At 39.0% G+C, this 63282-nt stretch overlaps 1 pseudogene; it reads left to right on the top strand.

Moving 5' to 3' along the window:
* The first annotated feature begins 5780 nt into the window (after positions 1–5780).
* LOC101053157 (tubulin beta-2A chain pseudogene) lies at positions 5781–54245 on the top strand (annotated as a pseudogene).
* Positions 54246–63282: the final 9037 nt, after the last annotated feature.

Raw genomic sequence — 63282 nt, 5'->3', positions numbered from 1 at the left:
TGCTGCCACCATGTGAGACCGTGCCTTTCACCTTCCACCTTCCACTGTGATTGTAAGGCTTCCCCAGCCAGGTGGAACAGTAAGTCCAATAAACCTATTTCTTTTGTAAGTTGCCCAGTCTCAGCTATGTATTTATCAGCAGCATGAAAACGGCATGCATGGCCACAATATACATGCTCCAAGCACTTTCAGAGCACCTTGGGTCTTTCTCATTAATTGCATTAAATCAGCCTAATACAGACATAACTAGTAAATGATATCAAAAGAATTTAGCATTCTTTACTACTTATTTTTCCCCTTGAATAGATGGATATTTGCACTCCAAAACAGAGTAAGTCTAGAGTTATCAGTTTTGCTTAATATTCTGATTTTACCTCCTAAATACAGTCTTTCTGCCCTGCTCTCTCAGCACCTCCACATCATGGTGGGCAAGGAAGATGCCATGTGGGGTCATGAAACAAAAGGCTTTGGATTGAGGTACAAAGCAATTGGATTAGCATCTGTTGATTTACCTGATGTTCTTGTACCTTTACGACCAGTAGGCTTCAGTTTCCTCATCTATAAAATAAAGTAAGATGAGGTGATTGTGTAAGCCACGTGCTATGCATGTTTTGTTAAATCCCATTATAAATGTGTTCATCATTTTCTTTTCTGTAACTTGGATTCATTTTGAAGAGCAAGTTCTCCAAAAATTAAAGTTTTCATGCGGAGGTAAGTAATGATCTATTTATTATATTTTGCATTTCCCTCTAATTATGAGAGTTCTTGTGAAGTATTTGACTTAGAGAAGTTAAATTGTATCTGTACTTAAGCGCTGTCTGTCAAAGAATACTGTATGGAAGTATGTGTTTCATTTTACGAATAGTTAAAATAGTTTCAGATTATTTTAACTTAATAATAATCTAAATATTGGTGATTTTTCTCAGGGAATTTTTTTAAGTTATTAAATATTTTAATTTGGCATGCTGATGGTGGTTCACATCCCAGCACTTTGGGAGGCCAAAGCAGGTGAATCACCTAAGGTCAGGAGTTCAAGACCAGTCTAGCCAATACGGTGAAACCCTGTCTCAAGTAAAAATAACAAAAAAAAAAAAAAATAGCTGGGTGTGGCTGTGGGTATCTGTAATCCTAGCTACTTCGGGAGGCTGAGGCAGGAGAATCACTTAACTCCAGGAGGCAGAGGTTGCAGTGAGCCAAGATCATGCCATTGCACTCCAGCCTAGGCCACAAGAGCAAAATTCTGTCTCAAAAAAAAATTATTTATTTCATTAAAACAATTTTAAATGATAGTTATCAAATGGCTACAAGCCTACATTCGTATTAATGCATTTTGACATATTTGTTTTATCCTTAGTATTTCAACATTTTTGACTTAAAATCTTATTCTTTGACTTCCAAGATGAGAACCTGAATATGTTTATGATTTTTAAAAATTTTTTGATATATACTTCCAGACTCTGGAAATGTACAAGATATGCCTTCATTATCCCTGCATACAAATAAAATCTTAACTTCTCCAAAAAAAAAAAGACAGTCATAGAGATTTGTACAATTCAGAATTCAAGCATCTTGGCAGATATAAACACTTCCCTATTTATAATTCATCAGTTACACCATGATTTCATCAACTGCAAGAAACTTTTTATGAATTTTGGAAGAATTACTGTGAAAAGGAGTTATATAAAGCTTTCTTCAAAGACATAAAGGTTGTAATTTGAAGAAAATAGTAAGACCCCAATGCCCAAAAATACCTTCAACATATGTAGGGCTGCAGTTCTCACCACTTGTCATAGGTGAAAACTTACATCAAAATCCACACCCAAGAAGTGAAACACTAGTGCTAATACTTTAGCCACTGCCTAGCAGAAAGCAAAACCTGGAAAAATAGAATGCAGAACTATAGGGAGCACAGGAAAATATCAAGCCTCAGTGAATGAAGATAGCAGAGAAACTGGAGGTTATCAGGTACTGACTACGACTTGGGGAACGAACAGAAAGGGGCTGCTTATAAAAATCTCCTTATGTTGTCTATGGAAGACGAAAACGAGGCTTTGCTTAAATATCAGGTGTTCTAAATTGACAATTATAATTTGTAGTAGAAACAAAAGATTTCTATAAAAATGAAAGACCAAGTATTAAATTCCTCAAGAAGTAGTATTTAAAAAGCATTCCTTATAACAATCTACCCAGCTTCTACTGAGTATAGATATTATATACACAAACATTAATTAGGTGGTGTTTCTATTCTCAAGGACATGTAAGCTGATAATTACAATACAAAATAACAGTAGTCAAGGTAGATCTGCATAAAGACTGCTGTGGAATCCCAGCAGAAGCATCTACCTCTCTACGCAGTGGAATTTGGAAAGAGAAGAAGTGATGTTTGAGATGAATGTTGAAGAGTAATTAAGACATCACTCAGAGGAAAGGGGAAAGCAGTGTGAATTGGAACGAGAGCTGGAGAAGGGAGAATCTTGTAGCAATTAGAAAGGTTTAGAAGAAGACAGAGGCTTTAAAATCAAATAGATCTAAGTTCAAAGCCTGGCTTTAACACTTAGCAGCTATGAGAATTTAAGAAAACTGCTTAATATCACTGAACCTGGTTTTTCCTTCATCAGTAAAATAATATATAAAAATAGCATTAATCACACTTACCTCATAGGCTTCTTTATATAAAAAGTGCATATAAAGTACTGATTCTGTGTTCAATATAATTTAGCTGTACTGAGTTATCACCAAAGCCCAAACGAGAGACAATGCTAGTCTGAGATAGAAAAATGAGGAAAAGAGAAATATTTCTGAAAGAAAAATTATGAGTTCATCAAGGAGGGAGAGATCGAGGTTGATCCAAAGTTTGTAGTTTAAGCAGCAAGGTAAGAACAGGTGCCATTAACTGAGCAAAGGAGCTCAGAGTAATGAGCAGGATTCAGGGGGCATGTTGAGTGTGAGCTGCCACCATGCCATAAGTGGGACTCCAGAGAGAAGGTACAGACCAGAAATGCAGATCTGGGAACTATTGGTGTGACCAGGGCACCAACCAGATGAGATTTTACAGGGAGGCTGCGTGGAACAGAAAGTGGAAATCCAAAGGACTCAATCAAAGCTTAGGAAAGAATATGATCGATTAACGAATCTTCAATTCTCACTGTAAACTCCTCATGATATTTATAGTAACCGCAATCATCTCTTATGACATTTTACTATGTAGAAGGTATTGAGCTAAGTATTCATCAACGTTGATCCAAAGTTTCATTCATTCATTCCACATAGTTACTGAGCATCTACTGCATGACGACATGGTTATCAGAGGTGGGATTCACCAACAAGCCAACATGTTTGCCCTCTATAACAAAAGGGGTACTCAGCTGAAGAAAATCACATCAATTATGATAAGTGCTATAAAGAATGAAAATAAAATAAGAGTAGAGAGTGGCAGGTATAAGTGAGGACACACTGGAGACAGAAGGCAGAGGGGCCCTCTCTAAGTAGTTCACATCCTCCTCTTCTCTTGACAGATCTGATCAAGAAGGAAGAATCTGATGCTTTGAGAAGTTAACCAGTGTGAGTGTGTGTGTGTGTGCGCGCGTGTGTGTTACTTAACATGAGCACTACTCTCTTAACAGATTTTTTAACATGTACAATACAGTATTGTTAACCATAGGTGTGATGTTGTATGATAGATCTTTAGAACTTACTTTTTGCATAACTGCAATTTTATACCTATTAATTAGTTGGTCCCCATTTCCCTCTCCTCACAGCCTTTGGAAACCACTCTGCTATTCTTTGCTTCTACAGGTTTGACTGTTTTAGAAACAGCATATAAGTAGAATTATGCAGTATTTCTTCTTCTGTGACTGGCTTATTTGACTTAGCATAATGTCCTTGAGATTCATCCATTCATGTTGTCAGATATTACAGGTCTTCTTTCTTCTTCCTTCTTGCCTCTTCTTTTTTTTTTTTTCAATCTTGGCTCACTGCAGCCTCAACTTCACTGGCTCAAGTGATCCTCACATCCACCTCAGCCTCCCAAGTAGCTGGAACTACAGGCAGGCACCACCATGCCCAGATAACTTTTGTACTTTTTGTAGACATGGAGTTTCACCACGTCACCCAGGCTCAAACTCCTGAGCTCAAGTGAACCACCCACCTCAGCCTCCCAAAGTGCTGGGATGACAGAAATGAGCCACCACGCCCAGCTACTTTCTTTTTTATTAAGGATGAATAATATTCCATGCTATGCGTACAACACATTTCCTTTCTCCATTTATCCACATAGACATTTAGGTTGTTTCCATGTTAGCTCTTGTAAATAATGCTGCAAAAATGTGGGAGTGCTATTATGTCTTTGAGATCCTAATTTTAATTCTTTTGGATAAATGCCCAGAAGTAAGGTTGCTAAATCATATGATAGCTCTGTTTTTAATCTTTAAGGAACTTTCATACTCTTTTTCGTATCAGCAGGACCAACAGTATACAGATACAAGTGTTCCAACCAACAGTATACACATACAAGGGTTCTTATTTATTCACATCCCCAACAACACTTGCATTGTTTATGTATATATTAGCCATCCTAGCAGGTGTAAGGTGATTTTATTGTGGTTTTGGTTTGTATTTCCCTGATGAATGATAACACTGAACATCTTTCCAGACACCTGTTGGATATTTGCAAATCTTCTTCAGAGCATCATACTGGAATTAAGACAGATATGTAGAACAATGGGAAAGAATACAGAGCCCAGAAAGAAATCAATGTATATATGGTCAACTGATCTCTGGCAAAGGTGCCAAGCACACACAATGGAGCAAGAATGATCCCTTCAACAAATAGTGATGATGGGAAAGCTGAATGTTCACATGCAAAACAATGAAACTGGACCCTAATCTTATACCAATGAAAAAAATCAACTCAGAATAGATTAAAGACTTAAATGTAAGCGTTAAAACTGTAAAACCCCAAGAAGAAAATGTAGGGGAAAAGCTTCATGACATTGATCCTGACAATTATTTTATGGATATGACACCAAAAGCACAGGCAGCAAAAGCCAAAATAGACAAGATCTTATCAGGAAACTGTAAGAACAACAGAAAGTGGAAACTCACATGATCCAATCTTAGGAGAAAACATAACATATTAATGACTCTTAAATTCTCATTGTAAGCTTCTAACAATATTTACAATTCAACTAAAAAAAACTACCAATCTGCAAAGCAAAGAAAATAATAAACAGAGTTAAAAGGTAACCTAGAGAATTATAGAAAATATTTACAAACCATATATCTCATAAGGGATTGATTATATATATATACACATATATGTTATACATATATATAACATATATATACACAAATATATATACATATATATAACTCCTACAACTGAATAGCAAATGAAACCTAATAGCCTGATTTCCAAATGGGCTAAAGACTTGAATAAATAGCTTCTTTAATGATCCTTGGCTAGAACCAAAGATTTCATAATTCCAATACCTTAACTATTACAAGTACTGCCTTCCACAAACACAGTTAATGGAAGATAAATGTACAGTGATCTAATATAAATAACTATATGTTGAAATTTAAAATGCCATCACCTATACAAACTGATTTAATATGGATGTTTGCTCTTAAACCTGTCTCTAATTTCTGCTGCTAATAATTATACATATTACTTTAAAACATCAATGATGCTTAGGTCTTAGAAGAATGACCTGGAAACTGATGTGATGATGCCCAAGTTTCAGTACTCAGATGGAACACTTTCTCTTTAATTCGCAAATATGACGCTTAAGCCAGGAAGTGAAAAGCACATATTGGGTACATATTTATTAGAGAGAAGAGGCAAAGGCGAAGGAGCCAAACCACTACCTGTCAGGAGGTTGAAGGCTATGGTCCAAACCATGCAGTATCCCAGCAGGTCACTGATGTCTTGGATACAAAGTAAGCAGAAGACCCAGGGTCAGGACTGTGGGCATGCAGTACCAACTGGCTTCTCCACCTTCAGTTAGAGGGGGAACAGATGTGAGCAATAGCAAGAAATATCATCAGAAACACCGAAAGTGAAAGAAAAGTACTGAAAGGATCTGGAACGTATGACCAAAGAATTGAGAAAAAATAAACTAGAAAATCATGAACTCATTTTATTTAATTTTAACAAGCAGCATCTTACTCATCTGATGTGGTTTTTATCTGCCAGCCACAGAGGCAGCAGCATTTGCCAATTTCTGAAGACACTATCCAGTATCTGGCACCTACCACTATTGCCTTGTCCTATGATCTTGCTTAAAATGAAGAACTAGCCACTTTGGGCTTACAAAATTTATCTAAGTATAAACAAAGATGTTTATAAAAAGGACTTGCCCAGAGCCATTCTCAAATTTTAGCAGTTTATGGACAGAGTGCCTCCCCAAAGCAATGAAGTCCTCATAGTTCATGAAGAATATTCGCACACGCTATTTAACTTGAGCCTCCAAACAGTCCTAATAGGAAGGCATTCTTATCCCTGTATAGGGGAGGAGAGTAACGAAACCCAACCAATAGGAACTCTGATTTATATGGGCTTGCGGCTGAGTGGCAAGATTCAAGCACACAAACGAAAATCTGGTAACAGGGTGAAAACAGAATCTGCCCCGCAGGGGTGCTGCGTGAATTCAGCAAGCTGACGGACGTGCATGCCCAGACCACACTACCTGGTAGACAACTATTCTCCCAAAGGGACAGTTACTAAAAGAGAACACATTTTAGAAAGTAATGGCTTGTAAGAACCAAAATGGATGGAAGCAATAGTTAGGATACAAGAGAAAACAAAATGGAATATGTAGTAAAGTAGATGGAAAGGAGTATCAGCCTTAGGTGTTAAAATAATATTCACAGATCCAGTGTGGATCAATTTATCAAGCTCAAATTTATTCATTGCTTCCTTAACGTTTCATTAAATACTTAATAAATATGATGTGTTGGGCTAGTTGTAGGCTATATGCAGTAGGCAAACAAAATATGGTTCAAACCCTCAATGTGCTTAGACATTAGAAAAGAGGAGAGATAAATGAACAAATAAGAACAATGCAGAGAGTCTTAGGATAGTAAATAAGCAACGTTTGTAATGGTAAACATCCTTCATTAGAGAACTTTCGTTCTTAATAAGGAAAGGAACCTTTTCAATACAAGTAAGGATCACGTCAAATCTAGAAACATACTTAGTTTGAAATTCACACTTTAAAAGGAATCGTGTAAAGAAAGAGGTGGGAAAATCTACTTGGTAATTGCACTGCTTGACAGGATTACAGCTCATCTTGCTGCTTCTAATTAATAATGCATTTTGCTGTATTATTAGACACCTGATGTGTTTCCCTGGCAGCACTTGTAACTGAGTTCTCACAGGCCTCTTATGGTGAGAAGAATAATAAAAGATAGCTAAGGTAAATATAGTCTGTTTTATGCTGTAATGCTGTCTGATAGCACCCTGGCCCCTTGGTGATGCATATGCAAGTTTCATCTGAAGCAACTCAATCTAAAATTAGAGTGCATGTGCTAGCATAGTTTTTATGTCTCAGTTTGGCAGTTTCTATCTAGAGTTGCCACAAATTAATGCTATTATTAGCTTAAAAGTTTGGTGAAAAGTATTATACATGCTTATTCTTTGAAAGGTGAGAGAGAAGAAAAATAAGATTCTGAGGTTTCATGTACAGAAAAAAACTTGGAAGCTAATAGGTACCAGGCACTGTGAAGAGTCATTTTGCTTTTCTTAAGCCATTTAAGTCTCACAATAAATGTGTAAAGAAGTTATTATTAACAACATTTTTTTAATCATGAGAAAACAGATTCAGAGAGTTTAAAAACTTGTACAAATTCAAAGAACTAAGAAACCAAGCTGAGACTAAAAGTAAACTTTCTGAGACTAAAAGTAAACTTTCTGACTCCAAGTCACTCTTTCCCATAAATCAAATGACATTTTTGTTTTAATTGCACCTGGTTTCTTCAATCACATGCACAGAGTGTAGCCTCTGACATTGAGGGGATACTTGGATGGCTAATACTGACTTTCTTGATAAATCTTGAAATAGCTATTTTCATCATTCAAATGGTATCACTAAGATGGTTGTGTCATCATCTTAAAGATATGCCAGTTAGAAAATTATTTCTATGCAATATTAAAGCAGTATTGATATGTACATTTTAAGGAAAAAAATCATCAAGGTTTAATTTTAGAAGAGATTACTGTCATCACACAAAGACAGGGAAACTCCTCAGATAACACTGAAATGAATAATCATTGAGATAACAAGAAAACAATCAGAAATCATCAGAGCATCTCTTGCTTGCTAGCATCTCTTGTCCAGAGTAGCAAGGTTACAAATCTATTAAGTGATGGAGCCAGGCAGCAATTCAAGCCCAAGTCTTTCTGACCCTAAGGCTGATTCCTGTTCCTCCAGCCACCACTGCCTCTCAGTATAAGCCCTGATTCCCACTTGTGGTCCTAACGTTCTTTTACTGTTTTTTATGTCTAGAGCTGAGTGCATTTTTTCCCCTCACTTGCCATCTCTGCTTTCTTTCTCTCCTGTATTCTTTATCAGAATCATAAGGCACCACTTCTCAACTGTAATGTAATTGGATCTTCACTTGTCTGTCTTACACTAAACTACTGATTACCTGTGTGTGCTCAGAACCTAACACAGAGCCTGAAAAATAGTATGAAACTCAATGTGTAAGTATTTGCTAAATAAATGATGTCACCAAGTCACCTTAGTGAGAACCCTAGAAGTCACCTGAGATTCCTTCCTCTCCTTCAGCCCCCACTGCCAGTTAGTAATCAAGTCCAATCTGTTCTATTCTAAATGCTCATGAAGCTGTCCTCATTCTTGCCTGGACTTAGTTATCTTCTGCAAGATGGAAATTCCTCGTCTCCAAGGTAGCTCACCTCCATAACATTGCCTAGCAAATATGATTAGAGTTATAACCTCTTTAGGCACTCCTTATATCTCTAGTATGATGAATAAGTCTCTCCAAATGTCTCAGTTTTGTTTACCACTCTAGTTTCATTAATTCATCACTCTCTAAAGTTCCTCTCTTCCATCCCTTTCTCTCTCACTCACACACATTTACAAATCCTTTAAATTCACATGGCTTCTCTCACTGTGCAGTTTATTGTACATGAAATGGTCTTTTTTTCCATTTATTCACTTCAGAAATTCTTAATTACAAGGCCAGTCGACAGTTAATCATTTATCATACCTTTAAGTCACAGTCTTCCAATATTTGTACATCCACACATAACTTCTAATCATTAATATATGTATATCTAATATCATATGTTCCAAATATGGAAACTTCTGGATTGCACAAACCCCTTAGTATTTTTATCTTATCTGTTATTACGTTTGTAATTCAGATAATCTGATTCTTATAACTAGGAAGCATTTGTAGGAAAAAATGTATGTGATATTAATCATGATTGTTTTTCTTGCATTTCTATTTTGTCAGGAGCAAGCAGTAGCTTAAAAGAGCACTTAAAAGTGGCACAGAAAACAACTGATCAAAGTCTTGACTTTTGAGGTCCAAAATAAAGTCTCAAAATTTACAGAACTGATAAAGGTCTCAAAATTTACAGAACTGATAAACGTCTTAAAATTTACAGAACTGGGACTCTCTAAGATGGCTGAATAGACACAACTGTGGCACACAACACCCAGCAAGAGAGACACAGAAATCCAGAGACCTCGTAGCTCCAACCGAGGTACCAGGTGCATTTCAACAGGTCTGGTCCCATGGTGAGCAAAACCCATGCAGGGCAGACTGAGGCAGGGAGGGGTATACTTCACCCAGAAAGTGCATCTGACCAGAGAGTCAGAGGCTCCCCGATGGCACTCTGGTCCAGATACAGCGCTTCCCCCAGAGCCTCAGCAATACACAGAACAGGGGATCTTTGCCAGTCAAGCGCTGGGAATTACAAATGCAGAGTCGAATAATAATCCAGGATGGTGTCCCGGATTGGCATACAGACCTAAACAGAGGCATAAGCCAAAAGGTGGCCAGAAGAGCCTGTGGACTGAGCTACCGCCCCCTCCCCCTGCCCAGAGAGATGGGGAGCTGTACGCAGGAGGACAGACAGAGCAGCTGGGGGGCTCTTACCCCATGACCAGAGAGAGAGGAAGCTGAAAGGGGGAGACGGCCAGGTACGACTGGGTAGGTCCCTACCCTCCCCCACATACCCCCAAGGGCTTAAGCTCTGACTCTAGCAGGTTGCGCAGCCAGTGCCACAGTCTGAGCTGAACCCTGAATAATCCAACCCAGTGGAGGAAGGGAACAACCCACCATTAAGAGGGGTGGGACTGGACTACATGTTTTAACAAAAAACACAGGAAGCCTACGTAGTAACGGGACTGCATTCGTGACCACCCAGCAGAGCTGCCAGGTCAGCGGAAGAGGTGAGCCTAAACCCCCAATTTAAACAAAAAAGACACAGGAAGCTTCCCGAGTAACCTGAAGGAGCCCCTAGAAACCCAGTAGCACCTCCACGGGCAGAGAAGTGACCTCATCAAGCAGCTCCCTGACATCACAGCCTGGTAAATCCACAGAGATGGCGGGGGGGGTGGGGAAGTGCAAAAAAGACGAATCCATCAAAGGCCATGAACACCTCTTCTCCTTCAAGGGATCACAGCTCCTCAACAACATGGGAACACAACATGACCAAGAAGGAGTGTGACAAATTGACAGAAACAGGCTTCAGAAGGTGGATAATAATAAACTTTTCTGAGCTAAAGGAACAAGTTCTAACTCAATGCAAAGAAACCAAAAATCTTGAAAAAAGGTTAGACGAAATGCTAACTAGAATAACCAGCTTAGAGAAGAACATAAACAACTTGATGGAGTTGAAAAACACGGCACAAGAACTACGTGACGCAAACACAAGTTTTAATAGCCGAATCGAACAAGCAGAAGAAAGGATATCAGAGATTGAAGATCAACTCAATGAAATAAAAAGAGAAGGCAAGACAAGAGAAAAAAGAGTGAAAAGAAATGAATAAAGCCTCCAAGATACATGGGATTATGTGAAAAGACCTAATCTACGCTTGATTGGTGTACCTGAATATGACGGAGAGAATGAATCCAAGCTGGAAAACACATTCCAGGATATTATCCAGGAGAACTTCCCAAGCCTGCCAAGGCAGTCCAACATTCAAATTCAAGAAATACAAAGAACTCCACAAAGATATTCCTCAAGAAGAGCAACCCCAAGGCAAATAATCATCAGATTCATCAGAGTTGAAAAGAAGGAAAAAATTCTAAGGGCAGCCAGAGAGAAAGGTCGGGTCACCCACAGAGGGAAGCCCATCAGACTCACAGCAGAAACCCTACAAGCCAGAAGAGAGTGGGAGCCAACATTCAGCATCCTTAAAGAAAAGAACCTTCAACCCAGAATCTCATATCCAGCCAAACTAAGCTTCATAAATGAAGGAGAAATAAAATCCTTTACAGACAAGCAATTACTGAGAGATTTCATCACCATCAGACATGCCCTACAAGAGCTCCTGAAGAAACACTAACCACAGAAAGGAACAAGTACAAGCCAAGTTGGCAAAGACCAAAAATGCAATGAATGAAATGAATCAACTAACAGGAAGAAAACCAGTAACAAAATGGAAGGATCAAATTCACACATAACAATATTAACATTGAAGTAAATGGCCTAAAACCCCAATCAAAAGACCCAGACTGGTAAATTGGATAAAAAGTCAAAACCCATCAGTGTGCTATATACAGGAAACCCACCTCAGATACAAAGACACATACGGACTCAAAATAAAGGGATGGAAGAAGATTTACCAAGTAAATGAACAAAAAAAAAAAGCAGGGGTTGCAATCCTTATCTCTGATAAAATGAACTTCAAACCAACAATGATCAAAAGAGACAAAGAAGGACACTACATAATGGTAAAAGGATCAATCCAACAGGAAGAGCTAACTATCCTAAATATATACACACCCAACACAGGAGCACCCAGATACATAAAGCAAGTTCTTAACAACCTAAAATGAGATTGAGACTCCCACACTCCACTGTCAATATTAGACAGATCAACAAGACAGAAAATTAAGAAGGACAATCAGGACTTGAATGCAGAGCTGGACCCAGTGGACCTAACAGACATACAGCTACTGCTCGACTTACGACCACGGTCGGGACCACGGAACAGTCATAACACGATTTGGTCATAAGTTGTACATATATGTACAGTTGAAATGGTGCACGTGGAGATGGCAGTGCTGCCAGAAGCTGGTCCGCACTGTGGTACGCCCAGCTGGGCAACATTCGCGCTGCCAGACGCAGAGCAATCGTGGCTAGCGATTGTGGTCGTAAAGTCAAATGGTCATAAGTTGCATAGGTCGTAAGTTGATCAATACCTGTATACAGAACACTCCACCCCAAATACACAGAATATACATTTTTCTCAGCACCACATTGCACTTACTCTAAAATTGACCATATCACTGGAAGTAAATCACTCCTCAGCAAATGCAAAAGAATGGAAATCATGACAAACACTCTATCAGACCACAGGGCAATCAGACTAGAACTCAGGATTAAGAAACACACTCAAACCCGCACAAACACTTGGAAACGGAGCAACTTGCTTCTGAAAGTTGGCTGGATAAACAATGAAGTGAAGGCAGAAATAAAGATGTTATCTGAAACCACTCAGAATGAAGACACAATTTACCGGAATCTCTGGGACACCTTTAAAGCAGTGTCAAGAGGGAAATTTATAGCAGTTAATGCCCACATGAGAAACAAGGAAAGTTCTAAAATTGACACCCTATCATCAAAATTGAAAGAGCTAGAGGAGGAAGATAAAAAAAAAAAAAACTCAAAAGCTAGCAAAATACAAGAAATAACTAAGACCAGAGCAAAACTGAAGGAGACAGAGACACAAAATACCCTTCAAAAAAAATCAATAAATCCAGAAGCTGGTTTTTTGAAAAGATCAACAAAAAAGACCACTAGCCAGATTAATAAAAAAGAAAAGGGAGAAAAATCAAATAGATGCAATGAAAAATGATAAGGAGGATATCACCACTGGTCCCATAGAAATACAAACTACCATCAGAGATTACTACAAACAGCTCGATCACATCGACCAGGAAGAAATGGATCAATTCCTAGACACTTGTAGTCTACCAAGACTAAACCAAGAGGAAGTTGAAATCCTGAACAGACCAATAACAAAGGCAGAAGTAGAGGCAGCAATCAATAGCCTACCTAATCAAAAAAGTCCAAGTCCAGATGGGTTCACAGCTGAATTCTATCAGATGTATGAAGAGGAGCTGGTTCCATTCCTTCTGAAACTATATCAAACAATACAAAAGGAGGGAATCCTCCCTAACTCATTTTACGAGACCAACATCATCCTGATACCAAAACCAGGCAGAGAATCAACTAACAAAGAAAATGTCAGGCCAATATCCACGACGAACATCGATGCAAAAATCTTCAACAAAATACTGGCAAACAGATTGCAATAACACATCAAGAAGCTTATCCTTCATGATCAAGTAGGCTTCATCCTGGGGATGCAAGCTGGTTCAACATATGCAAATCAATAAATGTAATCCATCACATAAACGGAACCAAAGACAAAAACCACATGATTATCTCAATAGATGTAGAGAAGGCCTTTGACAAAATTCAACAGCCCTTCATGCTAAAAACTCTCAATAAACTAGGTATCGGTATCATAAAATGATAAAAGCTACATATGACAAACCTACAGCCAATATCATATTGAACAGGCAAAAGCTGGAAGAATTCCCTTTGAAATCAGGCACTAGACAAGAACGCCATCTCTCATCACTCCTATTCAAGTATTGCAAGTTCTAGCCAGACCAATCAGGCAAGAAAAAGAAATAAAGGGTATTCGATTAGGAAAGGAAGAAGTCAAAGTGTTTTTATTTGCAGGTGACATGATCGTATATCTAGAAGACCCCATCGTCTCAGCCCAAAATCTTCTCAAACTGATAAGCAACTTCAGCAAAGTCTCAGGATACAAAATCAACGTGCAGAAATCACAAGCATTCCTATACACCAATAACAGACAAGCAGAGAGCCAAATCAAGAGTGAACTCCCATTCACAATGGCTACAAAGAGAATAAAATACCTAGGAATACAACTAACAAGGAATGTAAAGGACCTCTTCAAGGAGAACTACAAACCACTGCTCAAGGAAATAAGAGAGGACACAAACAGATGGAAAAACATTCCATGCTTGTGGTTAGGAAGAATCAGTATCGTGAAAATGGCCATACTGCCCAAAGTAATCTATAGATGCAATGCTATCCCCATCAAGCTACCAATCACCTTCTTCACAGAACTGGAAAACAACATTTTAAACTTTATATGGAATCACAAGAGAGCCCGCATAGCTAAGACAACCCTAAGCAAAAAGAACAAAGCCAGAGGCATCACACTGCTGGACTTCAAACTATATTACAAGGCTACATTAATCAAAACAGTATGATACTGGTACCAAAACAGAGATAAAGACCAACAGAACAGAACAGAGGCAACACCACACATCTACAACCATCTGATCTTTGATAAACCTGACAAAAATAAGCAATGGGGAAAGGACTCCATGTTTAATAAATGGTGTTGGGAAAACTGGCTAGAAATGTGCAAAAAGCAGAAACTGGACCCCTGCCTGTCACCTTACACAGTTGGTGGGAGTGTAAATTAGTTCAACTGTTGTGGAAGACAGTGTGGCAATTTCTCAAGGATCTAGAAATAGCAATTCCATTTGACCCAGCAATCCCAATACTGGGTATATATCCAAAGAACTAAAAATCATTCTACTATAAAGACACATGAACACGTACGTTCACTGCAGCCCTGTGTACAATAGCAAAGACCTGGAACCAACCCAAATGCCCATCAATGATAGAGTGGACAAAGAAAATGTGGTACATATACACCATGGAATACTATGCAGCCATGAGTTCATGTCCTTTGTAGGGACTTGGATGAATCTGGAAACCAACATTCTCAGTAAACTGACACAAGAACAGAAAGCCAAATACCACATGTTCTCATTCATAGGTGGGTGTTGAACAATGACAACACGTCGACTCAGGGAGAGGAGCATCACATACTGGGGGCAGTTGTGGGGGGCATGAAAGAGACAGGAGTGGGGAGCGATAACATAGGGGGAAATGCCAGATATAGTATGTACCTAAAGTAAAATTTAAAAAAAAAAAATTCAAAAAAAAATCTACAGAACTGATAAAGATCTTAAAAGCCTTTTATTTGCAAGAGAAAAGTTTTCTCTACTTTAAAATGGTTGTCTTGAAAAAAATGCGTAAAGTTTGTATCATTAGAAAAATTTAAAAGAGATATCTAATAACAAGGAGGTATATTACTGCAATACTCTTTACTACATTTTTTAAACATTTTGTCTTTTGCAAGGTAAATTTTATTTCCTCTAGGTCATATTTATTCATTGCTCTTTCTAGTTTTTCTACTCTATTTTGCCAATAGAACTTTAGAAAACAACTCATCAGGAAAATCTGCTTTGCTTTGACAGAAATCCTGACACTCCTAAAAAAATGGCTTCTATAAATATAGTTGCCTTTTCCAATTCTGTACTATTCCTAATTAGATTTCTCCTAACTGAAGTTTCTCCTCCTTCCTTTTACTTAAATAACTTCTGTTCCTCCCTAAATATCTAGCTCAAATCCCATCATGTTTTCCCTAAGTCCTCCATGATCATTCTGGGTTAGGAAACCATCTCTCTTTCACCTCTGAATGCTCACGGCAAGCATTAACAATGCAGTTCATGGGCTGTGAAACTTGTCCTATTTTGTCATAATTCTTCCTTCTTGAACTACTTTATAATATATTATCACATTCTTTGCAAGAATAGTACTCTTATTTCTGCAAATAGATTCGAAATTTTTGGAGAGAACTATGTTTTTTATCTTTATCTTCATCAGAGACCACTTCAATGGTTTGCCAGTAGTAAGTGCTGCAAGCACATTCAATACAGTATACAAATACAATGATGACAACATTAGTGATGACAACAATACAGGAATAATTTTATCACTTGTTAAGCATTTACTGTATACCAAGTACTATGTGAATCACTTCATGTGAATTATCACATTTAATTCTCATAACAAACCGATAAATTTGGTTCTATTACTACCTTTAATGTATAGCTGATAAAACTAAGACTTTAGAGGTGTTAAGTGCTTATTCCAGGCCACACAGCTAGAAGGAGAAAACCCAGAACTTGGTTTGATCCTCCATACTAAATTTTTACTTGTAGGAATCTAGTACATCCTCAAGTAGACACATTTTATTATCTATTTCTTAATGTCATTGTTTTAGAAAAAGTATTCTTTATGAATAACAAATCTTCGTTTAAGTAACTGTGTTACCCAAGAGCAAAGAGAAGGCTCTTGGACGTGGGTTTCATAAAGTAAAAAGTGGATGACGTTGAAGTTGGCTCATGGTTTTCATGAAGTAATATACATTTTAAGGGAAAAACTGGCAGAATATATAATGGATCACACTGGCAGAATAAATAATGCATCAGAACGCTATAATAATTAATGATGATTTCATAAACATTAGAAAAAGATTTCTGCATATCAGAGCTAGCAATGATTCTGAGAAACAACTAGGCAGTTGAAAGCACAACATGGTATGAAAGAATTATTGTCAACTAAACCACTAAGACAGAATAAATGTTTCTGAAAAATATCCCAGTAGAATCTGGAATTGGCAAAATCATCTACACGTGAATCATAAATAAAGAAAACAAGGACAAAGAGATTATAAACTATTTTAAGTACAGTACCATCTGCTCTTGATTTACTGCTTCCGAAAAACAAAGAATGCTTACAAACAAAGGGAGTATGGCATGTTTGAGGAACTGCAAATAGGATGTCTAATAAGTCATTGCTAAGCTTAATGTGTAAAAAAATGAATTTTTGGTTTTGCAAAAACCTATTTCTCTCGTTTTTTTCATCTCAAGAAACAGTATCTACCAGTGATTTGGGCCACAAACTTTGGAATCTTCCTGAACACTGCTCTTCCTGTCTTGCCCCAGATGCAATTATTAGTCAATCTTGTCATCTCTTCCCTTGACATGCATCCTGAATCCTGTCACTTTTAACAGCTTGACCCACCCCCACCCCAGTATTGTCATACTGTGACTGGACCATTGCAGTAGGCTCCTACCTGGTCTTCCACCTCCTACTTGCCCATTGTCCCCAACATCGTGCATACACATGCACATACAAGTCAGAGTGTTCATTTGAAAATGTGTCAGACTGTATTCCACTTCAAAATTTTCTGGTGATTTCCATCTCGCTGAAGGAAAACAATAAAAAATCCTTACCACAGTCAACTAGGACTATCAGCACCCAACTTCCCCCAACAACCACCACCTAACCAGTCTTATCTCCCACCACTCTCTGCTGCCCTAATACCACCACCACCAACTCATCCCCCTTCCCTCTGTTCCAGATGATAGGGCCTCCTTGTTCTTCTATGAACTCATCATTTTCTTCCCTCTCCATCACAAGGCATGTCCACTTGCCAATCCCTGAGCCTGCAATGCTTTCAGTTCAATCCTCTGCTCATATGCCTCAGGGAGACATTCTCTGATCACCCTATATAATACAGCAACATTGCCACTGCCACCCTTTTCTATCTTCCATGCCTTATTATTCCTCAAGATACTCATTACTCCTAACACGTTATATTTTATTTTCTGTCAATCTCTATTAGATACAATCTCCACAAGAACAAGGACTTTGTTGAGAAGTATGCAAAATGACTAGCTAAGTGTATGTTAAAAAAATAGCCTTAGCTCCCAAAATACTAGGGCAACCCTATAAAAAGAGCATAGATTTTGGTTAGCCAGATTTGGATATTTACCTGTATTCTATAACTTTGTTCACATAAATCTCATTGTGCGTATTTGAGGTTTATAACATTATAAGTAGATCACAAAGGTTGAAGGAGTAATTTGTTTCATACAATGAAACAAATTAATTGTCTCAGTTACTTTTTGGTGAGACTAGAGCAGCTAAAATCTATTGATTTAACAAAAGTCTCAAATACAATATAATTTTACTAACTATAGTTCTCACATTGCACTAGTGATCTCCAGACATGTCCATTCTACATATCTCCTACTTTGCAACCTTTGAACTATATCTTCCCATTTCATCTTTGCCTCCCCATGCCCCTGGTAACTACTGTTTTATTCTATATCTCTGTATATTTGAATTAAAAAAAATTCACATATGCTAAGTGAAATAAGCCACAGAAAGAAAAATATTACATAATCTCATTTATATGTGGAATGTAACATTTTTTTTTTACCCTTGCCAGATTTAGGGAAATTAATGCCTGTGAGCCTCCATTTCCTTATCACTAGTAAAGAAAGGGAGTATTGAGGCTGTAATGAAGTGGGACTGATGAGGAGAAAGGCTAGGGATTAAAAGTAGGAGTCATGGTTAAAATAAATTGACAGAGTTGGGTTAACCAAAAATAAAATTCTAAGGCACTCCAATCATCTAAATGGATCCCTCTTGGCCAGGGGCATTCCAAAGTTAACCTGAAAAATCCAGTTCAAGCCACAATGGGAAGTGGAGCTACACATGCCTATTATGCCTTCCTCCCTTTTAGAATTACAGATAAATCAGACTCTTTCAGTCTGATAAGAAATGCTTAAAATCTATTCTGTCTGAAGCCTGCTACCTAGAGGGTTCACCTGCATGATAAAACCTTGGTTTCTACAACCCCTTATCAGAACCCAGACATTCATTTCTATTGATAATAACACCTTCAACCAATTGCCAATAAGAAAATGTTTAAATCACCGGGAAGATGGCTGCCTAAGAACAGCTCAGGACTTCAGCTCCCAGTGAAAGTGCAGAGGGTGAGTGGACCCCGCATTTCCAGACGAACTCTTATTGCCCACAGACCAGGAGATACCCAGGCAGAGGGGTCGCCAGCATCGCAGTCCCAGCCGGTGTGGCTGTTTTGGTCCCCGTGGGGCTGATTCCACCCGCGCGGCTGCTGTGACCACGCCCTGTTGCTGTGGTTCTCCGAACAAAAGCCACTGGTCTGGGAGCCCTCTTAGCTGGCGAGCAGAGTCCTGAGATGGCAGAGTTGCCCATTCATCTGAAATAGCGAGCCAGGCCAGGAGATTCCTAGGCAAAAAATCCACCAGGAGCCGGCGCCGCAGTTCGAGCCGACTCAGTGAGTCGCAGCACGGGAGATCCCGGCGCCTTTTCAACAAGCGACCGGAACGCGGGGTCGTTCAACTTAAAAGAAAAGACTCTGAGTCAGGGAGCCAGGTGATCAGGCTCGCTTGGTCCCACCCCTCCACCCCCAACAACAACGAAAACAAAAACAGTAATTGGAAACCCTCTGGGTTGAGCCCTTCAAACCAAGCACAGCTGAACCGGGACTGTCCGGCTCGGTGGGGGAGGGGCTCCCGCCATTACTGAGACTCTCCACCACTACAGAGGCAGGCCGCCGTTGCCAAGGCAACCCACCGTTGCCGAGGCAACCTGCCACAACAGAGTCCGCCATAACAGAGGCGGGGCCACTGTTGCAGAGACAGTTCTAACTACGCCCATATAAACAGGACTGCAGGGAAGAGCTCAGGGCAGCTGGGCGGAGCCCACAGCAGCTCAGCAAAGCCCCTGTGGGCAGGCAGTGGCTAGGCGTGCTGCTAGCTGGGCGGGTCAGACCTGAAAGAAAAATCAAAAAAGGCAGTAGTGCAACAGAAACTCATAAAGCTCCAACTCCCTAGGACAGAGCACCTGGGAACAAAAAGTGCTTTATGAGTTCAGCTGCAGCAGACCTAAACATACCTGCCCAGCAGCTCTGAATGAACAACGGAGCTCACAACTCAGGACTTAAGCCCCAGTAAAAGATAGACTGTCTCCTCAAGTAGCTCCCTGACCCCCATAGATCCAAAGACTCACCTCATAAAGGAGAGAACGGACTGACAGTAGGCGAGCATCCTTCTGGGACAAAGATAGCAAAAGAGGAAACTGGCAGCAACCCTTACTGTTCTGCAGCTGCTGCAGGTGATCCCCAGGCAAGCAGGGCCTGGAGAGGACCTCAGCAGTCCTACAGCAGAGGGGCCAGACTGTTAGAAGGAAAGCTTAAAAAAAAAAAAAGAAGAAGAAGTAACTTCAGCATCCACAAACTACAAGCTCACTCAGAGACCCAATCTGAAAGACAGTAACTACAAGGACAACAGGTGGATAAACCCACAAAAATGGGAAGAAACCAGCACAAAAAGGATGAAAATTCCCGAAACCAGAACATCTCTCCTCCTAAAAGGGATCACAACTCCTCACCAGCAAGGGAACCAGACTGGATGGAGAAGGAGGGTGATGAAATAACAGAATCAGACTTCAGAAGGTGGGTAGTAAGAAACTACAGTGAACTAAAAGAACATGTTCTAACCCAACGTAAAGAAAATAGGAACCTTGAAAAAAGATTGTATGAACTGCTAATGAGAATGGACAGCACAGAGAGGAATATAAGTGAATTGATGGAGCTGAAAAACGCAACACGAGAACTTCGTGAAGCATGCACAAGCTTCAACAGCCGAATTGACCAAGCAGAAGAAAGGATATCAGAGGTCGAAGATCAACTCAATGAAATAAAAAGAGAAGGCAAGAACACAGAAAAAAGCACAAAAAGGAATGAACAAAATCTTCAAGAAATGTGGGACTATGTGAAAAGACCCAATCTACGTCTGATAGGTGTACCTGAATGTGATGAAGAGAATGAATCCAAGCTGGAAAATACTCTTCAGGATATTATCCAGGAAAACTTCCCCAACCTAGCAAGGCAGACCAATATTCAAATCCAGGAAATACAGAGAACACCACAAAGATATTCCTCAAGAAGAGCAACCCCAAGGCACATAATTGTCAGATTCACCAGGGTTGAAATGAAAGAGAAAATGCTAAGGGCAGCCAGAGAGAAAGGTCGGGTTACCCACAAAGGGAAGCCCATTAGACTCACAGCAGATCTCTCAGCAGAAACCCTACAAGCCAGAAGAGATTGGGGGCCAATATTCAACATTCTTAAAGAAAAGAAGTTTCAACCCAGAATCTCCTATCAAGCCAAACTAAGCTTCATAAGTGAAGGAAAAATAAAATCCTTTGTGAAAAAGCAAGCACTCAGAGATTTCATCACCACCAAACCTGCTCTACAAGAACTCCTGAAAGAGGCTCCATACATATAATGGAACAACCAGTACCAGCCACTCCAAAAACACACCAAATGGTAAAAGAGCATCAACACAATCAAGAAGCTGCATCAACTAACCAACAAAACAGCCAGGTAGCATCAAAATGACAGTATCAAATTCACACATAACAATACTATCCCTAAATGTCAATGGACTAAATGCCCCAATCAAAAGACACAGACTGGCAAATTGGATAACAAGCCAAAACCCATCAGTGTGCTGTATCCAGGAAACCCATCTTACATGCAAGGATACACAAAGGCTCAAAATAAAGGGATGGAGGAAGATCTACCAAGTAAATGGAGAGCAAAAAAAAAGCAGGAGTTGCAATTCTCATCTCTGATAAAATAGACTTTAAAGCAACAAAGATCAAAAGACACAAAGAAGGACATTACATAATGGTAAAAGGATCACTGCAACAAGAAGAGCTAACGATCCTAAATATATACGCACCCAATACAGGAGCACCCAGATACATAAGGCAAGTTCTTAATGACTTACAAAGAGACTTAGACTCCCACACAATAATAGTGGGAGACTTTAACACCCCATTGTCAATATTAGACAGATCAACCAGACAGAAAATCAACAAGGATATCCAGGACCTGAACTCAGACCTGGAACAAGCAAACCTAATAGACATTTACAGAACACTCCACCCCAAATCCACAGAATATACATTCTTCTCAGCACCACATCACACCTACTCTAAAATTGACCACATAATTGGCAATAAATCACTCCTCAGCAAATGCAAAAGAACAGAAATCATAACAAACAGTCTCTCAGACCACAATGCAATCGAGTTAGAACTCAGAATGCAGAAACTAACTCAGAATCGCACAGCTTCATGGAAACTGAACAACCTGCTCTTGAATGTTGACTGGATAAACAATGAAATGAAGGCAGAAATAAAGATGTTCTTCGAAACCAATGAGAACGAAGACACAACATACCAGAATCTCTGGGACACATTTAAAGCAGTCTCTAGAGGAAAATATATAGCAATGAGTGCCCACATGAGAAGAAAGGAGAGATCTAAAACTGACACCCTATCATCAAAATTGAAAGAGCTAGAGGAGCAAGATCAAAAAAACTCAAAACCTAGCAGAAGACAGGAAATAACTAAGATCAGAGCAGAACTGAAGGAAATAGAGACACAAAAAACTCTTCAAAAAATCAATAAATCCAGGAGCTGGTTTTTTGAAAAGATCAACAAAATAGACAGACCACTAGCCAGATGAATAAAAAAGAAAAGAGAAAATAACCAAATTGATGCAATAAAAAACGATAAAGGGGATATCACCACAGATTCCACAGAAATCCAAACCATCATCAGAGATTATTACAAACAACTCTATGCACATAAACTAGTAAACCTGGAAGAAATGGATAAATTCCTGGACACCTGCATCCTCCCAAGGCTAAACCTGGAAGAAGCCGAAACCCTGAATAGACCAATAACATGGTCTGAAGTCGAGGCAGCAATAAAGAGCCTACCACCCAAAAAAAGCCCAGGTCCAGATGGGTTCACAGCTGATTCTACCAGACATACAAAGAGGAGCTGATACCATTCCTTCTGAAACTATTCCAGACAATCCAAAAAGAGGGAATCCTTCCCAAATCATTTTACGAGACAAACATCATCCTGATACCAAAACCCGGCAGAGACTCAACAAGAAAAGAAAATTTCAGGCCAATATCCATGATGAACATAGATGCAAAAATCTTCAATAAAATACTGACAAACCGATTGCAACAGCATATCAAAAAGCTCATCCACCATGATCAAGTAGGATTCATCCCGGGGATGCAAGGCTGGTTCAACATACGCAAGTCCATAAACGTAATTCACCACATAAACAGAACCAAAGACAAAAACCACATGATTATCTCGATTGACGCAGAGAAGGCTTTTGACAAAATTCAACAACCCTTTATGCTAAAAACCCTCAATAAACTAGGTATTGACGGAACGTATCTCAAAACAATAAAAGCTATTTACGACAAACCAACAGCCAATATCATACTGAATGGGCAAAAACAGGAAGCATTCCCTTTGAAATCTGGCACTAGACAAGGATGCCCTCTCTCACCACTCCTATTCAATATAGTACTGGAAGTTCTAGCCAGAGCAATCAGGCAAGAAAGAGAAATAAAGGGTATCCAAATTGGAAAGGAGGAAATCAAATTGTCTCTATTTGCAGATGACATGATTGTATATCTGGAAGACCCCATCATCTCAGCCCAAAATCTCCTGAAACTGATAAACAACTTCAGCAAAGTCTCAGGATACAAAATCAACGTGCAAAAATCACAAACATTCCTATACACCAGTAATAGACTTCAAGAGAGCCAAATCAAGAGTGAACTGCCATTTGCAATTGCTACAAATAGAATAAAATACCTAGGAATACAACCAACAAGGAACGTAAAGGACCTCTTCAAGGAGAACTACAAGCCACTGCTCAACGAAATAAGAGAGGACACAAACAGATGGAGAAACATTCCATGTTCATGGTTAGGAAGAATCAACGTCGTGAAAATGGCCATACTGCCCAAAGTAATTTACAGATTCAACGCTATTCCCATCAAGCTACCAATGACCTTCTTCACAGAACTGGAAAAAAACACCTTAAACTTCATATGGAACCAAAAGAGAGCCCGCATAGCCAAGTCAATTCTAAGCAAAAAGAACAAAGCGGGAAGCATCACACTACTGGACTTCAAACTATATTACAAGGCTACAGTAATCAAAACAGCATGGTACTGGTACCAAAACAGAGATATAGACCAATGGAACAGAACAGAGGCCTCAGAGGAAATACAACATACCCACAACCATCTGATCTTCGACAAACCAGACAAAAACAAGCAGTGGGGAAAGGACTCCCTGTTTAATAAATGGTGTTGGGAAAATTGGCTAGCCATGTGCAGAAAGCAGAAACAGGACCCCTTCCTGACACCTTACACCAACATTAACTCCAGATGGATTAAAGACTTAAACATCAGACCTAACACCATAAAAACCCTAGAAGAAAATCTAGGCAAAACCATTCAGGACATAGGCGTAGGCAAGGACTTCATGATCAAAACGCCAAAAGCAATGGCAACAAAAACCAAAATAGAGAAATGGGACCTAATCAAACTCCACAGCTTCTGCACGGCAAAAGAAACAGTCAGTAGAGTGAATCGGCAACCAACAGAATGGGAAACAATTTTTGCAGCCTACCCATCTGACAAGGGGCTGATATCCAGAATTTACAAAGAACTAAAGCAGATCTACAAGAAAAAAACAAACAAGCCCATTCAAAAATGGGCGAAGGATATGAACAGATACTTTACAAACGAAGACATACAGGAGGCCAACAAACATATGAAAAAATGCTCATCATCACTGGTCATCAGAGAAATGCAAATCAAAACCACATTGAGATACCATCTCACACCAGTTAGAAAGGCGATCATCAAAAAATCTGGAAACAACAGATGCTGGAGAGGATGTGGAGAAATAGGAACACTTTTACTCTGTGGGTGGGAATGTAAATTAATTCAACCATTGTGGAAGACAGTGTGGCGATTCCTCAAGGACCTAAAAATAGAAATCCCATTTGACCCAGCAATCCCATTACTGGGTATATATCCAAAGGATTATAAATCATTCTACTACAAGGACACGTGCACACGAATGTTCATTGCAGCACTGTTTACAATAGCAAAGACCTGGAACCAACCCAAATGCCCAACGATGACAGACTGGATAGGGAAAATGTGGTACATATACACCATGGAATATTACGCAGCCATCAAAAACGATGAGTTCACCTCCTTTGTAGGGACATGGATGTACCTGGAAACCATCATTCTCAGCAAACTGACACAAGAGCAGAAAATCAAACACCATATATTCTCACTCATAGGCGGGTGTTGAACAATGAGAACACATGGACACAGGGAGGGGAGCACTACACACTGGGGTCTGTTTGGGGGGAAATGGGGGAGGGACGGGGGGGTGGGGAGGTGGGAAGAGATAGCATGGGGAGAAATGACAGATACAGGTGAGGGGACGGGAGACAGCAAACCACACTGCCATGTGTGTACCTATGCAACAATCTTGCATGTTCTTCACATGTACCCCAAAACCTAAAATGCAATAAAAAAAAAGAAAGAAAATGTTTAAATCTACCTGTGACCTGTAATCCCCACACTTCAAGTTGTCCTGCATTTCTGAACCAAACCAATGTACATCTCACAGGTATCAATTGATGTCTCAGGTCTCCTAAAATATATAAAACCAACCTGTATCCCAACCACCTTGGGCACATGTCATTAGGACCTCCTGAGGCTGTGTCACAGGCACACCCTTAACTTGGGCAAAATAAACTTTCCAATTTGATTGAAAACTGTCTCAGATACTCTTGGTTTCATAGTTTCTACAGTTATATTATTCTCAGTAACACATGTAAAGTATCTAACAAACTAACCAGCCCTTTATAGCCTTCAATAAATGTTCACAAATATACAGGTTTCTATTGTTCCCATTCTATTTTCTGTAAATAGAAAATTGCAGCTCCCTGGAGACTGTGCTCATTCAATACTGCCATCTGACAGGTACAAAACACAATATGGCTAGTCTGAAAATTGAAAGAGAAACAAATGTAGGGCTATTAGTTTACATTTTTAAAAAGCAATCATGTCAGATGTTCATCTACAGCTGGGGTTGTGTAGAAAATACAAAATAAGCTCATAAAAACCAAGATTACTATGGGCTACTTTACATTTTGGACTAAGTCTTTACACTCATATCACACCTAGATTATGTTGAGGTGTTTCAAGGACCAATTTTCAGGGTAATTTTATTCCTGTCGATATGTTTATGTAGACAACATCTACTTTAGTACTTAGTATTTCCTGGAAGCTCTGATTATTTAGAAAGAAATGAGTAGACACTGGGTCAATAAGCCCAGGCTGGTGTCTTTTGCCATCTAATGTTTTAAGTATCTTTGAGTATTTTCTGATAACAATGCAAATTAAATGCAAACAGTCATGTAGCACACAACACCCATTATCAAGTATTTCTGCCAGCTGAGAGGATAAATAATGTAATGAGACATGTTAATTATTTGCTTTCTACCAGCTCTAATTGATTAATTTTGGCTGGTACATCTTGTTAATGTAACAGAGTACAGTAAATATTAGGGCTTGTTATTTGTTCCAGAGCAACGAAATCAGGATCTCTAACGATTTGTCCCATTTGTAGCTTTCTCTGCAATCTGCCAAAGTGTTGATAGAGCCAACTTAATCTCTTTATTAAATGAATTTCTATGTGAATATCACACTAGGAGTCCCATTATCAAGTCGGGTGAGTCCACTCTGTCTCAGAAAACTTGACAAACACAACCCACCCCGCTCCCCCAGTTTCATATAGAGCCAAACCCATGAAGGCACTAAGAAATCCTAGCTACATATGTACATAGTTATCTTTCTACTTAAGAATATATCCTCAAACCATGGTAGTTGTTCTAAGCAACCAAATACTTTTTTGTGAGTCCATGAGTGGTTGTACCAGAAATACTGAAAATACTTCCAGCATTAGATTTGAAAGCTTTGAACAAAACATGAAGAGTTTTAAATCACAGCCATTTGCAGGAAATTACTACCAGAGCAGTGTTTCTCCAACTTTTTCTTTATTGTTCTCCTAAGAAGATTTTTAAGTATTTTTCTTCCCTACTTGCACTTTTTCCTTGAAATTTTAATACCATGGATACACTGTATGTCTGGTTATGTACTAAGCCTTTTGTAGGGACACAAACCATTGTAAAATCTAAGTTGTATTTTTTACTCTTCCAAGAACCAGTTTTTACTTCTTGGGGGCAGTATCACTCCTTTTGAGAATGCATTTATCAGAGTACTCATTCTACTAACTCTTCATCATTGCCTAAATTATATATTCTCATTCAGATACATGAACTTCTCTATATCTCATGTTTCTCATATAAGCTGAGGAAATAAGCACACACATCCCCACCATGTCTAAGTCCACCCTATAAAAACACATCTGGTACAAGTATACTTTATCCCTTTTGTTAACCTCCCAGCCCCCACCAATTAATGCTTGCTGAATCAGGCTCAGGCAACATTAAGGCAATCTAGAAAAAAAAAAAAAAAGAAAGAAAGAAATCTCAAAAGAACCACACAAATCGTACTTTGCAGAAAGACTGAATGAATTTCTACGTACTTTAGTGAAGTACTTTACTTTTCTGAGGTTTAATTGTCCATATCTATAAAAGTGAACTATCAACACCTATCTCTTACCTATTTACCCAACAAACATGTGTTAGTTCGGTTTGAAAGTCCTCATGAAGACAATTAGAAGTAATTACTGATCAAGAAAAGATGGGGTTCTTAAAGTTACCACAGCAATATATATGTTATCTTTACAAAGTCTTAGAATTTCCAAAGAGAGAAAATTAAGGAAGGGTCTATAGGGTCAAACAACCTATTCTGAATGATTCTGAGGTTGTATTAGTCCATCTTCATGCTACTGATAAAGACATGCCCGAGACTGAGCAATTTACAAAAGAAAGAGGTTTAACTGGACTTCCCATTCCACATGGCTGAGGAAGCCTCACAATTATGGCAGAAGGCAAGGAGAAGCAAGTCACATCTTATATGGATGGCAGCAGACAAAGAGAGAGAACTTGTGCAGGTGAATTTCTCTTTTTAAAACCATCAGATCTTGTGAGACTTATTCACTATCATGAGTACAGCATGGGAAAGACCTGCCCCCGTAATTCAATTACCTCCCACAAGGTCCCCTCCACAACATGTGGGAATTCAAGGTGAGATTTGGGTGGGAACACAGCCAAACTATATCTTTCCACCCTAGGCCTCTCCCAAATCTCATGTCCTCGCATTTCAAAACCAATCCTGCCTTCCCAACAGTCCCCCAAAATCTTAATTCATTTCAGCACTAACTCATAAGGCCACATTCCAAAGTCTCATCCAAGACAAGGCAAGTCCCTTCTACCCATGAGCCTGTAAAATTGAAAGCTGGATACAATGGGGGTAAAGGGGCTACAGTTCCCATGCACGTCCAAAATCCAGCAGGGCAGTAACATCCTCAAGTTCAAAAATGATCTCCTTTGACTCCACATCTCACATCCAAGTCACGCTGATGCAAGAGGTGGGTTCCTATGGTCTTAGGCAGCTCTGCCTGTGGCTTTGCAGGGTACAGCCTCCCTCCTGGCTGCCTTCACAGACTGGTGTTAAGTGTCTGCAGGTTTTCCAGGTGCATGGTACAAGCTGTCAGTGGATATACCCTTCTGGGGTCTGGAGGATAGTGGCCCTCTTTTCACAGCTCCACTAGGCAGTGCCCCAGTAGGGACTCTGTGTGGGGCTCTGGCCCCACATTTCCCTTTTGCACTGCCCTAGCAGAGATTCTCCATCAGGGCCCACCCATGCAGCAAACTTTTGCCTGGGCATATAGGCATTTCCACACATCTTCTGAAATCTACGCAGAGGTTGCCAAACCTCAGTTCTTGACTTCTGTGCAACTACAGGCTCAACATCACATAGAAGCTGCCAAGGTTTGGGGCTTTCACCCTGTGAAGTCACAGCCCGAGCTGTGCCTTGGCCCCTTTTAATCAAGGCTGGATTGGCTGGAATGCAGAGAATCAAGTCCCTAGTTAGGCTGCACACAGCATGGGGACCCTGGGTCTAGCCCACGAAACCATTTTCTTCTAGATCTCTGGGTCTGATAGGAAGGGTTGCCATTAAGACCTCTGACATGCCCTTGAAACATTTCCCCCATTTTCTTGGGGATTAACATTTGGCTCCTCATTACTTATGCAAATTTCTGCAGCTGGCTTAATTTATCCTCAGAAAGTGGGATTTTCTTTTGTATCACATTGTCAGACTGCAAATTTTCCTAACTTATGCTCTGCTTTACTTATAAAACAGAGTGCCTTTAACAGCATCCAAGCCATCTATTGAATGAATGCTTTGCTGCTTAGACATTTCATCCACCAAATACCCTAAATCATCTCTCTCAATTCAAACTTTCATAAATCTCTAGGGCAAGGGCAAAATGCCACCAGTCTCTTTGCTAAAACATAACATGAGTAACTTTTGCTCCAGTTGCCAACACGTTTCTCATCTCCATCTGAAACCACCTCAGCCTGCATCTTATTGTTCATACCACTATCAGCATTTTTGTCATAGTCACTGAACAAGACTCCAGGAAGTTCCAAACTCTCCCATATTTTCCTGTCTTCCTTCTGAGCCCTCCAAACTGTTGCAACCTCTGCCTGTAACCCAGTTCCAAAGTCACCTCCACAGTTTCGAGCATCTTTTCAGCAGCACCTCACTGCTGCTACCAATTTACTGTATTAGTTCATTTTCACACTGTGGATAAAAACTACCTAAGACTGGAAAATTCACCAAAGAAAGAGTTTTAATTGGACTTACAGTTCTACATGGCTGGGGAGGCCTCACAATCATGGCAGAAAGCAAGGAGGAGCAACTCACATCTTACAGGGATGGCAGCAGGCACAGAGAGAGAACTTGTACAGGAGAACCCTTCTTTTTAAAACCATCAGATCTCATGAGACTTACTCACTATCACAAGAACAGCAAAGGAAAGACCCGTCCCATGATTCAATTACCTCCCATAACGTTCTTCCCACAATGTATGGGAACTCAAATGAGATTTGGGTGGGGACACAGCCAAAGCATATCAGAGGTCATTCTTGAAAAGCAAATAGAGGGGAGAAAGTAGAGTTCATAATATAATAACTGTAGATTGGTGGACAGAGTGAAGTGAGCAAGGTACTGAAGGCAGTGTTGACAAGCAAGCTGTTTTGCAAAGCAGTTCTGATGAGCAAACTGTGAGTTTTTTATAAGGTAGCTGTTTTAGTTGGTTTGTGGTTTTAACCTCTCAGTATTGTTTAACAGCAAGACTTGAATTTGCTTCACTTCTCAGACCTTGCAGTATGTCTGACATTAATGTAGGCACTAAAGATAAAGACAAGTTCCTTGCCTTCAAGAAGGTTTTGCTTTAGCAAGGAAAAATAAGCTTTAAATAAGGTTTTGCATGGATCAAATACTTTGAAGTGTAGGTTGCTTAAAAAAAAAAACCTGCAGTAGGTCATTAATAAAGACAATATAAGCAAATGTTTTTTCATAAAATGTCTAGTAGAGCATCTAAGACACAACAGGAAGGATCCCAGAGAATATTCACTGGTTTCCAGTGTTTGGGCTTGAAGGTAAAATAGGGATGGGGTAGTTTCACCCATTTTTAATTGACTTTGGAGGAATTTGTAGATTGTGCCTCAGATAATTTTAAGTCCCAGTGAGGAACTGCAACAGTTTTTCAAAAATTTTTCAGGGAGATCCTGCGTCACACTCTGAGTTTGTGAGAGCAAATGTGAGATCAAGGAATAAAAGCCACCAAGGTTATAATCTAAAAATTATTAATCTACTTAATCCAAACTGTCTGGGATTATATTCAGCAAAAATCTGTACCCTGGTTTTTGTAAACGTTACATCTTGGTAGGTCAAAATATCAGAGATTCATGTTTAACAACACACCTATGCACTTTCCTTGAAACAAGCCTTTGGATACCAAAGGGCCTGACTCATACACTGCCCATGCAGGCAAGCTACCTCATCAGGAGTTGCAATCTACAATTTTTGAACTAGCAAAAGTTAATTATTGAAGAATTATTATTGTAGTAAAAATTAAATGCATCTGCTCAGAAAACTCAAACAAGTCCAAGAAAATAAGGTAGTTCAGCCTGATGGAAGTATGGTTTGGGCCCTGTCTATGTGTGTGGCTCAACTTTGACAGATCCTCAGCACAGATCCTCCACGAGCCAACTCCTACTAAATTCTGCCCTCTCCCATCTCAAATCTGGCAGATTCACATGTGCACTTCTCCCTTCTTGGCTAAAATCAGCTTCTTTGCCAGCATATCATTTTGGAAATCACCATCACACAGGCTCAACAGGTAAACCTGCACTAATCTGTCCTGAATGCTCAGGCCCATCACGTGACCCTAAGTCAGCCCTTTACATTGTTGGTGCTTGATTTTTCTCACCTATGAACCAAGGTAACAATAGTATCTAACTTGTACAATTGTTCTGAGATTTAAGTGAGAAAATGCTTGAAATGAGTCTAGCATAGTGACAAAAAAATAGAGAACTGTAAATTTTAGCTATATTATTATTACCATTCTTATAGCACATCACTCCAATTTGTCTCTCCTCAGTTGCTACTGACTCCAACAGAATCTTGACTTCTGTCACCTCACACCTTTTACTTTAACAGTTTTCTCACTGGTTTTCTTACCCCTTAGTTTTCTCGCTTCTTAATCTTAAACATAAGTAATAAAGTAATTATTCCCTGCTCTCAACTTCCCATCACGTCAACTTCCTAGCTTATGCACGTTCTTCTCCCTCTCTTTCAGGGTTTTCTGTAATCTGAAAGCACTAAGTTAAACTAAGCACATTGTTAATTCTCAAGTATTGGATTCATTTTGGTAGTTTTCAGCTGTAACCAATGGTTAGAAGAAGATGTGGCCTGTGGGTCTTCTCTCCCACAGCCTGGCCATTCAGAGTATACCAATATGAAAGCAAGACTCAGAGCTGACTCTGCTACTTATGTAAATAGTCACTTAACCCCTAAATTGCCACACCTCCAGTTCTTTAAGCTCTGTGAAGGCTCATCTCTCTTAGCTTTTGAGGTGTCCCAGCAGTGGTTGCTCTAGTTTGGATGTTTGTGCCCCACCAAAAAAAAATTCATATGTTGAAATCCTAACCCGTAAGGTGATGGCATTAGAAAGTGGGGCCTTTTGGGAGCGAGTAATGCAAGAAGGCAAAGCTCTCATACGTGAGATTGGTACATATAAAAGAGACCCCAGAAAGCTTCCTTGCTCCTCCCACCACAGAGGACAGAGGAAGAAGGCACCGTCTACGAGCACGTGGGCCCTCACCAGACACCAGATCTGTCAGCACCTCCATCTTGGAACACGTAGACTCCAGAAACGTGAGAAATAAGTTCTGTTGTTTATAAGCTGCCCAATTTGCAGCATTTTAGTCTGATGTACTTTAATTGAATGGACTAAAATAGTGGCCTGCAGGGAAAATTCACCTGAAGCAGATTCTAATAGAAGAATTTAACTGTCCTTCTGTTCAGGGTTTCACAACAATATTGTCTGATAAACAATGGAACACAGGAAAGATTCAGAATTCTAAACCTATTGTACCTTTCCAAAGGATGTAGTTTTTTGGACTTACTAGAGTGCTGTGTCTTGTTTACGTACCAGTTCCTATGCCTATACAAATTTCTAGTCTGATCAGCCCTCATTTCACAGATGAGAAGTAATATCTAACATCCATACTAATAAGGTAACTGATATTAATTAAAATAAAAATAGTGAAACCTTCTGAATGCCCAGGCCCCTGGTCTTTGGGCCTCTACTGAGAAATTTTTGTGTACTAACTAACCATCCCTGAAGTGCATATTCCTGATTAAGATACCTAACATGTTAACCAATGGACCTTGAAGTACACATTAAGTTGACTAACACCTTCTATGCTGGGTGTTTTAATAGCAAACTGCAAGCCAGGCACAGTGACTCACACCTGTAATCCTGACATTCTGGGAAGCCGAGGCAGGTTGATCACTTGAGTTTTGGAGTTCAAGACCAGCCTGAGCAACACAGCAAAACCCTGTCTCTACAAAAATACAAATTTTAGCCAGGCACGGTGTCTCGTGCCTGTAGTGCCAACACCTTGGGAGGCTGAGGCAAGTGGATCACTTGAGGTCAGGAGTTCAAGACCAGCCTGGCCAACATGGTGAAACTACCTCTCTACTAAAAATATTTTAAAAAATTAACCAAGTGCTGTGGCACATGCCTGTAATCCCAGCTACTCAGGAGACTGAGGCAGGAGAATCACTTGAACCCAGAAGGCAGAGGTTGCAGTGTGCTGAGATTAAGCCACTGCACTCTAGAATGGGTGACAGAGCAAGACTTTGTCTCAGAAAAAAAGGGGGGACTTCCATCAAGATAGCCAAATAGAAACAGCTCCGGAGTGCAGTTCCCAGCGAGAGCAACTGAGAAGGCGAGTGATCACATTTCCAACCGAGGTGCCAGGTTCATCTCAGTGGGACTGGTCGGACAGTGGGTGTAGCCCAAGGAAAGCAAACCAAGGCAGGGAGGGGCGCTGCCTCCCCAAGAAGTGCAACGAGCCAGAGGACTGCCCCCCTCAACTACCCAACAGAGGCCACTCGGGACTTTTCCGGCCACTCCAGCACTCCAGTTCAGATGCTAAGCTTCTACCATGGTCATTACAGCCCACAGACCAGGAGATTCCCACTGGCAACAAGCACCGCAGGTTTCTAGCACAAATCTGAGTGGCCATTTTGGCTGGCACCTGGGATGCCTGTGAGACAGCGTTGCCCATTCCCCTAAAAAAGGGGGAGGTGAAGGCAGGGAGCCAAGTGATCTGGATCAGCAGGTCCCAGCCCCAAAAAGTTCCAGCAAACTGAAACCCTCTGGCTTGAGATTTTTGCAGCCAGCACAGTAGTTTGCACTTGAGCTGGGAGAGTTAAGCTTGGTGGGAGGAAGGGCATCCACCATTGCCAAGGCAGTTCTAACTTTGACTGTGTAAATAAAATCAGGAGGAAGTTTAAACAGCAGCTGGACAGAGCACATTCTAACTCAATGTAAAGAAACCAAAAACCTTGAAAAAATGTTAGATGAAATGCTAGCTAGAATAACCAGCTTAGAGAAAAACATAAATGACTTGATGGAGCTGAAAAACACAGAACGAGAATTTTGCAAAGCATACACAAGTTTATTTATTTATTTATTTATTTATTTATTTTGACACAGAGTTTCACTCTTGTTACCCAGGCTGGAGTGCAATGGCGTGATCTTGGCTCACCGCAACCTCCGCCTCCTGGGTTCAGGCAATTCTCCTGCCTCAGCCTCCTGAGTAGCTGGGATTACAGGCACGCACCACCATGCCCAGCTGGTTTTTGTATTTTTTAGTAGAGACGGGGTTTCACCATGTTGACCAGGATGGTCTCGATCTTTTGACCTCGTGATCCACCCGCCTTGGCCTCCCAAAGTGCTGGGATTACAGGCGTGAGCCACTGCGTCCGGCCCACAAGTTTCAATAGACAAACTGATCAAGCAGAAGAAAGGATATCAGAGATTGAAGATCAACTCAATGAAATAAAATGAGAAGGCAAGAATAGATTAAAGAGAGTGAAAAGAAATGAACAAAGCTTCCAAGAAATATGAAATTATGTGAAAAGACCTAACCTATGTTTGCTAGGTGTACCTGAATGTGATGGGGAGAATAAATCTAAGCTGGAAAACACTCTTCAGGATATTAACCAGGAGAATTTCCCCAACCTAGCAAGACAGGTCAAAATTCAAATCCAGGAAATACAGAGAACACCACAAAGATATTCCTCAAGAAGAGCAACCCCAAGGTAATAATTGTCAGATTCATGAGGGTTGAAATGAAGGAAGAATGCTAAGGGCATCCAGAAAGAAAGGTCAGGTTACCCACAAAGGGAAGCCCATCAGACTCACAGTGGATCTCTCAGCAGAAACTCTACAAGCAGAAGAGAGCAGGGGCCAATATTCAGCATCCTTAAAGAAAAGAACTTTCAACCCAGAATTTTATATCCAGTCAAACTAAGCTTTCTAAGTGAAGGAGAAATAGAATCTTTTACAGACAAGCAATTACTGAGAGATTTCATCACCACCAGGCCTGCTTTATAAGAGCTCCTGGAGGAAGTACTAAACATCAAAGGAACAACCAGTACCAATCACTGCAAAAAGGAACCAAATGGTAAAGAGCATCGACACAATGAAGAAACTGCATCAACTAACAGGCAAAATAACCAGCTAGTATCAAAATGGCAGGATCAAATTCACACATAACGTTACTAACCTTAAATGTAAATGGGCTAAATGCCCCAATCAAAGGACAAAGACTGGCAAATTAGATAAAAAGTCAAGACTCAAGACTGGCAAATTAGATAAAAAGTCAGACCCTGTATTCAGGGGACCCATCTCACATGCAAAGACACATATAGACTCAAAATAAAGGGATGGAGGAAGTTTACCCAAGCAAATGAAAAGCATAAAAAAGCAAGAGTTGCAATCCTAGTCTCTGATAAAATGGACTTTAAACCAACAAAGATCAAAAGAGACAAAGAAGGGCATTACATAATGGTAAAAGATCAATGCAACAAGAAGAGCTAACTATCCTAAAAATATATTCACCCAATACAGAAGCACCAAGATACATAAAGCAAGTTCTTAATGACCTACAAAGAGACTCAGACTCCCAATAATAATAGTGAGAGACTTTGACACTCCAATGTCAATATTAGACAGATCAATGAGACAGAAAATTAACAAGGATATCCAGGATTTGAATGCAGATCTGGATCAAGCAGATCTAATGAACATCTACAGAACTCTCCACCCCAAATCCACAGAATATACATTCTTTTCAGCACCATATTGCACTTACTCTAAAATTGACCACATAATTGGAAGTAAATCACTCCTCAGCAAATGTAAAAGAATGGAAATGATAACAACCAGTCTCTCAGACCACAGTGCAATCAAATTAGAACTCAGGATTAAGAAACTCACTCAAAAGCACACAACTACATGGAAACTGAACAACCTGCTCCTGAATGACTGCTGAATAAATAATGAAATGAAGGCAGAAACACATAGATGTTCTTTGAAACCAATGACAATGAAGACACAATGCACCAGAATCTCTGGGACACATTTAAAGCAGTGTCTAGAGGGAAATTTATAGCACTAAATGTCCATATGAGAAGTGAGGAAAGATCTAAAATTGACACCCTATCATCACAATTATAAAAACTAGAGGAGCAAGATCAAACAAATTCAAAAGCTAGCAGAAAACAAGAAATAACTAAGATCAGAGCAGAACTAAAGGATATAGAGACACAAAAAAACCCCTTCAAAAATCAATAAATCCAGATTTTTAAAAAAGATCAACAAAACAGACAGACCACTAATCAGACTAATAAAAAAGAAAAGAGAGAAGAATCAAATAGATGCAATAAAAAATGATAAAGGGAGTATCACCACCAATTCCACAGAAATGCAAACTATCATCAGAGATTACTACAAACACCTTTATGCATATAAACCAGTAAATTCAGAAGAAGTGGATAAATTCCTGGACACTTACACCCTCCCAAGACTAAACCAGGAAGATGTTGAGTCCCTGAATAGACCAATAACAAAGTCTGAAGTTGAGACAGCAATTAATAACCTACCAACCAAAAAAAGTCCAGGTCCTGATGGGTTCACAGCTGAATTCTACCAGATGTACAAAGAGGAGCTGGTACAATTCCTTCTGAAACTATTCCAAACAATACAAAAAGAAGGACTCCTCCCTAACTCATTTTATGAGACCAACATCATTCTGATACCAAAACGTGGTAAAGATTCAACTAAAAAGAAAATTTCAGGCCAAAATCCATGATGAACATTGATGCAAAAATCTTCAATAAAATATTGGCAATCCAAATGCAACAGCACATCAAAAAGCTTATCCATCATGATCCAGTAAGCTTCAACCCGAGGATGCAAGGCTGGTTCAACATATGCAAATCTATAATCATAATCCACCACATAAACAGAACGAAATACAAAAACAACATGATTATCTCAATAGATGAATAGAAGGCCTTCAACAAAAATTCAACAGCCCTTTATGCTAAAAACTCTCAATACACTAGATATCAGTGGAACATATCTCAAAATAATAAAAGCTATTTACATCAAATCCACAGCCAATAACACACCAAATGGGCAAAAAATAGAAGCATTCCCTTTGAAAATGGGCACTAGACAAGGATGCTCACTCTCTCCATTTCTATTCAACATAGTATTGGAAGTTCTAGCCTGAGCAAACAGGCAAGAAAAAGAAATAAAGGGTATTCAGTTAGGAAAAGAGGAAGTCTAATTGTCTCTATTAGCAGATGACATGATTGTATATCTAGAAGACCCCATCATCTCAGCCCAAAATCTCCTGAAACTGATAAGCAACTTCAGCCAAGTCTCAGGATACAAAATCAATGTGCAAAAATCACAAGCATTCCTATACACCAGTAACAGACAAACAGAGAGCCAAATCAAGAGCAAATTCCCATTCACAATTGCTACAAAGAGAATAAAATACCTACAACTAACAAAGGATGTGAAGGACTTTTCAAGGAGAACTACAAACCACTGCTCGAGGAAATAAGAGAGGACACAGACAGAGGGAAAAACATACCACGCTCATGGTTAGGAAGAATCAGTATTGTGAAAATGGCCATACTGCTCAAAGTAATTTATAGACTCAATCCTATCCCCAACAAGCTACCACTGATCTTCTTCACAGAACTGGAAAAAAACACCTTAAACTTCATATGGAACCGAAAGAGAGCCCGCATAGCCAAGACAATCCTAAGCAAAAAGAACAAAGCTTGATGCATCATGTTATCTGACTTCAAACTATACTACAAGGCTACAGTAATCAAAAGAGCATGGAACTGGTACCAAAACAGAGATATAGAACAATGAAACAGAGCAGAGGACTTGGAATTAATGCCACACATCTACAATCATCTGATCTTTGATAAACCAGACAAAAACAAGCAATGGGGAAAGGATTCCCTATTTAATAAATGGTGTTGGGAAAACTGGCTAGCCATGTGCAGAAAGCTGAAACTGGACCCCTTCCTTACACCTTATACAAAAATTAAGTGCAGATGGATTAAAGATTTGAACATAGGATCTAACACCATAAAAACCCCAGAAGAAAACCTATGCAATACCATTCAGGACATAAGCATAGGCAAGGAAGTAATGACTAAAACACCAAAAGAAATGGCAACAAAAGTCAAAATAGACAAATGAGAACTAATTAAACTTAAGAGCTTCTGCACAGCAAAAGAAACTATTGTTAGAATGAACCAGCAACCAACAGAATGGGAAAAAATTTTTGCAATCTACCCATCTGACAAAGGGCTAATATCCAGAATCTACAAAGAGGTAGAACAAGTTTACGAGAAATAAAAACAAACAACCCCATCAAAAAGTGGGCGAAGGATATGAACAGGCACTTTTCAAAAGAAGACATTTATGCGGACAACAAACATATGAAAAAATGCTCATCATCACAGGTCATTAGAGAAATGCAAATCAAAACCACATTGAGATACCATCTCACACCAGTTAGAATGGCAACCATTAAAAAATCTGGAGACAACAGATGCTGGAAAGGATGTGGAGAAATAGGAACACTTTTACACTGTTGGTGAGCATGTAAATTAGTTCAACCATTGTGGAAGACAGTGTGGCGATTCCTCAAGGATCTGGAAATAGAAATTCCATTGACCCAGCAATCCAATTACTGGGTATATACCCCAAGGATTATAAATCATTCTATTATAAAGACACATGCACGTGTATGTTCATTGCAGCAGTGTTTACAATAGCAAAGACCTAGAAATCAACTCAAATGCCCATCGATGACAGACTCAATAAAGAAAATGTGGCACATATATACCATGGAGTACTTTGCAGCCATAAAAAAGGATGAGTTCATGTCCTTCGCAGGGACATGGATAAATCTGGAAATCATCATTCTCAGCAAACTGACACAAGAACAGAAAAGCAAATACCACATGTTCTCACTTATAGGTGGGTGTTGAACAATGAGAACACATGGACACAGGGAGGGGAACAGCATACACTAGGGTCTGTTGGGTGACAGGGGGTTAGGGTAGAGATGGATGGGTGGGGGATTGGGGAAGGATAACATTGGGAGAAATACCTCATGTAGGTGATGGGGGGATGGAAGCAGCAAACCACCATGGCATGTATATACCTATGTAACAATCTGCAAGATCTGCACATGTGCCCCAGAACTTAAAATATAATTTTTAAAATTACAAAAATTAGCTAGGCATGGTTGTATGCACCTGTATTCTCAGCTACTTGGGCTGATGTGGGGGGAAGCACTTGAGCTGTGCAAGTAAATTTTGTAGTTGGCCAAGATTGTGCCACTGCACTCCAGCCTTGACAAAAGAGTGAGTTCGTGCCTCAAAAAAGAAAATTCCAAAAACTGCAGATTATAATAACTAACTTTCCCTCCATTTCCCAACACCCATATTCATCTAGAGCAGAACTCAATCTGGGCACTACTGATGTTTTGGACTGGATAATCCTCTGTTGTGAAGGGATGACCTGTCTATTATAAGGTGTTGAGCACACCCCTGGTGTCATCCATGCAATGTCAGTAGCATCCCTCCTCAGCTGTGAGCAATAAGCAAAAACATCTACAGACATTCACAGATGTCACATGCTCATAAAATCGCCCCTTGTTGAACACTACCACCCTAGAGCCTGGCTGACTCCCTAAAGCCATCCCCACCTATCAGACTATTTTTCTTTCTTAATTTTACTTACAATGGTCCCCAGTCTTGGAAAATACATTCTCCTCTGTGGTACTCAAATGTGACCCATCCATTAAAACAAGACAGCACTAAGAATTTCAAAAAGCAAACAGCACTCTTAGAAGTGATTTATTTGGCCCATGCAAATGTAGGCTACAGATTTCCATACACCCCCACAGCTCTAGGGTCTTACACTTTCTCATTTTTCCTACTTATATCATTTATGTTATCTTCCTGGCCCTATGAGAATTTACATTAAAACTTACACCTTCATAATAAGCCTAAATCATCCTTCCATGAAATTGTCCACTATTTTATCCACATTGACCTTTTCCTTTTCAGGAGAAGTTTTATACTATGAAGCAAAACAAATAAATTCAACACAACTCTAACACTAAAATTTCTCATAACTTAATGGCTCCTGTTAACAGAAGCAAAGTATTAAAACAAAGATGATTTGTACCAAAGTCATCTATTCTTTAAAATAGTCACAGAAATTATATTATTAGACTAGCAAAAAAAAAAAAAAAAAAAATAGTGCTCACCTGGGTCAATATGAGCCATCCTGCAATTTTTTTTTTTTTGAGACACTGTCTTGCTGTGTGACCCAGGCTGGAGTACAGTGGTGCAATCTGGGCTCACTGCAACCTCTGCCTTCTGGGCTCAAGTAGTCCTCCCACCTCAGCCTCCTGAGTACCTGGGACCAAAGGCACATGCCACCATGCTCACCTAATTTTTGTACTTTTAGTAGAAACAGGGTTTCATCATGTTGCCCAGGCTAGTCTTGAACTCTTGAGCTCAAGTGATCCACCTGCCTCAGCCTCCCACAGTGCTGGAGTTACAGGCATGAGCCACTGCCTCCAGCCAGACACAAAGTTCTTAAGAACTCTTGTGTGAGAGTTATTTTACAAACCAAGATATAAACCTGTTTGTAATAGGCAAAGGATACTTACAGGTAATAATTTTTCTGTAAACTACTAACTTGTTTTGTTTGTTTTTTAACTCTCTTTATAAAGTTTCTAAAAATAAATCCTGTCATATTAAATCAAGAACATCATAAAAGTAAATGTTGGCAAAATACAAAGTTAGGTGAACAGTGGCTGCTCTCAGCAAGGCTCAATAAACATAGTAGGAGTTATAACAAATTAATGATTAATAAAGCAGAGTGAAAATGTAGTGCTATATCTGTGTATATTTATAAACATCGGTTAAATTATTTAAAGAAGATTCTACCTGAGTCTAGTTTATAATATGTAAGGAAGATTTTAGTTTTCCCTAAAATACAATTGATATAAAAATTTGGCAAAACTTTATTAAGATATTACCTTCACATTTATTTTATCAGAGGTTTTCAACAAAACAAAAAATACTTTCCAAATGCAAACATATATATTAGGAAAGTCCATATATGTGTAAAGATCTTTGTTAACTCTTAAGATTTTTATAAATATAAATTATGTCCACTGATTAACTCACTCCTTTGGTTTTCCAACTGAAATAATTCTACTTCTCCTTTCTTTCTATGATTATGTCACCTGACAGTGCTGCAGCAAAGCTATACACACACTGCACCAAAAGGAGAAAATTTCCTTTTAGATAACATGGCATTTTCAACAGAAAAGGAAAGGACAAAAGAACTACTTATTTATCATGTGCCTACTGCATTCGGTTCTACATAAGATGCCTTCGAAAATGTTTATAAATTACAATGATCATCAAGGAGAAGCAGTATTACATTCAGTTTATAGATTAAAAAAAAAGAAATCTCAAAGAATTTAAGAATATTATCTAGTCTCCTAACTTGAAAATGCAGAATTCGACTCAGGCATATCTGACTCCAGTCTTTGGTTTTTTAACTACTTACGCCGCTCATCAGTTCTCTCACTCTTAGCAAAAGAAACTTGACTACATGGGTCAGGCGGGTCCACTTAGTTCGGTTATCTCTACATGAAATAATAACCAAAACGTTCCCCTTTTCCAGCACTTTTTGAGATAGCCAAAACGTTAATTAATAATGAAATGAATGAATAATTCCAAGTATTAATAAGCTACATATGGATATGTTTAGAAATATTTCTATATATATGAATGCATTAAATGAGTAGATCATATGCATAGCCTGCATGGTAAGTATTTGGTAGATAAAAATAAGGATTTGAATAAACTTCCATGTCCTTCTCACAGTAGAACTGGTAAAACACTTTAGCTTAGCCATATTAATGGCTAAGAAATGAGTCTCTGTGCTGGTATGACTTTGTCTTCTACTTAGCATCTTGTTTTTCTTTAATGGATACTTCACTGATTTTGTGCAATCCTAATCTACCGTTAACATTAATTTCTTGAGTATACAGATCTTATTTTTAGAATCTAGTTTTTCACATGCTGAAAGTTCATGTACGAGATCCATTATCACACTGCAGTAATATTTACTCATAATGACAATATTTGCCAATCATTATGTTAAATATCTTGCGTTTACTATCTTATATTTACAGAACCTTGCAAAGTTTATTTCTCTTATAGTTGAAGAAACCAAAGCTTATGAGGATTCTGTAAATTCAAAAATCACAGAGCTTGGAAATGGTGAACTGCAATTCAGATGCAGACTGTCTACACTAAGCTGCACACTCAACCACATTACTGCTGAGGAGGGAACGTTGTTCTAATAACAAGCTTTGCAGAATGTCAGCTGCGTGCTTTACATGCTAACCAAGATTACGTTCTTCCTCTGTTTATGTGGTTTTCTGAGCTCCGGGTAAGGCAACTACTCTCTGTGCCATAAAAAGTGTTTTATTCAGTTTTTTTTTTGTTTTTTTTTTTTTTTTTTTCTGGAGGAAATTGGGCTAATGCTGTTTTCTATGGAGAAAAGCATAATTTCCAAATTAATGATTAACTTGAAAATGGATGAGTCATTGGACAAGCATTTCCTATACCACAGCATTATATGTCTTCCTATTATAGTGCTCAGGGGAGGTTCTTAGTTAATTCTTAGTTCTACCTAAACAGGGGTTATATTTTTATTAATTTATCAGTTTTATCAATGTATATATGTTTATATAATTTACATGTTTAATTAAGTTCTACAACTTACATAGCTAACATCACCTTAAGTGCATAATGTAAAATAATTTTAGCTATATAAAATAAATTAACTGAGTTACATAGAACTTAATTTCACCTTAAGTCCAACTTGTCCTAAAATGAAGGATATTAAAAAGCCCAAGAAATGCTTTAAGTGGTGATCTAAACTTCTAATGGAAAACGTTATAATTCACATACTGAAAAATATCTCATTGTACAAGGATAGTTTCTGTGACCTCTTTTCAATATGCCATATTGAGTTTCACAAGAAAAAGGAGGAAGAAGAATTTTGCTAATCTGTCTCTATATCTTACTCAGTTCCTGCCAAAAGCAGTGACAAGCACTTGTAAAAATATAATCCTGAAATATGATGAAGCTAGCTGGCCCACCTGAGCTCCAATTCACAAACTCAATTTTCTTAACATCTTCTAAAACCAACTATACTAGCTAATTTTCAAAGCAAGAAAAATTAAGTCTGATAGTCTATATGCCTAGAGGAATTATCATGCAATAATTATTGGTTTTGCAGTAGAAATTTACCCAGTGAATATTAGGTCAAGTTTCCTTTTCTAAATATATATAAAGAAGTATATTAGAAGTCACATATTAGGTATTTACCATAATACAACATTTAATAGACACATGGGCACACATTAGCCAAAATCTACATACTTGGCTAGGGATTAATATGTCTACTCTTTACAATTAAATATTTCCTCTACCTGGAGAGATTCCTATTCTGGAAGGCATTTTAGAACATGAAGTATTAGTATCATTTTTAAAAATAGAATGAATGAGTGAAAATCTTCTAAAATCCCTGCAAGGAAGAAGATAAATGCTAAATATAGATTGAGAAACACATCTTACTAGGGAAATTAAATCATATCTGTATAAATTATTGGAGCCATAGCAACTTTCCACCACAAACTAGTTAATTGTTACATTTTCAAATCCTATACTTCCTGTGTGTTACTTCTGTAATCACGGTATCTTTCACAACCTTTTCCAAGTTCCAACCCACTTCTATTTACATAACTTGATAAAGATCAGTAAAACTGACGCACTAGCTAAAACAGATAATCATAGAGTAATAGACAATATAAAAAGCAGAAATTCAAAGTATTCTAATAAAAAAGAAAGAACGCTCTCATTTAGTTTTTAAAGCACTAAATTCAAATGTAATATAGCATAAATTCTAATACTTAATGTTCTCAACTTTTCATTGTCTTTCTCCTGCATTAATATATTTCATCTTTATAGCATTCCTTGAGGAGAGTATTACTGTTATGTTCATTTCATAAAGGAGTAAACAATAATTAAAAGAATTGAAGTGGTTCTGGCATGGTGGCTCTTACCTTTAATCCCAGCATTTTGGGAGGCAGAGGCAAGTGGATCACTTGAGGTCAGGAGTTCAAGACCAGCCCGGCCAACATGGTGAAACCCCGTCTCTACTAAAAAATGCAAAATATAGCCGGGCATGGTGGCAGGCCCCTGTAATCCCAGCTACTCAGGAGGCTGAGGCAGGAGAATAGCTTGAATCTGGGTAGCAGAGGTTGCAGTGAGCCAAGATCACACCACTGTACTCCATCCTGGGTGACAGAGTGAGACTTTAAAAAAAGAAGAATTGAAGTGTTTCACAAGAATTAAACTCAGGTCTCAGACTATATATATATATATATATATATATATATATATATATATATCCTTTGTACTTTCTAAGGCAATCCCCATCAAAAAGCATTGCTTAAGAATGAAGATAAATCAATAAGGACAGAAATCAAATTGTACTTCAGGGAACACAGCTGTTTTATTTTATGATTATTTACAAGAGTACCCCTATATTTCCTCATATGCCAGTCTAATAGTAGTAAGTTTAGCCTGATTATAATTAATTCTATTAAATAATAAATTTAATTCCAGTCTTCACAGATTTCTGTCTCAATGATAAACATGTTACCCTCCTATCTGCAAGTTTCAAACTGCTGGGTAATACAGTAGGGGATTCATTCCAAGACCTCCAGTAGATGCCTGAAAACATAGTACCAAATCCAACTGCTGTCAATCAGGGAAAACACATCTCGGTTCCTATTTGCTACCCACAAACTGACTGCCTTTTCCATCTTAACTAAGCACTTATCATGCACTGTGCCTGTAACTTTTATAGTTTGAGGTGCAGCAACACAACTAGCATGAATTTCTCATTAATTTCTTTTGCTTTCATCACTATTTCATAGATGGAAGATTTGTTCTTAGTAATCTCAGCAACCTCAGTATATGATTCTGTTTTCTTTCCTTATTGAGAACTTTTACTTTTTCTCTCAAAGGAAGCATTTTACAGCTTATCCTTGGCATATGTGAATGGTCAGCATTAAGACTCTCGTGCTTTGGGGCCATTGTGGAGTAAGATGAGGCTACTTGAACACAAGCACTGGGACTCCATGGCAGCCAATCTGATAACCCAAACAGCTACCAAGTGACTGGCTGGTGGATAGCACATATGGCATAGATACACTGGACAAAGGGGTGATTTACATCCTGGGCAGGACGGAGAAGAATGGCAAAATTTCAAAATGCCACTTAAAGGCATACAATTTGAAACCTATAAGTCGTTTATTTCTGGAAACTTTCCATTTAATATTTTCAGACCACAGTTGACCACAGGTAAGTGAGATCATGGAAAGCAAAGCCAGAGGTGAGAGGGTACTACTGTAGTCACTGACCACGGAAGAAGTAAAAAAAGCAAGAGCTGTCTTAAGATTCTTTGCAAAAATATAATAATACATATTTTGGGAGTATATGTGGCATTTTTATATATGTGCACAATGCATAATTATCAAATCAGAGTAATTGAGATACCCATTGCCTCAAATATTTGTGTTTTCTTTGTGTTAAGAACATTGATTTTTCTCTTCTAGCTATTTTGAAACATACAGCAAATTGTTAACTATAATCTCCCTACTATACTATCAAACGCTAGAACTTATTCTTTCTATATAACTCACAAAAATGGTATTTTTGTACCCATTAACCAACTTTTCTTCATCCTCCTATCCCTGTCATTTCTAGCCTCTGGTACCACTAATCTACTTCCTAACTTCATGAGATCCACTTTTTAAACTCCCACATATAAGTGAAAACCTGTAACATTTGTCTTTTTGTGCCAGCTTATTTCACTTAACATAATGACCTCTTGTTGCATCCATGTTGCTACATATGGCAAGATTTCACTCCTTTTTATAGATGAATAATATTCCATTTGTATGCATACCATGTTTCTGTATCCATTCATCTGTTGATGAATAGTTGGGTAGATTTTATATCTTGGCTCATGTGAATATTGCTGCAATAAACATATACTTATTTTTGAAAATATATCAGATGGATCTATTCTCTTTCACACCTTAAACAGTTTGAGTAAGCCACAAATTAGTACTTTGAAATTTTGCAGTTTGCTTCTTTTTAACCTCATTTGTATTAACTACCTCATGTATATTCCTACAAGCTCATGTGTATGTGCACACACACAGAGTTTGATTAATTGCCTAACAATTTTTATCTAAAGCCCAGTACTTTTCTTTATTCTTTTTGAGCAATTTTATCTCCAATTGTTACATCTTTACGGTCTACTTTTAAATCTACATCTCTCGCCTTGTGTGATGATTAACTTTCTGGGTCAACTTGTCCGGGCCACATGATGCCCAGGTATCTGGTTAAATATTATTTCTGGGTGAGTCTATGAGAATGTTTTCCATAAGAGCGTTACATTTGAATTGGTAGTCTGAGTAAAGCAGACAGCCCTCCTCAATGTAGATGGCCATCATCCAACCCATCCAGGGCCCAAAATTCTCTCATTCTCTCATTCTCTCTCTCTCTCTCTCTCTCTCTCTCTCTCTCTCTCTCTCTCTCTGTCTGTCTGTCTCTGTCTCTCTCTCTCTCCCTCCCACCCTCCCTCCCTGACTGCTCGAGCTGAGACATTTGTCTTTGCCTGCCCTGGGACTGGGACTTATACCATCAGTGCTCCTGGTTCTCAGACCTTTAGACTCAGACTGGAATTTACATTATTGGCTTTCCTGAGTCTCCAGTTTGCTGATGGCAGATCATGACACTTCTCAGAATCCATAATCACATGAGCTAATTCTTTATAATGTCATTCTACACACACACACACACACACACACACACACACGTATATATATATATATACGTATATATATATAGAGAGAGAGAGAGAGTATATATATATATATATATATAGAGAGAGAGAGAGAGAGAGAGTATATATATATATATATATACGTATATATATATATATATATATATATATATAGAGAGAGAGAGAGAGAGAGAGAGAGAGATGATTGATGATTGATAGACAGATAGTAGGTGAATGAATATAGGGATTAATGTAATGCCTTGCAAGATGAAGGAAGGAATCTGAAACAGGTGGCATAACATGTATAATAAGAATAATGATTAGTTCACAGTAGAGACCAAGGGAAAATCAGGAATCTGTTAGATAAAGCTGAGAAGTTGTTTTGAGTCTATGGGGAAAGCTCTTGAATACCAAAATTAGCTAACTGAATACTAAAACAAGGTATTTGTATCTTACTCTTTGAATGTTGGGACCATTGCAAGTTTTGGGAAGAGTGAAATAGCCAAATTTTAATTTTTGGAATGTAAGTATGACATCATGAAAGATAAAGGGATGGGGAAGGCCAGGTGCGGTGGCTCACGCCGGTAATCCCAACACTTTGGGAGGCCGAAGTGGGCAGATCACAAGGTCAGGAGATCCAGACCATCCTGGCTAACATAGCAAAACCCCGTCTCTCTACTAAAAACACAAGAAATTAGTTGGGAGTGGTGGCATGCACCTGTAGTCCCAGCTACTCAGGAGGCGGAGGCAGGAGAATCACTTGAACCCAGGAGGCAGAGGTTGCAGTGAGCCAAGATTGTGCCACTGCACTCCAGCTTGAGTGACAGAGCAAGACTCCATCTTTTAAAAAAAGGGTGGGGGACGGAGAAAAGGCCTATGCTCAAGGTTGATGAATAGCTGGAAACTTGGTGAAGTGAGGTGGGAAGTGGCGAGGGCTGAATTAGGGAAGTGACAGTAGAAATCATGAGAAAATCAAGGCAAGCAACACCGTGGAAGTAGAATGAGACTGGAAATTGATTAGATGACGAGGGTGAAAGAAGGCAGGGCAGAAAAATTGAAATTCTGAGATTTCAGACAGGTGCAGTTGAGACTATGATAATGCCACGAAATGAAATGTGGAACACAGGAGGAATAGTGGATGTGGGGAGAAGACGAAGACTGATTCTGGATATGAGATGTTTGATCTGCTTCTGGGAATATTCATGTTATTCCAGCTGAAAACCAGACAACGTAGATCTGGGGTTAAGAAGAACACATAAAGAGATGGGGTGTATTTGTTTATACAGATATTTGTTTTCTCTCGTCCGCATATTTTGAAATCCTGGCTAACTGGAATGTCATCTAAGAAGCTCCTCAATTTCTTGAGCAAGAATGATTGTCCTTTTCCTCTTTTCTTCATTACTCTTCATTTACATCTCTGCCGTGGTACCTATTTATATATCACTTTAAATGATAGAAGGTCCAGTTCCATTCACAGACATTCACTGAGGGCCTCTTCTGTACCAGGCCAGTATTAGAAGGAAAAAAATGAGTCAGACTATCTCACCTCAAAAATTTACAAACTAAACACTGAACTATGGCAGGCAGATTTTGTACCATAGAAAGATACAAACAAGGTTCTGTAAAGGCTTAAATGAAGTAAATCTTTATTATGTCTGTCTTTCCCACAAAAGATCAAAAACCATTTCTCCTTGTCTCTCTCTCTCTCTTTCTCTCTCTCTCTCTCTCTCTCTCTCTCTCTCTCACACACACACACACACACACATACCCTACAACCATTGTGTGTATCACACAGTAAATTTTTTATGTTAATTCTTTAACTCAGTAAGTCAATCAAAATAGATTTACTTCATGTTATAAGCTGAAATATATTCCTGCAAATTTCATATGCTGAAATCAAAAAAAAAAAAAAAAAAAAAAAAAAAAAAAAAAAAATCACCCAATCCCTAGTAGTACCTCAGAGTATAACTATATTTGGAGATTTTTTTTAAATTTCACATTTGAATTGGTGGACTGAGTAAATCATACAAAAAGGCAGAGGAAGGCTAAATTCTTTCTCTCTCTTTTCTTCCTCCCCCCCCCCCCTCTCTGTGCCTGCTTAACCTGAGACAGTCATTAAAGAGGTGATTAAGTTAAATTACGTGGGGCCCTAATCTGACTTGACTGGTGACTTTATACGAAGTGGAAATTTGGACAAACAGACCGACTCCAAGGATGTGGCACGCAGCGGAAGGCCAGGTGAGGACTCAGCAAGAAGGCAGCGATCTTCAAACCAAGGAGAGACGGTTCAGAAGGACCAAACCTGCTAACAGCCTCATCTTGGACTTTTGGGCTCAAGGACTGCAAGCAAATAAATTTCTATTGTGAAACTCACACAGAGGCAACTACCTAGAAAATAGGTAGCCTGATTTAAAAACAGGCTATTTAATTGAGATAGCCTATACATTGTAAAAGCAAATATAACCCTCTGACTGGGTGAGGATTACAGAGCCGCAAAGGAGAGTTACTGTGTATGTTGCAACAAGGGCTCCATCAGGAAAGCCCTATCATTTTGCCACAATGTGCTCCTTTATTATTTATCCCCCACACTGGGCTCCAAGTATTTAAGCTGTTAATTGTGCGTCTTTGTTTCCTTAATCTGACAAACAAAACCAAAATCATTTTCCCATGTACCGTAGAAAATGTGTTTGTGGCTATGTGCATGTGTACACTTAAGTGCACATTCCATCCAGGTGAGATTAGCTTGAATTTCATTTAATCTACGCCATCATCGTGAAGATCAGTGCGTCATTCTACTAGTCGCTTTAGAACGCTGCAAGTAGCTTGAAAACATCCCCTTTTGTAACTTTCTTCGGTTATTAATAGTTCTGTGCTTCGTGTCCAGTGTGATCTCATTAGATCACTAAAATGTATACTTTACATAGATCTGATTTTGAACTTTGAGAGTACATGCCCAAGAAATCTTCCTCAATTGATGATACAATGACAATCATTAGATTTTATTGCTACGACCTTTTCTTTCTTAGACAGGCCTTGCTCTATTGCCCAGGCTGGAGTGCAGCAGGACAGTCTCAGCTCCCTGCAACCTCTGCCTCCCAGGTGTGAGTGATTCTCATGCCTCAGCCTCCCAAATAGCTGCAATTACAGGCGTGCACCACCACAGCCAGCTAATCTTTGTAGTTTAGCAGAGACGATGGTTCACCATGTTGACCAGGCTGGTCTCAAACTCCTGACCTCAAGTGATCTGCCCAGGTCAGCCTCCCAAAGTACTGAGATTACAGCTGTGAGCCACCACACCCAGCCTGCTATGATGTTTTAAGATATATATGCATAACTTTCAGATTTCTTGTTTAAATTAAATAAGTAAATACAAACCTACTACTTCATTGCACAACCTATGTTACAGTCTATGCCACAGAAAGAATGTTGAACGACTTTATCTACAGTGAACAAAATATAAAGTATAACAAATTAGCTGTAAATAAAACTAAGTTATCAAATGAATGATATTAAATTACCATGTAGAATTTGTTTGACAAACTACTAGACTAGATACTTACTATGACCACTGAAAATAATAAGGTATATTCATTCGTATGAGGTTCAAATCAGATGCCAGAACTTCATTAGCACCAGGTTCTGGCTACACAGGACAGATGTTTATGTGCAGCAAATACCATTGTCAAAATTCTCAACTGACTTTCCAAAATTCATTAGCTGATATGATAGAGTATTAAAGAAAACACAAAACAAATCTAGCACTACTGAATTGACTGTTGATTCCCTTTCTTAATTATACTAGTTGTGCATAAAGCAACAGATTTAATTGCAACATCATTAATTTATCTCAGCCATTAAAGCAGTATAAATAAAACCATGTTAATAAAAGCAGTTTGTTCAAATGATGATGATGCTTCCAATTAAGCTGTCAACTAATAGTAAGAACATTTCTGGGATCCACATTTCTCCATTTCTAAATGAAGCTGGTCAGAGCCATAACAAAGGGCTCTGTGGGTTTTTCTCCACACATAGGCACAAAGCCAAGCTGGTGAGTGGGGGCTGAAAGCCAGCCTAATCCTACTCCCTAAGCCATGTGTCTACTGGTCTCTGGGAGCCCAGAGGAGGTGCCTTTGCAAACACACAAAGGAGTCCTTGTGCCCTCTCAGCCCTGAGGCTGCCACTATTTTCTTCCACTGAATGATGCTACAAATTCCACCTATTCTTAGAATCCAGTCCAACAAATATCTAAATAGAAAGTGACTCATGAATAATTTAACCATAGGATTCTTTTGAACATGATGTAAACATTAATAACCGTAACTGATTTTAAAAACTGAGTAACTTTTGAAAAAGATAAATTTTACATTCAAAATATTTTCTAAACCTTAAACTGCCAAACTTTAATTCCACAAATAGGTAGAATAGAAATGCAACTGTGGACTACAAATATATTATCTCAATGACAAGCTAATCATCTCAAGATTGCTCAAAATTAAAGATCAAGAAGTAACCTCTGCCCTGAATTTTCTAGCATTTTGCAACAAACTAAGTTTCTCAACATTAGAAACAAGTAAAGCAATACAGTAACAGATTATGAATGCTACTTTTCTTCTATCTATGCCCTTTATGGTGAGAGCTTAACCATCAGAAAAATTCAGAATCAAGAAAATAAACTATGTGCCAATTAAATATTAAGACAGTTTTAAAATGATACTTCATTAAAAAAGCAAATAGCAATGTTTCTTTTTTTCTTCAGCTTTTAAGTTCAGGGTACATGTACAGGATGTGCAGGTTTGTTATATGGGTAAACATATACCATGGGCAAATAGAGATACTTCTTTTCAGTCATACCTTATTTCAAAACTCTTTTTTCAAACTGTTAATCAGGTTAATAATCTTTAAAAAAAAAAAAAGTTTCCAACCCTTTCTTGGATAGTAATATTTTTTTGTAAGGAGAAAAAAGTGGTTGTCTGAATCATCATTCTACATTTATCCAAAGCATCTGTATCAGTTTAGCATTTGCAATAACCTTGGGACAAGTAAACAAAAACACTACTTAAAACCGAGCCCTTTAGAAGCATTCTTAATTCCCTGGGAAACTCAAATTCTTGTAATATATCAGAATTGTTGTAAGAGCAACAGAACAACATTCTGTTTTACTCCTCAGCCCCACTGAATTTTGCTGACAAGTTGGAACTTTGAGTTATTTTGGCTCAGAGAGCGCTTTTTAGGATGGAAGTGCATTGCTTATTATCCTTTTATTCTTCAGTGCTCTCTTGGGCTTCCTAATCACAAAACATTCATTTCACTACCATTTTCTTCATCATTAACAGATCAAACAACTTTAAATAGTTCTGTATTCTTAAGCAAAGGGAAAGTGGTCATTGTGGGCACCTGTATAAATGTTAGTTTTTAAGGCTTCATCAAAGAGAACCAAAAACAAACTACAGAGTACGGACCATATCTCAGAGGTTCAATTACAACTCAGTCAATTACATTATATGGATTGAGTGAAATAAATGATCTGTGATTAAAATATATGTGTTCATGTGTTTTTAGCCAAAAAAATAAAATTCTTGCTTAAAGCAAAAGTTCTAATGAATTCAAGAGTATATTTATATGATGCTATTTTTAAAACAGTAATGATGCAGCTATTATTTGTGTGAGTTTTTATCATCTATCAAGAATACTATAAACATATTCTGGTATACATGTCCCTTTGGTTTTGTTTTGATTTTCTTAACTAAGGATAAATAACATTATTACCTCTAGAAAGATCGCATATGGAGGTCTTTGTGCACCCGAGCCTGCCGGTCCAGGCAGCACACCGCTCCGAGGGCCAGTGCCACCCGCCCCACAGCCGGCACCACATGAGAGATCGTGCACGTCCAGGCGGGCACAATCAGACTGGTGCCAAGTTTTGGGAGGTCATCAGCGACGAGCATGGGATCGACCCCACAGGCAGTTACCATGGAGACAGTGACTTGCAGCTGGAGAGATTCAACGTGTACTACAGTGAGTCTGCTGGTAACAGATATGTTCCTCGGGCCAACCCGGTAGATCTGGAGCCTGGCACCATGGACTCCATCAGGTCTGGACGCTTCGGCCAGATCTCCAGGCCAGACAATTTCGTGTTTGGCCAGAGCGAAGCTGGGAATAACTGGGCCAAGGGCCACTACACAGAGGGAGCCAAGCTGGTCAACTCAGTCCTGGATGTAGTAAGGAAGGAGTCAGAGAGCTGTGATTGTCTCCAGGGCTTCCAGCTGACCCACTCTCTGGGGGGCAGCACAGGGTCTGGGATGGACACCCTGCTCATCAATCAGCAAGATCCAGGAGGAGTACCCAGACCGCATCATGGACACCTTCAGCATCATGCCCTAACCCAAGGTGTCAGGCATGATGGTGGAGCCCTACACCACCACCCTCTCCGTCCACCAGCTAGTGGAAAACACAGATGAAACCTACCCCATTGATAATGAGGCCCTGTAGGACATCTGCTTGCACACCCTGAAGCTGACCACCTCCACCCACGGGGACCTCAACCACCTGGTGTTGTCCACTATGAGCGGGGTCACCACCTGCTTGCACTTCCCAGGTCAGCTGAACGCAGACCTGCGCAAGCTGGCATGAACATGGTGCCCTTACCGCATGTGCACTTCATGCCGGCTCAGCGCCCCTGACCAGCCGGGGCAGCCAGCAGTACCGCAAGCTCACGGTGCCCGAGCTCACCCAGCAGATGTTCGACTCCAAGAACATGATGGCCACCTACGACCTGGGCCATAGCCGCTACCCGACAGTGGCTGCCATCTTCTGGGGCCGCATGGCCATGAAGGAGGTGGACGAGCAGACGCTCAACATGCAGAACAAGAACAGCAGCTACTTCGTGGAGTGGATCCCCAACCACGTGAAGTCAGCCGTGTGTGACATCCCACCCCGCGGCCTGAAGATGTCAGCCACCTTCATCTGCAACAGCACGGCCATCCAGGAGCTGTTCAAGCGCACCTCGGAGCAGTTCACGGCCATGTTCCGGTGCAAGGCCTTCGTGCCCTGGTTCACTGGCGAGGGCATGGACGAGATGGAGCTCACCGAGGCCGAGAGCAGCATGAAGGGCCTGGTGTCTGAGTGGCAGCAGGACGCCACCACCGACGAACAAGGCGAGTTCCAGGAGGAGGAGGAGGGCGAGGACGAGGCTTAGGAACTCAGATCAATCGTGCATCCTTCGTGAACATCTGCTGTCCTCCACCATGGTCTTTCTACTTATAAACTGTGGTGCTCAGTTTTGCCTCTGTTAGAAATTCACACGGTTGATGTAATAATGTAGAACTCCTCTAAAAACTACAGTATTGTCTGTGAAGGTCTCTATAATAATTGTAAAAAAGCTTGTGCATAAAAGAAAGAAAAATTGTATATGCTCACTGTAAGTAACCAAAAATAAAACAGTGTAGTACAAAGGAAAATATTTTTAAATACCTTAAAATCCTACATTTAGAAATTATTTTCTAAAAGTTTATTAATACCGTAGACATTTTTCCTGTGTACAGACCCAGAAGAAAAGGTAGAAATATGTAGAGATAATTGATTGTTCCGCTTGTAAAAAGAGAAGTCAGTCAAATTGCTAAGTAAATTTATATAAAATTTACAGCCTGGAAAATTGTCTTGAAAGATAAATATTTTAGTTTCAAGAGCAAGGCACTTAACAGACACAAGAGTTTTTTCCTTTTCCAGTGATCTGGACTTTGAGGTTCAAGAAGCAAAGCCATGAAGAAGCCAGGCACAAAGTTTTCACCATGAACAGGAAGGCCAGTCCGCTTCTGAGAAACTGAATCCTGCCAAGCATCATGTGACTGAGCTTGGCAGCAGATCCTTCCCCACGGGAGCCTTGAGATGACTGCAGCCCCCAGCGAACACCTTGATGGTGCCTTTCTAGAAGAGAGACCCTGAGCCAAAGACTTAACAAAACTACAGCTGAATTTCTAATCCACAAATGCTACTAGATGGTAAATTCTGTTTAAGCCATTTGGAGTAATTTGGCAAATAGCAGCAAATAACTCATCTATTATCCAGTACATCGAAACCTAAAATAAGAAACTAGAATAATTAATATTGAATTAAAGTTTTATCTCTTCTAGAATTTTATGCATGGATTGGATTCCTGAGAATCATGTTTATATCCTTATTCGTTCCATTTCATTTTAGATCATTTCATTAAACCTATTGGCCATTTTCCTGATTCTGTTTTCAGCTGCGTATATATGTTCTTTTCATTGCTTCTAATAGGTTTTTCATCCCTATAATTTTTCTTATTCCATTTTGTTTATAAGCTCTTCCAGCATACTTCCACTTCAATCTGTTTTCTTTATGCTATTGTTTTGGAGATACTGTGTTCTCTTTTGTTTTTTAAAGACCGCAAAATTGTTTATCTTAACATCATTCAAAAATTATTTTTTCTGTTTGGGTAATTCCCCTCATAATATATGTTTTCATCTAGTTTTAATTATATTCATTTCCAACTTTTGCATTTGTATGCATACTGTGCTAGTCATTTCTAATTATTACTTTTTTTAAAAAATGGATCTATTTGTTCTAAAACTATATGAAGGAGTGGTTAGAATAGGTACAGGTGATGAGTGTTCTGGGACATCATATAGCCTCTGCTTAAGACTGAATCTTTGTGTGCTTCCAAAATGCATACACTGAAATCCTAACCACTAGTGATAATATTAGCAGGTGAGGTCTTCGGGAGGTGATTAGGTCATGAGGATGGAGCCTTCATGAATGGAATGAGAGCTCTTATACAAAGCACTACAAAGAGTTCTCTTTTCCATCCACCATGTTTCCACCCACAGACAGAAGACTAACATTTATGAACCAAGAAGTGAACCCTCGTCATACACGGAATTTGTTGGCACCTTGATATAGGACTCTCCATCCTCTAGAACTATGATTAATACATTTCTGTTGTTTAGAAACCACCCAGTCCATGGTATTCTGTTATAGCAGCCCAAATGTATCAAAAGATACAGCCTCCACTATTATTTATTGTCCCCAACAATATTCACGATCCCACTAAAACGGCTATTTTCTCTGCATTGGGGGCACATCTTCCTCAATTGTTAGCACTCAAGTAAATAGTGTGGCTTAGTGTAATAAAGTAATGAAGTCACCCGTTAGCACCCCCTCCATCCATTTCACTTCCAACAAGAAGCGTAGTTCCCAGGTAATAAAAAGTGTCATTTGGCCTGGGATCTGCCCCCCTGCTACTTGGTGACAAACTGGGTCACTCTATGAACTATTCTAGTTTTCCTTACATAAAAATTACTTAATGCTCTTCTCAGTATTGTAACTATTGTTTTAAGAACAATATGGAACTTCCTCAAGGTCCAAGCAAGTATATGATGGCTCACAAGATAATCATCACAATATATGACCAATAAGCAGAGTTCACAGTTAATTTGGAATTGTGGCCATTTTTAGGTCATTTTTTTCTCTAGTTATAATTCCTTTTATTGGCTTTGCTGATTTTGTAGGAAAGAAATAACGTTAAAAATTCCTTGACTCCATTATCAATAAATCAAATTCTATTCTTAAAATTAAAAAAAAAAAAAAGGAGGTAAAGCCAGATGGGCAAATAGAAGCCTTTACCAATTGCCCTCCACACCCAGTACATACACAGGAACACTAAATTTAACAAGTATCACACACATGCAAAAGCACCTTCCTAAGAACCAAAAATCAGGTGAGCAATCACAGCACCTGGGACCACTGGAGCTGTGGTAACTTCCTATCACCAAAAGAAGCACCGAAGAAGGTAAGGAAGACAGCCTTGAATCACTGACACCATCCTTCCCCTATCCCCCAACAGTGCCATATAGCACGAAGAATTTGCCCATTTTCGGGAGGAAAAGTGCCTTGAGTGTGGGACCCTGCATTGAACTAGGTGCTGCCTGGTGACAGCAGAAAGCAACACTAGGCTAAACTCAGCCAGCACTCACTCACGGAAGGGGCATTTAGACCAGCCCTAGCCAGAGGGGAATTGCTGCTCATCCTGGTGGTCGGAGCTTGAGTTTTGATAAGCCTCACCACTGCGAGCTAAAGCGTTCTGGGGTTCTAAATAAATTTAAAACGCAGTCTAGGTCACAAGGACTGCAATTACGAGGCCAGTTCTAGTGCTATGCTGGGCTCAGAGCCAGTGGATGTCAGGGTTATGGAACCTAGTGAGACGTTTGTTTTAGGCAGCCAAATGCTAACGGAGTGCTGTGCAACCCCTCCCCCAGTCCTAGGCAGCACAACTTGTAGCAACAAAAGTGGCTCTTCCCTTCTGCTTCAAGAGAGGGGAGGGAAGAGTACACAGGATTTTGTCTTGCATCTTGGAGACCAGCTTCACCACAAAAGAATATGGCAATACTGCATGTCGAGCAGCCTAGCTCTTGCGTAACATATCTAGACACACCCTGGGCCACGAAGGAACCCACGCCATCAAGGGAAGGACCTAGGCCTGGCAGGATTCATTACCTGCTGACTAAACAGCACTTGAGCCCTGAAGAACCAGCAGCAACGTGGGCCTCGGAAGAGCCTGTGGGATTTGCTGGCTTCAGGTGAGACCCAGCACACTCCCAGGTATGGTGGTGGCTGCTGTGAGAGATTCCTTCCACTAAAGAAAAGCAGAGGGAAAATTCAAAGGGACATGGTCTTTCACCTTAAGTACCATCTCAGCCACAGTGAGGCAGAGCACCATGTGGGCTCCTAGGGTTCCCAGTTCCAGGCTTGGCTCTTGGTTGGCATTTCTCATTTGCCCTCTGCCAGAAGGGAGCCCACTGCCCTGAATGGTGAGCTCCAGGTCTGGCAGCATTCAGAGCAAGCTGACTGAAGAGCACCTGGACCTTACGCGCACATGGGCGACAGTCTAGCCATACCTGCTGTGAGTCTGCGGTACTGGTGACCACGCCAAGAGGCTCCTCTGCCTATGGAAAAGAAAAAATGCTAATAAGTAACAAAAAAACATATGGAAGTAGAGAACTCAGTGGGGAAAGTAAGTTCACAATAAAATTCTTAATACTTTAACACTATAATGAAAGTGTGTAAGTCACTTGTATCTTCAGAATAAAGTATAAAAGACAAAACTGTTAAAAATGATAATAGCTGCAATAATTTGTTAAGGGTAACACAGTATAAAACCATGTAAGTTGTAAACATTAAAAATTTTAAATGTGGGGGTGGAGTAAAATTATAGAATTTTTTTAACATAATCAGTTAAGTGTTATCAGCTTAAAATAGCCTGCTATAACAAGATGATTTTTAACGCTCATATTAACCACAAAGCAAAAACCCTAAAGTAAATACACAAAAATATAAAAAATAAGTAATAATTGAGTGATTTAAGATAAAGAAAATTAAGTATCCAAAAAATTCAATCATATTTCATACAACAGCCATAAGAGAGAAATTTAGTAGTTTTTAACAATAGTACCCTTTTCACAAAATTACACACAATATTTTTGCGGGTCAGATTTACGTTGTCTTGAGAATTTAAAGAACATTTTGACCTAGAGTACATAATATCATAAAACTACATCACAACTCAATTTTTAAATACTTTTTATTAATCTTCTATAAAATGGGACATTTCTAAAATAATGACAATGTTTTAATTAATTAGTGGAAGGCTTTCAATATTAATATTTGTTATGGTTTCCAACTAAAATATTTTTAAATGCTTAATATTTTTATTTATTCTCTTTTTATAACCTAACTTCCCCAGTTTCTATTATTCACTACCAGATTATAAAATCAAGCTTGAAACTAATCATCATGTCGGCTTCCTGGAGTTTATTATAATTAATCTTTAAAAACACTGTGCCAAATGTTAGAACTGTTTAATAGAGAAAGTAACATAATAAAAATGCTGAACTAAATATCATCACTAATTCCAAATCAATAATGGAAAATAATTCCAAATGACCTATGAATAGTGTCACTTGTGATTAATATCTAGTTTATCCCGACTTTTCCTTTTATCAGGCCCATAAGGTAGTAAGCAAGAAGCCAGAGACAGCCTTCCCCCAAACATCACATGTTCCCCAAAACATGTGAAGTAGTTATTCGTTATGAACTAAAAGTTGCCCCACCTTTGGTATTTGTCCTTAAATTGCTTCATTTTTCATCTGTTATAGTAGATCAAGTCCAATTATGAAGGCTTCATTTATCTAGTTGCACTGATTCTTTGCTGCTGCACATGTGACTCAAGAACACGTTTAATATTAAATCTTTCCCTGTGTTTCTCATGTCAGAAAGTACCAAGTAAGGAAATAGAAGATCCTACCAGGAGGAGACGGCCTGCCAAAATTAGCGAATGTGAATTACAATGACACTCCAGATCCAAAAATAGACTGAATTTTAATTATTTCCTTTGAAGGAAAATAAAGTAACAATGACATCTAAATGGATGTCTCAAATAAGGCATCTGTCTTCAGGAAATAAGAAATAATAGACTACTATTTGAAAATGCTTCCTGGTACCCAGTCAGGCTGTATCATAAACAAGCACAGTTGGAATCTCTGCTTCTGGCATTGCAAGGAGCCAGAACAGAGTGAGCTTGTCAGAATACAGGATCTACATCTCCTATTCTGCTCCTTTTATTCTCTCCACATCAATAACACACACACAAGAAATCTAGATGTCACAAATCGGTGCTAAAAGGGTTGGCTCTCAATAATACGTATTTTATCATAAACACTGCATGGTGTTAATTCCTACCAGCCAACTTCTCTGAACCAGTCTTGACGTAAAGTCAGGGGAGCTACATTATTCTTTGAGCTTCACTTCTGCTCTGAAGGATTGAAGAATCTATTCATGACAACACCTGATATTGTTCCAGTAATGTTTTTTCATCCTCCCTGTGAATGGATGCCTCATGGACACCAAGCTGCTATGTGTTCCTCTTGAGGCACACACTGACAAATGGGGCTTATTCCTAAGAAACAGACGACCATCCAAAATGTATTCAAGCTACTGTCCACTTATACCATGACACTTTCTCACAATTTTATTATAGAGTTATGGTCAGAGTTCCTGTTGAAAAAGCTCATAAAGTTGTTTTTTCTATTGTTGATTAATTCCCCACAAGAAAAAAAAAGGAATAATTCTCAGTTTCATAATTTCACTAACTTTTAAAATGACTTTCTCCAGAATTCATATTCAGACTGTAACCCAGTGTAGCCCCTCTTTCCTTACTCCAAGAAAGTATCCAGATAGTGTACAGTTGAAGGTCTTAGGCTTGCACAGGCCTGGGTATAAAGTGATCCTCTGGAGTCAGGCTGCCTGGTTCAAATCCTGGCTCAGAAAATGACCAGCTCTGTGACCACGAGGAGTCTCTTTAGTCTCCATACCTTGGTTCTTCCAAATGTATGGGAAAATGAGGACCATAATGGAATGTTCTGAAGATTAAATGAAATTGCCCACATAAAATCATTAGTAGAGTGACTGAGACAGGGCAATGTTTCAATGTTTGTTTCTCCCTCATGTATCTTTTTTTTTATTATTATTTTTTGAGATGGAGTTGCGCTCTTTCGCCCAGGCTGGAGTGCACTGGCGCAATTTCAGCTCATTGCAACCTCCGCCATATAGTTTCAAGTGATTCTCCTGCCTCATCCTCCTGAGTAGCTGGAATTACAGGTGCCCACCACCATGCCTGGCTAATTTTTGTATTTTTAGTAGAAACGAGATTTCACCATATTAGCCAGGATGTTCTCAAACTCCTGACCTTGTAATCTACCTGCCTCGGACTAGCCCTCGGACTCCCAAAGGGCTAGTATTACAGGAATGAGCCCAGCCCTGTTTTTCGTCTTCATTCTACAAGTCTTGCCATAAAATCCATGGAATACAAGATGGACAACTCAAGTTACATTGTATGTGGTTAAATTAGCAAACTAGAGGAGGCAAAATCTGCATGATTCTTAACTGATTACATTGGTCTCTTAAACAAACACCAAAGTGTACTGTCTATAGAGGACCCATAAGGGGCTAACAGAATGCTTCAGGATGCTCAGTCATACTGGGAGAAAAGATGCATTCAACAAAGCTTTTCTCAAAAATCAGAGAAAACATTTGTATTTTAAATGGTATCCTCAATCAATTTTTGCAGTACATTTTTAATAAATTAGCTTTGAAAAGTTCTCTATTGCTTAAATAATAGGCACTATGAGCTGTGTAGTTACCAAGACAATCATTCACTTATGTACCACTTTAATTTCAACATCCTAATTATTCTGATATTAATTCAATAGAAGCTCTTTCTCCTTTACATGACATATGATATTTAAATCTTATTAAATTATAACAATAATATAAGGAAAAATATTGTATACCGTCAACCTACAATAAATACACTAAAATATCAGTCTATTTCTTTAATTAGAGGTGGGGGTCTCACTTTGTTGCCCAGACTGAAGTGCTATGGATATTCATAGACGTGATCACAGCCCACTAGAGACTTGAACTCCTGGAATCAAGTAATCCTCCTGCCTCACTCCCAACTAGATGGAACTACAGGTATGCCACTCTACCCAGCTATGTGTGTCTAATTATTAATGGCCCATTGATCAGTAAATTCCACGTCATTTTTCCAGCAGATCCCTGAGTCACTGCAGCTTTACAATTGAGAATTAAGGCCAAGCCAGATTCCTCCTCTCCACAAATTTCAAGACATGCAAATGATGAACTCAAGAATCACGATATTCCCATTCTTAAAGATTACCATGACCCTTTCCAAATTAATAGCACGCTCAAATGGTTTTGCAGAATTCTGATAAAATGAAACTTACAGAGGCTCATTCATATTTTTCATGAGAAAAAGTAATGTAACAAATTCCATATTATAAAAAGAGCATGAGACCAAAAGACCAAAAGTTCTAATTCTAATCCCAGTTTATCATTAACTTTATGAGCAATATTGAGTAAAAGCACCTGAACTCGTTGTACCTCAACTTCCCTATCTTAAAAGGTGAAGGTTATAGTACTTATCCTCCTACTGTACCTCGTTGTTGACCAAAGTAAATATAATAAATTATATTTATTTTCAAACATATATTTCTATTTCATATATATTTTTAAATCATAGATACATGTGTCGTACAAATGTAAAATATTACTGTCAATCTTCTTAGAACATTTCAGTCCCTCTATAACATCTCTCTTACCAACCACATCTTTGCATGATGTTCTCCTAAGAGTTCTTTATTCTTACCAATGACCCAGAGTTGTAACGCCACATTGTAAATAATTGCCATTTGAGAATATTTTTAAAGTAACAATTTGGCATTTTGGCTATCTATGTATCCATCGGTATATAATATAATTTCATTGTTTCCTGCTTTTGGTAAATATTATCTTCCAGCATTACCTTGAAGGAATATTTAATTTATAAATTTTACTGATTACAGTTCTATTTCACAGGAAAATGACATAATACAGAACTTGCTTAATGTGAAAATGTTTTCTGGGCCAGGAATTTGCACCTCAATTTGCAGGTGTGAAAATTTTCATTTTATTTGTTTGTTTTTCAATGACCTATTCTAACATACCAACATACATATGAAGAGGAAAAAAAAGGTGAACAACAGACAGCATGGTAGCAAAAGCCTGGGTTTGTAGCTGCTGATTTCAAGTCTGGCTTTACTACACTCCAGCAAAGGGTAAAGCATTGCACCTTGCTTAAGTTAAGTTTTCTTAGAGGCAAAATAGGCACATATTTTATATAACAGTTATAAAATTTAGAAATACAGCCAAAACATCTCGTTTTCATAAGCTTGGGAAACAGTATCATCTCCATATGCTGATATTCCAAATGAAACACTAAGCACTTAAGTGCTCCAATTAAAAGGAAACTTCTGTTCTTCAGGCTCCTACCCTCTCAGCCCTTTAAGCTTCAGCATCTTCAGAGCTACTTGCTCATATCCCAGGCTTGATGCCAATTATTCTTGACAGCTGCAAAAAGAGCAGAAACTGCACCACTGGGTGTGGTGAGTCATGCCTGTAATCCCAGCACTTTAGGAGACCGAGGCAGGCGCGTCACCTGAAGTCAAGAGTTCAAGACCAGCCAGGCCAACATGTCTCTACTAAAAATATAAAAATTAGCCCGGCACAGTGGCAGGTGCCTATAATCCCAACTACTCTAGAGGCTGAGGCAGGAGAATTACTTGAACCCAGGAGGCAGAGGTTACAATGAGCCAAGTCTG

Source organism: Saimiri boliviensis, chromosome 19 (genome assembly GCF_048565385.1).
Source record: "Saimiri boliviensis isolate mSaiBol1 chromosome 19, mSaiBol1.pri, whole genome shotgun sequence".
Classification (NCBI taxonomy): Eukaryota; Metazoa; Chordata; class Mammalia; order Primates; family Cebidae; genus Saimiri; species Saimiri boliviensis.
Note: the sequence above shows the minus strand (reverse complement) of the source record. Positions and strands in the feature narration are given on the sequence as shown.